Source organism: Oreochromis niloticus, linkage group LG6 (genome assembly GCF_001858045.2).
Source record: "Oreochromis niloticus isolate F11D_XX linkage group LG6, O_niloticus_UMD_NMBU, whole genome shotgun sequence".
Lineage (NCBI taxonomy): Eukaryota > Metazoa > Chordata > Actinopteri > Cichliformes > Cichlidae > Oreochromis > Oreochromis niloticus.
This window is the reverse complement of record NC_031971.2, coordinates 30,137,246-30,206,499: the sequence shown is the minus strand read 5'-3', so window position 1 is coordinate 30,206,499 and position 69,254 is coordinate 30,137,246. Positions and strand designations below refer to the sequence as shown.

Genomic DNA, 69,254 nt, shown 5'->3' with positions numbered 1-69,254 from the left:
ATGGAAAGCGTCAGAAACACATCATCCGACGGCTTCTGGATTTGTGTGTGTGTGTGTGTGTGTGTGTGTGTGTGATTACTCATACGATGGGGACATGAATCTATAGACACAGTCACATTGTGGGAACTCTTTTCACAATAGAAAATAAATAAATAAGTGATGACATTTCAACATAAAGACTCTGGTTTAAGGTCTGGACAATGTTAGGTTTAGATTAAGGTGAAGGTAAAGGTTAGGTAAGTATTGTGAATGTTTCTGTTTGTGTATCCGAAAGATATCCAGGAGCAACAAAACGCATGTGACAATGCCTGAAGAAAGGATGTGGAGAGAGGATGCTGATGAGTCACCAATATTGTTGGTATGTATGACAAAACACACCAGGCACCCAGTCATGTCTCCATCTGCCTATCTCACTTTCTCTCTGTATATCTCTATCTCTCTTGCAGCTGGCTCCCAGAACCACCACACTCCAGACTGATTCGATGCAAGAGTAATGCTACACAAGTATAAAACAGGCATTTTCAGAGTGGCGAGCCATTGTCACCAAAGTACTGATGGGGCTTGCTATCAAATGTAACCTCTGAGGTTTTTATTAAAAGTCTGTAAGTATTATGGCAAAATCTATGATGGCTACAAAGCATGTTTTGGTAGGACTAAATAATTTCACACTATTAAGCATTAATAAGGTATTAGCAAGTACTTAATTCATCATTTATATAGCAATATTCCTCCTTAGTATGCCATTTATAAATGTAGATATGTTTATCCATCTGTTACTGTTGCACTATGTGTCTATCACTGCCACTACACCACTGTAATAATTATAATCATAGTCATAATAATATATCTCTAGTTATACTAAGGAGGTATATTGTTGTATAAGTGATAACTTAAGCACTTGCTGATACCTTACTAATAATGCTTAATAGTGTGACATTATTATGAAGTGCGACCCATGTTTCTACTATCAAATGTAGCCCAAACTAGATTTGATAATGACCTGGTTGTATTTCATTGTGGTTCAACTTTACTTTAATATTGCGTAATGATAAAAAGTTTAATTCAGCTGATATAACTGGCCCTTCCCAAGCTAATTTACCACATAGGACATCACAAAAAGACAGCATGACTGACTGATAACCTTAAAAAATGTCCCAAAAAATAAAACAACAGCCTAATGCTACTGTAACTTTAAGAGTGCCATGTTCAAGGCACTTATGCAGTCGCTTAATGTTAACACCACAAGTACACTGGTAGAAATTAGAAGCTGCATAAATGGGTAATGAGCTCAATGCAATGAATGCAGCGAAGGTACAAACAAAGCAGAAGTGGATTCGGAGTATTGTTCAGTTCAGCGACATATTAGAAAGGTCATGTAACATGAGAGTGCGATTTTCCCCGAATAACAAGTCTGGGTAAAATAAAGTGCACTGTGTTTTACATCAGCTTTTCTGTATTAAGTTTCCTTTGGATATTAATTTAATTTGCGAGTTACAAAACTTCTAGTGATTTAGTCCAAGAAGGTGAAAAATTCTAGTGAGCAGGTTTTTATGATGGAAGATTCATGTTTTTTGTTTTCATCACGTTGTGCGTTAGGTCCTTAAATACACTCACAAGACACTTCACTACATACGCCTGTTCAGCTGCTCATTAATTCAAATATCTAACTAGTCAGTCACATGCCAGCAACTCAGCGGCATGCAGGCCTGGACAGGAGGGCCCGCTGAAGTTAAAATCAAGTGTCAGAATAGGAGGAAAGGTGATTTAAATCAGCGTTAAATGAGATTTAAATGAGTCGTTTGGTACCGGGCTGTGAGGCTCGGGTGTGGAATTCATGGTTTTCAGGGTTTTTATCTGTTTTTAGAGTTATTTTTTTAATCGTTTTTATCGTTTACTTGGTTTCCCTGGGTCTTTTCCCATATGTTATGAATAAATCTTCTTTTTTGGGGTACTGGTACTGGTTTTATTTTGTTGTATTTATCCGCGACACCTTAAAGGCTGGTCCGTGAAAATATTGACGGACATAAACCGGTCCACTGATTTAAACGACTTTGAAAGTGGTGTGGTTGTTGGTGATGGACTGGCTAGCCTGCGTATGTAGAAACAAAATCATCTGTAGGATTTACAGTTCTCGTTGATGCCAGGGGTCAGTGCAAAATGGACAGTCTGCTTTGAGCTGAAGCTGTTCTTAGCGGTCAACCAACAACTAGAAGCTGAGACTACGATTCACATGGGCTTCCCAAAATTCTGTTACCTGTCTAATGGATATCTGAGATATCTTGCCCTGTGACAGATTTTTGTCTAAGGAGTTTGGAAAGAAAAGTCTGTGGACTTCTGTAAGTTTCTTGAAGACGTCTTACCTCTCTAATCCAAGAAGCTTCCTCAGTTCTAAGAGCAACTGGTGTGGAGAGTCCCAGATCCCAGGGCTTAAAATCTGGGACTCCACCAATTGCTCTTAGAACTGAAGAAGCTTCTCGGATTAGAGGTGTAACGTCTTCAAGAAACTTCCAGATGCTTTTCCTTCTGAGTTTCAATGACCTGCATGACTGAAAACCTTCGCAGACAGAATGGAGAGTTGAAAGCTTGAAGCCATTCTCCCTTATATGAGCGGCTCAGGCTTCTGATGGTGGTGTATTGGTGTGGGGGTCATTTTCTTGACACACTTTGAGCTTCTTAGTACCAACTGAGCATCATTTAAACACCATAGTCACCACAGACAGTATTATTGTTGATCATGTCAATCCTTTCACAGCCACTGCCTACCCATGTTACCACAGTTTACCCTTTCAGCAGCATAAGGTGCCATATCACAAAGTTGAAATCATCTCAAACATGGCAGCAAGTTCAGTGTACTAAAATGTTCTCAATAGCCATCAGCTATCAGTTCAACAGAGCACCTTTGAGATTTAGCAGAAGAGGAGATTTTTTTATTCATGGGTGTGGAGCTGACAAATTTGCATCAACTGCCAGTGCCAACATGTTAATAGTGACCAAACTCTCTGAGGAATGTTTCCAGTAACTTGTTCAATTTATGGCAAGAATTAGGGATGTTTTGAATAAATAAAGGTGTCCAAAACAAGATCAGGGATAAATAAATGACTGGAAAATAAAGAGAAAGTTGTAAGTTTTAAATGTAAATTTATGGCTGTACTTCCATAATGTTAACTTGATGTCGCAACAAAGAGACAACCTATTTATTTCTTACTCTTCTTATATTTATTGTTGTTTTTTGCACTGAATGGAACTGGAGCCTTGTCGTCTCGTCTCTCTATATACTGTACTGTATATAGCAGAGATGACAATAAAGTTTACTTTGACTTTGACTTAAATTCCAAGTCCAAATTGTTCCAAATTGTTGTAAATGTTCAGTTTTGTCCATGACAATTACCCAAGAACTGCTCAAAAACAAAAAGTAAAAAGAAACAGAAAATACCCCAAAATATATAAAAATATTTCAAGACAAACTAAATCAAATTGAGCAAAACAAGAACTGGAAACTAAAAAACACAATAAAACGTATTTGGCATCACTACAAAACACTGAAGGTAACTTAATGAGACTAAGAAAAGAACAATTATAAAATAATATAGTAACAATAATAATAAACACCACAGTGCTAAAAAATGTACTGGAACAATCTTTGATTTTTTCCCAGCGGATTTCTTGAGTGAGCTGATGCTGGCAGTGTTTTGCTTCACACAGAGGAAGGAGGAAACCGCAGGAATTCACCTGCTGTGGAGCCACTTTCAAATATTTCATCTTTTGTCATCTCCCACAGTCCCTGTAAGTGAAGGTGTCTGCCTTTATCGGCTGTATCGCAGCTCGAACCCCTCTATTAACATATCTTCACAGCAGATGACTGGTATGATGGTAGAGATGACGCTCATGTGAGGATAATGACTAACTCTTCCTCTTCTGTGCACTTAATCCTCGTGGATTGGCTGTAATACTGGAGCACGAGAACGATAATTGCTACATCAACGCCACTAGCAGCAGCACCCCCACGCCACCACCGCTTACTGTAGAGGAGGGAACCTGTGAGCGCAATACAAATTCAGTGAGGCGTCTCTATTCACTACAAAGCCGCGAGTTTGTGGGTGTGTGTTGTGTTTGCACTTTGTACTGTATCTGTGTGTGAGTGTAGATACTGTACAACAGCTACTGTGTAGGTGTTTTACAAAGCGCGTGTGCGTTAGAGAACAATTGCATACAAACGACCCTTTGTTTGTCTGTATTTGTGTGAAAGAGCATCACAGACATCCCTTTGTTGTTTCGTCTTTCTTCATCTCCAGGCTTCTCGGAGTGACCATGGTTCCCTCAACAACAACATAAACAACAACATCCTGTCGCTAGTCCAATTAGATGTGAGACTGTGACAGTGTAAGATTTGGCATGCCTGGCACTTGGCGTCATTCACACTTTATTATATCACACACTGCAACTAATGAGAGCACCTCGAGGGATGGGGGGCTGCGTTCATAAGTGTGAAGGAGTCACGTTTTCATTTCCTTGATCTGCCTCTGATCTGCAGCGGTCTGCTTTCTCTCCGCCTCGATGCATGTGGCGCTCTGTGCCTCCCTGACTCTGGTCAACAGGAAATGAGGAGGGGTGAATCACACTGGGTGTACTGCAGTCTCATCACCACACGTCTTACTGAAGGCTTTGTGACAAGACTTGATCTGGTTTCTAAGAAGTCGCCACCACTTCATATTGGATAAACAAGTAGAGGAGTGACTTCTCATCACTTCTCTTTTTCTTAGGTCTTTTTATATTACTTTGCCAGCTAACTGGTGCACTGAGTAAGATCTGAGTAAGAGTAAATTGCCGTATATTGTGTCCAACAGAGCACCGGTTATCACAGTTATTACAGAAATGCTTTCCATATTCTGGTCATAGTTACTGGTCAAAGTACATTCAAACCCTCATATTTGGTCTTGAGTTGTGGCTGGTGATATATATTTGGACATCAATGAGACTTTTAGGTGTGTCCAACTAAAATGTGTCCAAAATATCGAAACAGGTCCAGAACATGGTGGAAAGATTATGACTCTCTGGCTAGCTTTGCTTTGACTGCTTTTCCTGCAACCCAGACTTGGATAGGTAGCAGGAAATGCCCTATGCTTGACATGTATAGGTGTTATGTGCCCCATTGAGTACTAAGCATGTGGCACTTAATTGGATTCCAAAGGGACTTTTCTCAGATTCTCATGTCCTATTAGTGATAGAATTTAATGGTGTCTTCAAATAGAAAGTGAACCAAATTTTCACCTCAACTCAATTATAAGAGTGAGACATTTGAATCAGGAAATTGGCCAAAACACAGCATATCACCTAAGCTAATAATGAACAGATGTTTCCTCCATGCTTCTCCTTTTTCTTCCAATTTCTGTGTGAATGTAAAGCAGGCCCATAAAGCTGCACATGCATGAATTTTTCACACTGCTCTCACATTTTCAACTTATGCAGATGCCTTCCTGCGTCATCACCGTGCTTCTACTCACATTTGTCTTGTGAGCCTGTATGTAAATGTGCAGCATTAAAAATGTTTCTGACTCTATACACATAAGTACGCAGGTCCAGTCATCTGTTTTCCCAGCGTAAGAACATTCTTTAAGTAGCAAATACATAAAATGTCTAGATATCCATTTTTTCTGTGCACACAAAATGTTGTATAGTCTCCAAGTGCAACAAAGCAAGCAAGTAAGCTCACACTGCACTGCACAGTGTTTTGCATGGAAACAATTTTTTAACAGAAATGAAACAATTCTTCAATGATTTCAATGATAATCTTTCCTGTGAATGTCTGTGGGAAGAACTGAACTGTTCACGTGCATTCATCCTGTTGTGTCTGATTACACAAACCAATATTATATCATTGATGATGTCACTGATATGATGATATTACCAACATGAGGCAAGCACACTCAGTACATTAACATGTTTAACATTTGTGCAATGAACTGTTTCTAAATGAGTTTTTGTTAAATTCACGATGGATCTTGAATAAAACCTGAACTCTACGTCACTCCTGTCAGATATTTTGATGGTGTTTAGCAGATATTTTGATCAGGTATCAATAAATGCTTTTCACTTTGTTAACAAGAAAAACGGCTACATTGACACTGAGATGACCCTGATATCCAACTGAGTTCAAAAAGTAGGATCAAAGCTGTTTTTAGGGGAACATTTTTGTAAACAGGAAAAGGGGGAAGATGAAACAAGATGGTATGCTGAGAGAGGAAGAAGTGCAAAACTGAAGTAGGGCTTTTAGTCCAGTGGGTGCACGCTGAGAGCCAGGTAGTGATTTTGGATGATCGGCTGAGTGGGTCACATCCTGTTGCATCAAGTCAATATGGGGTTGGTCGGCCAATCTGCCGTCTCAGTCCCCAACAGCCTGCCTCCTTCATCTGGTGTGACATCTGGAAGTGGAGTGACATACAAATGTAGCCTGTGTGTGAGTGCGTGGACATGCATGTGAGTGTTTTGACAAAAGAGTATGAGTCATAGCTTAATTACATACTAAAGCTTCTTCTTTGTGTATGCTGCTTCTCCCCTTTATTCTGTTTCTTTCACTGTTTCTCTCTGTCTCTCATTCTGCTTTTTATCTATCTAATTGGCTTAGTGTCTTTTTGTCTGTCTGAATGTGTGTCAGTGCCTACAGGCTTGTCACATTCACCACTTTTCTTTTTTCTTCCTCCATCTGTCTCTCGCTCTTCCCTTTTCCATTGTATTTGTGTGTGTGTTTATGCCTGCAGGCTCCTGTCTCTTCCTCAGTGCGTGTGCTTGTGTGTGCCCCTGCAGGACCCAGTATGTTTCAGTGTGTCATGATGTGTGAATTAAATACGAGATGGGGCAATAAGTGTATTCCATGGAAATGGCTGTCTGTTTTGATATATTTGGAAAAGTAAACAGTCTTCTTTGGAGCAGTAGCCAAAGATAAAAGTGGTATTGAGAAGCCAGCGTGGGCTCTTTCTTCTTTAGGCATAATTGTCTACCATTGTCAATTTTTATCTTTGATTCTATTCAGAAACAGAAACAGTTTTTAAATATAAGCTGTTTAGTGTGTGTGTGTGTGTGTGTGTGTGTGTGTGTGTGTGTGTGTGTGTGTGTGTGTGTTGTGTGTGATGGAAAGTCAATATCTCATTAAAATTGATTTCTCAAATGACGTCATGATTCAGCTGTGACTTGATTTGAGGCGATCAGTCGCAAACAAAAGGCCTCTAGAATTAAAATAAGAGGCCGGGCTTTGATGCCTTCCTGGACTTGTCATTATACTTGCTAGTATACACTAAGCGCCCATGGGCAGGTGCACTACAATGCTGTCATTGATGACTTTGCATCAGGCAAAGTGAAGCAGACAAAGGCAGTGGTGCGGCTGTCTGATGCTGGCTGGTGTTGAATGGCTGCAGGGATGCAGCTGCTGGTGGCTTTGAGTATTCCTCATGTGGCAGTCTCCAAAGAAAATGTATTCTCACTGTCAAGAAAATATGTATTTGCGTCACCAATAAAATATGAGAATGAACAACATATTCATAGTATTTTCAAAACAATTTGGTAGTTGTAAATTGTTGAAATATGTCTGATTTACAATGTTTCCAGATCTCTGGAAACATTGTCATGTAACTGTTCTTTCTGATGATTATTCATCAGGAGGAAAAAAACAACCAATCAGGTCTGTTTAGGAGCAAAAATGGGGATTCTTTATGCTGGATGGAGCATGAGAGACAATACAGGGCCTAATTCAGTACCAGACCCTTTTATGCATTTTATGCCCCCTCTCTATCTCCACACCTTAGCTATCAAGCAGCTGGGGTGACCAAATCCCACATATATGTGGGGTAAAGTATGTCTGTTTGGGGTATGTTATTAACCAACCCAGTATCACGGCAGCGTGTCTATCACAGTGTGTAATAGACACGCTGGTCCGCCGCGTCAAAGTCACGCTTTGCCTCTCCTAACTGTGAAATGGACACCCATGCAGTAGTTGCAGCACCAGCAGGGGGAGATGACATATTTAAAGCTAGTGTCGCTAGTGAGCAAAGAAGGTACGAAATACATTTCAGGCTCCTTCTACGTCAGGTAAAATTAAGCTAGGTGGCTAAGATGTATTTACAAGAAAATGTGTTAGTAATATATCTTTAAATGTTTGTTTTCTTGTTGGTTTGAAATAAAATATTGCCCGCTGGTGGTATTAAAACTCACTGCAACTTACTGCAACCTACTACAGCTTCTCCATTTCACGCTAAACAGATATCCACACAGTGGACCAGCGTGTTTATTACACACTTTGCCATGACATCGAGTTGTATTAACACAAAGAAACAAAGAATAAATCCAATTTAAGTAGCAAACATGAAAAACTATGTAGTTTTTCATATACAGTGTTCTTAATTTGAATTCAGCTTTCAGTTCAGTTTTATAAGCATAGCAGAAGCTGTGGTCTCGACATCAGCTGTGGTTCTGTCTAGTAATTAATTTCTGTGTTTCAGTTCAGTTCAGTTCAATTCAATTCAATTCAATTGCAGCCATAGCACTTTTTGAGGTGTATTTCATGGGACATGTTTCCTTTTCAAACACAGAGCCAATCAAAATGAGGCACAATGGAGGAAAGGTGAATAAGGGTTCCAAATGCTGTGCAGACCCAAGTAAAGAAGAATACCAGGTCACCCTGCCTTACACAAAAACATATATGTATCAAGTAATCTTGTATTCACATCATCCTGGTGTGGTCCCATTTCCTGATTTTGTTGTGAGTTTAAGTCGTGGAAGTTACACATATATTGCTGATTTGTGTAAAAATGACATCTAAAGAAGAATTTTCTAACTAAAGCCGGTCAATCGTGATATGCAGCATGTAAACTGGCTCCAGTAATCAAAAGTTTTTGGAAATCAACCAGAGTTTCACTTTCATTCATCATGTTGTTGTTCTGACTCGAGGGGGCGTTCGTATAAATTTTCCCAGTGGGGAACTAATTATTTTGAATTAATCAGACACCACATTGTTGCACTATTATTTTTTAATCAAAAAGAGGTGAAGTGCAAATGCTTGAGCTGACTGACAATAACATAAGTGGGTCTGCCACTCAATCGCTTTTTTAGAGGAAAAAAAGAAAGAACTAATGTTACAAACTGCATTTGTACTCCTCTTACTACCTTAAACATATCACTAGCTTAGAGGTATCTGAGGTATGTAATGTGCTCAGATGTTTTCAACCTTCCACGTCTTTGTTTACAGCAAATTCTGGTGACGTTACTATGAGCTATTTACTATGGTATGTGGTCAAGCAGCCGGTATGTCATTGTTATTGTTTGTGTTTTGAAATAAACATTTATCATGCAACTTACGTAATGAGCCACACAAGGCATCTACTTAAGTGGTTCTTTCCAATGCTGAGGCGTACTGGCTCCACCCTGAGCCTCTTCTGAATGTCCAAGCTTCTCACTCTTCATTATTCTTTCCACCTGTGCAGGTCTGCAAGGGTCTACTTAGGTCTGAGGGAGCATGAGGGTGATTGTCAGTTTTTGTTTAACCATGCAGACTCATCCGGTGAGAATACAGATTACCAACTACGCACACGCCCCAGATGGTGAATTTCTAGCGAACTTCAAATAAGTATAACAGGAATGACAACTTGGTTTCTTGGTATCACCAGCTGTCTGTGTTTGTGTCCTCAACAGATTATTATCGAGGCTTAAGAGCGAGCCTATACTCTCTTTCAGGAAGCTCATTTCTGCCACATATATGTTATCTAATCTTATTTTTGTAGCTACCTATAGCTCTTGTCCACAGGTGAAGTAAAGAACAAAGCTGGAGCAGTGCTCAGCTAGCTCTTCTCCACTACGGACCAGTCTCAGATATGTCTGCAGATGCTATACCACTCTCTGTCTTTCAGTGTCCCACTCCATGCTCCCCCTAATCATGAACAAAATCTCGAGATGCTCTAAGTCCCCCACTCGAAGAAGCAACTTATCCCCAAACTGGAGTAGGCTCTTCCCTTTTCAGGCTGACAAACGCGGCTAATTCACATTCCAGCCACTTCACCTTCTGCTGCAAAAAACCCTGGTGCGCGCTGGTAGTCACGACTCAATGAAACAAACAGAACCAAATTACCAAAAGCAAAGACAATATCCAAAGACCACAAACCCAGAAACCATATGATAGTATAACACGAATAATGTAATTAAGATGATAATATGTGAATATATTCCAGCATAAGCACCGTGCTAACTAGCTTTCTGATCACAGCAAAACATCTTTTAAAACTTTTGTGCACATTTTTGGCTTGTGTATTTTCAAACAGGGCTTTCCCTTTTCATCACTAAAAGTATATTTAAGTATATTTTAAATGATTATACTTTTAAAAGGCACAGAGGATCCTTCTGAACCCAGCAGCGCCTGTGTCTGATGTCTGTTGCTCACTTCATATATCGACAGCGCTGGCAGGAATCACACCCACGTGTTTGAACGCACACGCAGTTTCTCCCTCTTGCCACTCTCGCACTCTATATTACACAGACTTATATACGTGACTGCAGAGTGGTTTGAACCACAGATAAAGCAGAGAATATGTTTAGTGGTGTGTGATTCACCCTTCAATGAAAAGGAGAATGCGTATGTGTCTCTGATTAAAGCCTCTCCTCCTTCTCTTTGTCCAACTCACACCACCAACTTAACGCTGCTTTTACACCTCTATACGCAAGAAGGAGCTCAAAATAACACCCCACCCTTCATCTTCCACTCCTTAAAGGCCGCCCAAGGCCTCGTGGGAGGTTGCAAAGCAGTGGTGGTGACGACTGTGACCTTAAGTGAGCTTCTCCAAGGAGAGGCTGAGATAACAAAATCATCTACCCAGCTGGAGGCAACTACATCTAGGTTTGAGTCATCAAAAGTTCCCGAGGGAGAGGGCTGGTCCCTTGGGGTGGCAGGCCAGATAGTCAGTGTTGCCAAAGACAGCACTGAATAGCAATGGCATCAGAATCTGAGGGCGTGCACTATACACACAGTGACTATACATAGAGTCATGGTTATGATGTTCATAGAGCTCACAACATCTGTGGTGTTGTTTTAAATCTCACCCAGCTTTGGTCATCCAGATCTGGAAACACAAAGCGGTTTCTCTGAAACGTTCATCTGCCATCCTACGTCCCTTCATTCACGTTTGTCCCTGTATGCTTCTCCTAGACACATTAAAGCTGTATGAAAGTATGATGAAAATGAAATCGGTAGTCACACACCGAGGAAGTAAAAAGATAAAATCAATAAAGATCTAAATTCAATTTCAACTCAGTGGTATTATGTAAAAGTTTTGATACGCACAAAAAAGAACCCTCACACTTTAAAAAAAATGATTTTTTAGCTATACAAGAGCAAAAGAACACAAAAACATACAAAATATGGCACACAAAGTATTTAAAAGGGTTAATGTGACACAAATCAAGGTTAGCAAAAAAACACAAACACAGGTGACTCACAGAGAAGCCATGTGGATACACAACCGACACTGTATGAACAGGTATTTGATGGACACTCCTCTATCTTTGCTTCCGTATGCTGACAAACTTGATTCAGTACACGTGGCACGCCATTCCTCTCTTTTCCACTCTACCTGTATTAAAGGTGTTTACTCACACCAGTCTGGAAAACAACTCATGACATCAGAGACAAAATATTCAGGTGTGAATATTTTCTATTAATCCACACCTGACATTACATAAAAAAATAACAGTTTTTGGAATGTTTTTATTGCATTAGAGTGTATAATGTAACAAACTTAAACAAAAAGGCATCAGTAAATTGATGACCTACTCATTCTAGTAGGTCACTGGAGGACTCAGGGGAAAGAAAGGTATTTTCTAGAATCGCTGTTAATGGCACAAAGCTGTCACGCTGAGTCATGGATCTCAACCTCGCCTCTACGCAGCACTCCCATAGCTTGTTATTGAAAGTGTCATCGTTTCTGCCTGCTGGGCATGAAAATAAATACCTCATGTGAAACTGAAATACTTCAGTGTTTATTTAACAGGAGATGTTGGCAGAGTATCTGTCCTCTTTCCAGATGACAGTCTCACAAAGTTTGGAGAGATGAAAAATATGGAATTAAATTTGGGGAAATGCGTATTTGCTGTTGGGTCAGCTGAATGATGAGAATTTTACCTCATGGACCTTTGCATGCTAAATTTAAAGCCGGAGCCCAGAGTCATTTAGAGTAGCACAAAGATTTGTGTAAAAAGGTCGCTCTAATCTTTGTAAAGGTAACACTCAACCAGAACCTCAAAAGCCCACTTAACAACAAAGAAAAATTTACCTGTGATAAAAGAGGCCACTGTTGAAGTGCCTTAAACATGAATTGTTTCCAATGCTCTGAAGGGGATATACCATTAGGGGGAAAGAGAGGTCGGACTGTACTGAAATCTGTGAGGAAACAACCCTTGGCTCCCTTAATCTATGACCTCTGTAAACACCTTCCTGCACTTTACTGCTCTTTATCACCAGTTTCAAATATTACTGGACATAATATAATGTTAATTTTTTTAAATACTGCTAATAAAATAGAAGGTTCTTAGGAATAGTTTTCAAGGCAAAGATATTTCAAAGCTCTGGATGTCTTTTGTTACATTATCTGTCAAGATAATCCAGTGCTGCTTCAATAACGTTAATTTCCAGGCTCTGAGGAGGCCAATCCACGACTGATAGTTTTTCATTGTGTGTTTTTCTGTCCAGGCATGGTATCTGCGATGAATGCAAAGCCACTGTCAATCAGTGATATTGCATCAAAATCTGTCTGTGCTTTTCTGTATTCATAATTAACCCCAGAGTCTAAATGAACTACTTCTTGTCCAGGAAGAAGTGAGAGCAACACTAAACAAAACAAGAACAAGCAGGATGGCATGCATGAATAAGCAGGGGGCTCGGTTGAGGTGGGGAGGTTTGAATGAATGCAGGCTCACCTGTGCTGACATTTGGTGAGTAAAGCCTCAAAGAATTACATTCCTCATCCAGCCTGTGCATGACATGTTACCTAGCCCATCAAACACCTTCCTGCCCTCTTTGCTCTTGGAAGGGCATGCTCAAGCACATCTCGAGCAGGTGCCTGAAGGCCTTAGGGGATGGTCACTACTGGGTGGTGCCATGACTAGGTCCTGAAGGCATTGGCTGGGATCATTGGCTATTTAATAACAGCAGACGGGTGTCATTGCACTCCCAGGAAGCAGATTTATTAAGACAGGAGAGTAGGCGAAACCACAAAATAGAGTACCTGCAGGCCTACTCTATACCTCATAGACTGGCAGCTAATGGTTGATCTGGGATTGCTGGAAACAGATTTGAAGAGTACAATAATATTCGGTTGTGGTAGGCATCAGAGGTTATACTGCCACTGATTTTCACTCATGTTCTAGTGTAATTTGGCACATCTCAGCCAAATTTATACTTAAATAATAAAAGGTCAGTTTTAAGTGGATTAACAAAGAAAAAAACCTTCCTCTGAAAATGGTTAGGTATACGAACTTGAGTGAAACTGAGTGAAAAGCCAAACTTTGTGAAGAGTCTGACTCTCAAGTAAAATATAAGGAAATGAGGGACTGTTTAAGACTTTTGCACAGTACTACTTTTACCTAAGTTAAGCTAACTGGACTGTTAAATGTTGCAAAATTAAGATGCTACCATTTTTCAGGCATTTGGCTGAGTTGTATCAGAAGTGGTTTTCCTTGCTTTCTGTTGCCACTGACGAGCTCCCCAAAGAGAATTTCCCTTGGCAGGCAGGATGTCGAGAGACGTGACCTAACCAGCACAATCTGCTCTTCCATCAATCTCTTGGCAAGAAAGTAACAAAGCTATTTCCCAAAAAGCAGAACCATTGCTTTAAGGCCATGGTTATGGCTAAGTAAGAAAAATAGAGCTCACACAAACCTCAATGACAAATGTTTATTTCATGATTTCAACCTGCCAGACTTGAAACTGGAAACTTGCTACATCTCACCAAACCCAGAGCACTGTGGCTATAATTGGAAGAATGACATTTTCCAGGTGCTTTCCAGTGACTCCTTCACTTTCATGCTGCTATTTCCTTGAGCTTAACCTCTGTATATAGTTCTCCCACTTCCCAGAGAGAGCACATGTTTTATATTTTAAGATATCAGACTTGTAGAAAATTACTTTCTTAATCGCACCTGGTAGCTGCTGCAGCATAACCACATCCTGTGTTATTCTCGGCCAGTATTGTTGTTGGGTACATATTCATTATCCCACTGCAATCACGAACCCAGCATAAACAGTTCAATTGTCAGGATAAATTACATAAAAAGCTTTTTCCTGTAAAGCTAAAGCCTCACTGGAACACCAGCCAGCACTTCTCCACAGAAGGTAATACATTTGCTGCTGTATACCAGCTTTGTCACCATCATCCTCACTGACACTAGTCCCTGCTAACATCATCCTCGCAGATCGCACTTAGTTAAACAGCCAGGTGGGCTGCATGCGCACACACCACACCACCCTCCCGCCCGGCAGCTCTGCATGACGCGAGTTGAGCTCTTGGCGCTGGGTTGCGGCCTGCTGGGAGGAAGCAAAAGCCAGAGGAATGGAGGAACAGATTGGGCCAGATTACTCACTGTTGTCTGACTCTGAGGCAGGCCTGTTTGCGCAGGATGTTGGTGGGTAAACAGGGAGATTCGAGGGCTGCGAGTGTTAGGGCAAGATACCCCACACCATGGCTGCTTCCTTCCCACCAGGATCCAGACAATACGACAGGGAGTGTTCACTATGTGATATGTGAATCAAGTCAGCTAAAGAAAGAAATACACAGAAGCAAGGCTAACACCAAAAAACAATAATACATTTTATGTCACGTCTAAAGAAGCTCCCCTCTAAATGGTAATCGTATGGCATATCATGTCAACATGAATTCTCTCACATCCATTTAGGATAACAAACTTAAAACATAATATTTCATACCATAAGCCGCATAGGTCAAAATTAAAAATGCAAAGAATATCTTCATGCATAAAGAAATGTTTTTTACACTATGAAAAGTCACACACCTGTGAATTTTCACACTGTGTGACTTTTCATAGTGTGTTGAACCTGTTAGCAAAATGTTCACAGACTTCTTTCACAACATTCCTATGAACAGCTTTGCTCTTGCTCTCTCTGCTAATTGCAGTGACTCAGTTCAATCCACGTTTCCAATGAAACAACTGCTTCAAATATAATTTAGCAATTAAGCAGTGGCATTATGGTAAGTAAATAAATAATAATGATAAAGTAAGTTTCCCTAAAAGTCTAGTTTGACTGACAGTTTCAGTGAAACAGTCTGTTTTAGAAAACTATCCTCACTGATCCTTACACAAACAAAGACGTGTTTGTCTGTCACTATTTAATACCTACTAATTCTAAAGAAACTCAACGACACAAACATTAGGAGCATATGGCTACAAGCCGACATACTTCTTACTAATTTACTAATCACACTGTTTTTTTCTACGCCCACGGAAACCTCATGCACACTCGTGTGAACTCTAATAGACGTTTTGTTGTAACAGTCACCACAGTTTTAGTCATGTTATAAATGGGGCATTCATATTTAACAACACCTTTTTATGCTGGGAGGCCCTGAGCTTTACCTGATTACATAAATATACCCAGCAACCTCCAACAACCTCGTGAAAAAGAGTTTGGTGCTAGATTAGCCAGAGAGCATTGCGACTGTTGTGACTGATATTTAGGTTTCTTGCTGTATCTTGTCACCTGTGTGGCACTGGAGGTGGGATGTGGAGGACCAGGAGCAAAATAGAAGCGTATAAATGACCTACAAACAGGCTTACTTTTATTTAACTAAAATTCTTATTTATTTTTATTGCATTTTTAAGCATTTTTTCAGCTTATGGAACTATGCATTCAACCAACTATAAATGAAGATCTCAAAAACAAAAGAAAAATCATTTAGTGCTTAGTGTGTCTCCCAGTTTTTAATAACACAGTGATTGATAACATTGTTTTAATAAATCTCTTCGGTGTGCATATTGAAATTCCTACTCCCTACCTTGGCAATCCAATATTAGTGTTAAAAGAATTATCTGCTTGTGTCACAAGACTGGGAAACATTGTTTATGTGTATGAATGTGTAACTTTTTAATATCAAATGTAACAAATTATTGCATAAATTTAAATAAACTTAGATGGAAACAGACTCGGGATCAATTAAATTAAAATACTTTTTAAATGTGGTGATATTATTCACCTAATGTATTTATACTGCTTTTAATTTGGATCAAAGTGAGTCATATCCTGCTGCAAACTGCTGTCATTTAGAGTCAGTAGTTTCTCTTTTCTTTCTCCCCACACACAGGTGCGCAGCTGACAGCAGACAGCTGAAGTGAACATAACAGTTAATCCTGTTGACAACGAAACCTCTTATTACCGTAGGATAACAAAAAAGTTTACCAGGTAAAGAAACCAAGTATTACATGGTTCTTCTAGCTTCTCAGATAAGATCTCAGATCAAACACAATTAGAGCTGAAGTAAGCTAGCAAGAAAGAGAGACAAAGCATTGTCCTCAGATCCTTTCAGTACTGTCAGCTCAATTTGAGACACAGTTTGTAATTAAGTTGTGTTTTTTTTTAATGGAAACAGAAGCTATTGGTGTAATGTCATAAAACATGCTGACATTTCGCTCTTAGCTTCCTCCATGTTATGCTAGCTCTGCAGCAACTGCTGCAGTTCTCTTCCAAATAATGGATCAGTGCATTCTGAATGCTTTACTACACTTTACTACATTTTGGAGGTAAAAATAACGCTTTTTAATTCACTACATTTACGTAAGCACTTCAAATACTGATTACTTTTCAACAGGGTGACCAGATACCAACAAACTAGCTGTGGGTAAACTAAGTGTGTTTGTCGGACATCTAAATGCTTTTTTATCTGACTTGAAAATACAATAACCTTTACATGTTACTGGTCATTTAGCATGCACGGGCTAAATATATTTCCAATTGTCATGCTACATAAAGACAATAAGTATAAAGAAAGCTTAATATTGTTCTTATAGTCTTATGGTGCAATTGTCTTTATATACTTCTACATTCTTTTTTATTTGACTGCTCAGAATATACTTGCGCTTCATTTTATTTAAGGTATTTTCCATCAAGCAGATTCTGCAAAACCTTGGTGACTTGTAAGTTTCCCTGATGAATAGACAGGCTAATCTCATACTGATGATAATAAAAATCTTTCATTAAAGCGTGCCACTCAGAACCAGTCACAATGTGTGACATTGCCTTAAAATTTGGGACAGGGGGACAAGGAATAAAAAGGTTAAAAATGCTGTGCACTCCCACACAGTAGTGGTTAACATGTAAGCCTTACATATAAAAGACACCTGGTTGATATCTGGGAGGAGACACAAACTCAGCCTTAGAAAGGGTATCTGGTGTTTGATTGTTGGTTACACTTGCAACCTGGACTGCATATGCACATATCACTTTGCATTCCACCTTCCTATCCACCACATCTTGGGAAATAAAGAGATCTGCACAAACCACTTAAAATTTCAATCAGTGTAACTTACTTATACCAATCATCACCAAACAAGCTTTTAAAAAACCCCCATTAAAGAACAAACTCCACTAAAGAAGTCCACACCTGACCCAGTTAACTGCCATGAGACCTTTTCCAAAGCCCAGGGCGTCATTATTAGCCTAACAGCAACATACCAGTCATAGCTGAAGAGTGCGTCCCTTCGGGCGATCTGCTCTACCACCTGCCCTGACAAAGTGGGCCCGGTTTCCTGCTGCAGAGGAAGTTCAGTGTCACTTGCGGTGAGGACAGGAAGAGTACACTGGCCAACAGGAAACAGTCCCTTCAACAGGCTAAACAGTGTCCAAAGCAATGTTTGGACGACCTTTCTAATCTGCTCTTTGTTTGTGCTGAGTCCACAGGTTCGTTTTACAGATGGAAAGTTCCGAACTCGTTAATCCTGTCAATCATTGTTAATGTATAAAAAGATTCACAGCTTTCCATCCTGTAGTGTTTTTTCCAAACAGGAACATTGAGCTGTCTTGTTGCTTTAAAGTTCTGAGCTGTCTTTAAAGCTGTGTTCAAACTATTGAACTGTATTTTAGGAGGCACTGTTTATTTTATATTATGTGAAGCATATTTTCTTGGAGGGGGCAAAAGCAAATAGGTTATTTACAAAAATTCACAACTTAAGACACTTTGCTTGTTTAATGAGGTTTACGGTGTTCTGGTCCTGGTTTTGTTCTTTTTGAAAAACATTACATCAGTTTTCAATTCAGGGCAATTCACCATCAAAAAACTGCCACTATTTTAGTACAGAATAGATATCTATTAGTAGAAACTGAACTAAACTGAACTGTAGACTCCCATTTATTATTTATAATTGCCTTATTGTTAATTTACAATTTATTTATTTGCAGCCGCTGCTCTCTTACGTGTCTTTATAGCAACTCAGTTTCAGGGTTGCCCGAAACATGTCAATAGCTATTTTTTCCTTTATTTAACAATTGTTTTTCTTTCTTTTTTCTTTCTTAGGCCAGGGTGATAACCAAGGTTGAATTCGGATTGATCGAAGGGTTGGCTTCATCCACACAGAGCACGAAGAAAAAATCACAAAAACAAAACAACACAAAGACGTAGGGACAAACGCCTCAGACAATGGCCGCAGTTGAGATTTTTAAGTTCACGTGTAGTCAGATTATTATTACCATCATATTCTTTTAATTTGGTTTCTTTTAATCACTATTTTCTCTCATCAACATTGAATACACAAGTCTTGACCAATTAATCTTCTCATTTCGACTAACAAATCCTCCAACGTTGTCCAAAAGTTTTAAGTAGACTGTATCTAAAGGGCATTGCATTAAAGACAAGGTACTTAGTCTTCCTCATCTCATACATTGGATGCTGTCACAGAGTCACTAAATTCTCCCACAAGCCCGCCTCCTCAGCGGTGAAATCACAGTAAAAACACAGCAATCAGCTCACTGGAGTTTCTCCATGACCTCAATCATCACCACTGAGGTCAGCAGCATCATTACCCCTGCTGACAATGGCAGCTGCTAATAAGAGTGTGAAAGCAGGTGGGTGTCAGAGGGTAGTGACTCATCCGGCAGTGCCTTATCCCAACAGCCAGATGAAATGGACACCAGCTAAAAGAAAGCCTGGTGCGTGAGTGCCTCTGTATGTAGACATGAAGGTAGAAGGCTGCTTGCACGTGGAAGCAGCCACATCCGAAGAAGAGGAAGAAAGAAAATTAACTTGTGCACTGTGACGTCGGGTGGAACTGACAGGCTCAAAAGAGGTGGAGCACACAGCAGGTGTGGATGGAGTGAAACAGGAAAGGTCCCAGGTAATAAGGGAAGGATATTTGAAATATGAGAAAAACAGTTCATTTTGGGAGGATGAATCAAGAGGAAAGGTACTTGCCATAAATGGGATAAAGTAGGCTTTTAAAGCCTCAGCTGTTACCGAGCAAGTGCTTAGTTTGGGGGGAAGGATTCAGTCTTCTGACTCACTCACTTTGTTCATGTATAAGGTTTTCATCTGTGCCACTGTAGCCCACTGTAGTTTGGGTGTATGGACTTTTTTTTTCTTCTAATCATCTCTTTCATATATTACTCAACCTGAAAGTCACATTAGTGTCTCAAGGTGTGTGTGGGGGGGTATTTGTGAACGATATGACTATGCTTCAACGTCATCTCCTGCAAAATGCATCCGCATTAGCTACTTTGTATTAGTGCTGTTATTCACTGGCAACATTTAGTACCAAAACAGGAAGCACTGTGATGTTTATATACAGTAATGGTGATGACTACTTTCCAACAAGTCCAAGCAAATGATTTGTCATTGCTTTTTAAATGACCATGTTACCCCAAAAAAGCAATATGATTCATAGCAATCATAGGTTTAGGCACAGAATTACTTGGTTGGAGATCGGATGGCTATTTCTAAACTGGTGGAAGGTTTAATAAAACCTGAGATGTTTGTGGACACCTCCAATAAAAAAAAATATTTTGATTTTATAATGTACTGTTTTTTTTCTCCTTATTTAAGGCAGAATTATCAACATTCTCAAGAAAAAACAAAACAAAAAGGGAAAACAAGGAAAATCTAAATAAAAATGGCTTTTAAACATTATTATACGCAAATGTACATTTTTACAAAGTCTTCCATAAATGTTTGTCAAATGGTTTTAGCTGCTGTATCAGCAGATCAGTTTTAATACTTCACATTTTAAATCATAAAATAAAAATATCCCTTGCTAATAGTTGTCAAACATTTTCCTAATTTATTGTAAAAAACTAAACAAAACTCAAAGCACATGAACTAACCATTGTATGCTAAGTAGTTTTGAGAGGGCTTTGTTGTATCACTTTAGATGTGGGTTATGTTTTACTTGCATTTGTGTAAAGCATTTTTGAGTCTGATATACTAAGAGAAACACAGACCAAAAGGGAGTTTTTCCTTCCCACTGTCGCCAAAGTGCTTGCTCATAGGAGGTCATATGATTTTTGGGTTTTTCTCTGTATGTATTATTGTAGGGTCTACCTTACATTATAAAGCACCTCGAGGTGGCTATTGTTGTGATTTGATGCTGTATAAATAAAATTGAATTGAACTGAATATCTATAAAGATGCCTTTATGTGGCAAACTGTGAAACTTAATGGCTGTTCTAATAGTGGCAGGTGCTGGTTGTGTTTGAATACAAAGTTTCTATTTCTGCTCAAAGCTAAACTGTTGAAGAGCTGTCCTGTTTTTTGCTCAATATGGTGAAATAATAGGGCAGAAACTACAATAGCCTGCATTCAATAGATATTCATGCAGATATCTGATCTATATATCACGTTACAGCTGATTCAGGATTTTACTTAGAGTCTGCTTCCGCTTTACTTACGTTAAAACTATAAACATAAATTGGGATGCCACTGACCAGCCCCTTGCTTCCAGATCTTCTCAGTGAATTCCAATCTCAGGGTAAATTACCTTGCTAGCGTCTCACCCCACCCGTCTCCTCTCAGCTGGGAGATGTCTGCCTCCCTCGTCCCCTTTCATCAGTGCCAGAGGTCTTTGTGATAACAGACTTTAGCTCCGTCGCTGATTGAATTCAGGTGCACTGGCTCATTTCCAGGGCATTGATCGCTTCCTTAATGAACAGACACCAAGGAGCCTTTTGTATAAAGACTCCGAGCTTTACATTTATAGTGGTAAAACTCAGACAAACAAAGAACAACAATAACCTAGAGTAAATAGAGTAAATCTTCCTTAATTCACATTAGGAACGGAAGAACAGCAAAATGCTCAGAAGCAAAGGTAGATTATATGCCCATTATCAGGCAACTGGGGCTTGACTTTCAGGGGAAAGAAAACAACTTTCTGATCTTTCTTTCTGATTTTGTTACTATTGATATTGATCTTTACAGCAAGAAAATGAACAGCTGATCATTAGTTTGCTGTGGTTAAGGAAACTACTCTTTAAAAAAGTTCCCTTTTCTTTAGATTACAGTGCTTAACAAATGTATTAGCATACCATTTAATGTAAGGTTTATGCCTCATTGTCCTAAATTAATTGTGTTTGTATTTACCAAAACAATTTTTATGTTGCTGTAATGGTTAATCCACCATTATGTGCAAGCTCTTTATTCAAAGTTATAAGTATTTTTATCTATTAATTTAAAAAATATACTGTTTTACAAAAAAACGAGAAAAAATAGTAAATCAGATTATTAGGTTCTGATTAAATTTCCAAATTACAGTTATTTACTTTCATCCTAAACAGAAAAATTGGTTTTAATGGTTAAATGTTATGCTTAATTAATTTCTGATGTCTCAGAGAAGTCCAGTGTGCCAGCTTAAATTTAGGAACAAAACGTGAATTCATTTTGTTATTTGCCTATTAAATAACAATATTTTTTAGTTTTAAACTCATTTTTGACAGACATAAGTTTTTGTTGTTTTTTGTTTTTTGTGACAGGCAATTTTATAAATTTATAAACTATAAACAAACAAATGAGAATGTTCAAACATGTCAGCTTAAAGGTACAGCAAAGAATTTTGAGGTTATTTAATGGGTAATAATAAGATAGTGAGACACTATCTTGAATACAGTGTCCAAGATGCACATCCACCTAATCTTGTTTTATGCATGTGGGTCAAGACCAGCATGCTTATGTATTCCCGATATTGTTGCAATTTCTTATAACCAGCACATTAGCTATGCTAACCTTCTGTCTCTGGACAGCAGACAAGGAGGTGGCTAAACAACAACATCAGTTTTTATGTATCCTAAAAATCATACTTTCCCTCTGATAAACAGTCTGATTACATTCACGCATCATATGACAGTTTATTTGTATTTAGGTGTCCAAGTCCAACAATATTAGATCCACTTCAAAGAAAGTTCCATGCTATCACAAGCTAACAGCAGCTAACGCTGGCAAAAAGATTAGGATATCCTCAACAGCTTATCCCAGCATTGCTGTCATTGGACAGAAGTGAGGATCACTGTCTCTGCTACTTGTACCAGACTCCTTATAACCTCTTCCAGAGTATATAGACATGAACATGAGGTAAACTGACTGATTGCCTACACTCCTTACAGATAGACAGATTGGACAAATCTACTGATGTCTAGCTGTGCGAAATTACAGACTTTACCTTTAATGTTGTGTTGAACCTGAATTGTATAAATTTAGAATGAAACACTAGAAACTAAAGTCAGATATATTTTCTTCTTTTATGGCTCAAACAGCTTCAGTAGTGCTACATAAAAAACGTAGTGTGAGGCTGAACTGCTAGCTAAATTTCACTTCACTTTGTCCCATTAGTGCAGGTAAAACGGAAATACAAAGTAGACAGAGACACAATCCCACCTGACTAGTCACTACTGTGATGACACCAAAGCTGCATCTAGATGCTATTCTCTCATCCTGCTGCAAATCAATGACTCAGAATCATAATCATCACTGCATTTCTCATTTAAAACTTCATGTCATTATATGTCAGAGGAAATGGGATAAGGGAAGTAAAAAGATGACAGGATATTTCTTTGGTACAGGAAGCCATGCTCCCTGTAATAATCAAAGGATGCTCCCACACCATTAGTCACCATCATCCATGCTCTACAGCTTATTTTGTAAAAAAATGTTGTAAATTAGTTTTTTACGAGTGTCTTCTTTGTGTAAACTTATCTCACTGTTTTCTCCTTCTGTCAGTGATTTTCAATCTTCTCCAGGAGGTGAACCAGACTTTTTTAGGGAACATGCCCAAACAGTTTTTGGTAGAGTGGTGAGTAAGAGATCAAAATTTAAATTAAATCTATGTTGCAACAGATACACTAAGTGAGAGCAAAAGTTTCTGGTGTTACCGCAAAAACCTATTACAAAAAAACCTTTGATTTCTGCTGGACTGGCCCAAATAATAATGCACTTTTCCCTCTGTTTCTGAAATCTTTTAGCTACTGGTCTCTTCTATCTTCTCTCATATTAGAGGGAGTCTGTCTTCTCTGCTACTGTAAAAAAGGAAATGACTGTGAGGGTATTCCCTAAAGACCATTCTGCCTCAGTCTCTACTGGTTTGTGGGGGTTGGTGAGCTTTTTTTCAACCAGCTGAGTCATCCGTGTCATTTTGATCTCAGTTAACCTGTTATGAACCTGCTTTAAAAAAAAGGCTGGCCTGTTTGTCACGGTCAAGGGTCATTTTAACAGCTTCCCATTAAAAGTATGTGTCTCACTTTGGAGAAAAAATTTAAAAAACAATATGTCCTGACAGAGACTATCATGACTTTTTGTCTTTTATTATATGTTTTCTGTTTTATCCCCAAATGATTAATTTGCAGCATAAAAGACACAGTTTGTACAGAATATAGCAGCTCGCTTGGATTTATTACAGGACATGTCCTAATCTATTTGTTAGAGTGACTGTTAACCCAAAGAGCTAGCCTCACCATTTATGTAGAAGAAAAATGTCCCACTAATAGTTCGGTTACTAAAAAGGGGGACAAAACACCCTTGTTCTTCTAAAAATGGTTTTAAGGTTTAGTACAACCTTCTTGAAAATAAGACTACTAAAGAACAGACGGAAGCTTATACTCCTTGTTGTTTAATGTCCACTGGAACACACCTTGCTTCATTTTCTGTTGGAAAAACAGGGGTTCATTCAGAAACTATAATTTATCAACAGTTAAGTGATTTGTGTGTATACACTTTTCATTAGGTTAGCCTTGCTAGTACTGGATTAGTTCCACGTTTACCTTCAAAACAGACTTAATCTTCAAGGCACAGATTTAACAAGAAGCTGGAAACATTCCTCAGAGAGTCTGGTCCATATTGACATGATACGATCACACAACTGCAGATTTGTCGGCTGCACATCCGTAATACAAATCTCCTTTTCCACAGTATCCCAGAGGATTTCTGCTGGATTGAGACTTTCTGTCTATGGAGGCTATTTGAGTACAGTGAACTCAAGAAACCACTTTGAGATGATCTGAGCTTTGTGAGCTTAGATAATCTCAAACCATTTGGTAAATTATACTGCTGGAAGCAGCAATCAGAAGATGGGCACGCTGAGGTCATTATGGGTTGAACAAGGTCAGCAACAATATTCAGATAGGCTGGAGAGTGTAAACAATGCTATACTGATATAGCTCATCCACTTTAATGTTTTATATAAAGAAGAACATGTTGTATAGTCTGCATACCTTGGCTGTAACAAGTGTAACGACTAAGTTACTCTTGCCTTTCTCTGGCCATTCGCCTCTGACCGATGGCAAGGAATCTTAACCCATCAAAAACCTACAGCAATTCTCTTAGAAACAAAACGTTAAATGGTGCATAGTAATGATGGGCGGGGCAATGAGGCCTGGGTGGGATAATAAAGGAAATGAGGGAACTACAGCAAGACTGGCATGGATGTAATAATGAGCAACATTTTCTCTTATCATGTTATAATGAGCTTACTCTCTGCCAGCAACGATGTAACCAGATGCTTCTAGTCAGCCGGTAGCTAAGCAGCTAATGAATGAGACAGTTATTGTGGAGCATGAATGTTTGGTCCTGTTTTGTTTTACTATTATGAGCACATGACCATGAATGGAATTTAATTCCCCTGCAGCATCAGTCTTACAGCAATGGATCAACAAGGAGCAACCCTCACTGGACAGCATGAGCAGATGATTTATTTTATTATTTACCTTGGAGAACTTTTAGAGAAACATGTGCTGCCAAAATGAATATACTAGCACGGATGTCAAGATGACCTCCATCTTTACGGTTTGTTTGTTAATAAAATCATGTGAAACCTTTTGTGTTTCAGCATAACTGAGAATCTTAGGTGCGATGTGGCCACTTGGCAGCTGTGATGCTTACGTTGTTTCTTCTTCTTCCTCTTGTAAATTGCTACCGCTACCACTCCTCATACTTCTCTGACCCACTACCCCACCCACAGTGTTCTCAAGAAGCAGCAGTTCCTCATAATCAAGGAGACGGGTTTACCAGATAAAAATAGCCCCTCATTCTATCTGATGGAATGATGGAGGCCATGGGTGGGGGAGGGCCACAGTGATATAGGATGCTATAACTTTCATGTCGTCTCAAAAAAAAGGTTTTCCTTGAGTCATTTGGTCGAGGTGGCTCCCTTGGGATTTCCAGCCAATATGAAAAGTGGAAAAAAAGAAAAATTGAGAGTCAAACATCCCACATTGCTTCCTCCCGCCGTCTCTGATTGGGGGTAGTTAGATGGAGACAGACAACGTATGAGTCACCAGCCCAGCCCCCACCTCATCTCCTCTGTGAGACTGTAAAAGAATGATATAGAAAGAGGAAATATCACAACCCAGCTGCCTGTCAGCAACCCTGATAATTCCACCAACTTCAGGGTAATGCATCGCGTCAGCTTAACCACAAATGTCACACTTCTATAAAAACTAAGCAGAATGGCCACATAATAAGCATGCATTATATTTTTGTGTATGCGTTTGTGTGCAGCGGCATGGTCCACCTTAAGAGATTATATTGTACAGTTCTCACCCACGCACTGATAATCTGTCACTGCACATTATACAAGATGAAATATGCTCCTGGACTGTGTTTTAGGCAGTAAGTTGCTGATATTTCGGGTCAGCTTCTTATCACACACCAAATTTCTGTGTTGATGTGTACATAGTGCTCTTTGCACTTATGAAAATACTGAATAGCTATGGCAACCTTAATCTTCTAAACATTTTTACCTTAAAGGAAAACAAATATGTTGGTAATAAACATATTTGCAGTCTTTACAGCTGTACTTTTCTTTACTGGAAGGAAGCTAACAACCAGTCAGCGATGAGAAATCAAAATGAAGTATGATAGAAAACATACTTCTTTTATTTTTTTTGCATTAATATATTAACAGCTATGTAAGCAGCCTTTTTTCTTAGTAATGCTTAATGTAGTTTTTTGTTTTGCCACCATGATTTGTCCTTTTCCTCTGCCATTATCAAACTTATAATGCACAGTTCTTTTGTTATGTAGAAACTGATGCAGCAGAAATAGTGATACTGGCTTCATCTTTTTTTATTTTACTTCTCCTTTCTTATCAAAAACTGGCTTACATTTTACCCAAAATGCAACAGTATTGTGCTAGTAGTGACTCATATACCCTAGAGCCACTACAGCCTCAAGCAGAGCGTAGGAATCCGTCTAGAAAACAGACTGTAATTTGAGGCACAGTCTAGGTGTAATAGTGTAATTTTCCTTTAAACACTGGAGGTGCAGAGCCACAGCTGTAACCAACTGGGCGCCGGTGATGTGGATGTTACCGAGCTATCATCTCACCGTATTCAGAATAAAGACAATCCTCCCTGCAAATTTTATTTTGTTTCCTTATATTTTGTATTTCTGCGATGCATTGACAGCTGCTCACAGTGATAACAGCATGTGTTTGTACTGATGCTTTATTTACTGCACTATGTGTGTGTGTGCGTGCATGCATGGGAGTGTGTGTGTGTGTGTGTGTGTGTGTGTGTGTGTGTGTGTCTGTGACGGTAATGTCCATACCTACTTCCTGTGACGTGGGCGCTCCCCAGCCTTCACCCACTCCCAGCGCTCCTATCTACATCTTTCCATCCCTGCCTAGGTTTTTCCATCCACTGAGCATGCAGGTGCGTGTATATGAGTCCGTGTGTGTATTTAAAGTGCAGAAGTGCTATGTGTAAGGTCCCGGTGAGTTTAATTCCAGCTGAGTGGATTTGGCTTTGTGCCTCCCACACAGGTGATGAGAGAATAGGATGGGGAGGCAGAGCAGAGTGAGGAAGCAGGCTGGACAACAGGGGATGAGGAAAGATATTGGAAGTAAAAGACAAAAGGGGGGAGACAGATGGAGGGGAGAGTTTGGGAATGACTCCTAAGTAAATGAGAAAAAAAACTGCACCTGTGAATGGGAAGACTTCAGATATTGCTTCCTATGAAGGTCAGGTCCTGTTTGCTTCTATGATGAGCCACAGTTCTTATGCTAACACTATTGAAAAGTAAAAAAACACCATTGCAAGGTTAAAAGGTTGCTTTGTGTTCGCTAACTTGTATTTTTCCAGTGGAATAACATTTGTATGTCTGAATACTTTCTATTTATGGTCGTTGTGTGTTTATCAGTGTTGTAATTCCATTCAAAATCAATCACAGTATTGTATTAGATGTGTTATTGTCAGTTTGGGTGAAGCTGACAATTTACTGGTCAGTCTGCATTCCTGCCTTTACCTATGGCCATGAGCTACTGGCAGTGACCAGAAATATATGGCTACAGTTAGAAGCAGCTCAAATGAGTATTCCCCAAAGGGTGTCTGGGCTCACCCTGCAGAGCCAGGGCATCGGTCCAGTGACTTGACTTCCACCGTTGTGGTGCTCTTGCAGAACTAGTTTTGTCTTGGTGCTTTTTTTTGTTTTTGTTTTTTGTTTTAACTCAGCCTATATTTCAAGAGAATTGATGGTTGTGTTGTTTTATATAACATGTTGGAAATGTTGAACTATAGCAATCCTCATGGACATCCCTTTATTAAGGCTTTTCAAACCCGTCCAATACAAGGAGACCCAGGGCCAGACACAAGCCTTATTGGATAAATTGTCTCTGAGCTGCTTGGGAATCCAGCATGTGGTGTTGCACTGCTACTGAGATTCATCTAATTGTGGTCAAAACTGCTAATTGCATAACTCCTGTACATGACTACTCAGATGCTGACCTAAGTTAATGTCTGAAATACAAACAAATATTGTTATAATGTAAACGGAGTCTGTTTCATGCAAAGAGAATGCCACAACATTACTAGTAATTTCATTTTTCCACTTTCCGCTCTTTCGTAATTACTGAAGTTTTACACCGATTCTATAACTCAGTGAAAAATATTCCTTCATCTTTGGTTGTCAGTGACCTGAGGCCTCACTGCTTGCATATCTACAGCTACGTATGAAACACACACTGAGCTGCAGGTGCAGACATTCGGTTTCCGGCAGGAATACGCTTACACTTGCAAGGAAACACATTTCCTAGAATAACAAAGTTTGTTGTCTGCTTGATAAATATCCAGCAGCAGAAGGCTGTTTTGCCAACAAATCTGTTTAATTTACAGGCAAAACAGCCTTTGTTAGCTGTAACTGTACAGAAGATATGGAAGAAGGCTTCGGCTTGCCTAAACAACGACTTTCACTTCCTCTGCACTTCAAAGCTTCTTGAAATGAGTAAATTTAAATGAGACTTGAATAGACAACTTTATTATCTGAAAGTGTTCTTAGCAATTTTTTGTCTTCCATGTATCATATTTCTTATCAGAGTGCGAGTGAAGGGGAACTCTGACAAAAGCACAGCCTCCTGGGAAACACTCTTAAAAAAACCTATGATATTAAAAGCTTTCTTCTGCTTTTCACACAACGCAGGTTCTTTTTCTGTATTCGCCCAGTGATCCAGCTGGCTGACATAGTGCCACAGGCTTACAGTGATATTTACTGCCTCCTCAAAAATAACATTAATACTGTCAGGCTAACCAGCTACTTCTCAGTACTCTGTGTGTTTATTTTTCTTCTGGCTTCCTTCCTCTTTCTCTTCTGTGACCCACTATACTGACGGGAAGGGAAGACAGATAACAATATAGTGAAATATACAGTTATTTATAGATGCTCAAATGAGTTTGAGCACAAAGCTGAAGAGGAAGGCTTTGCAGAGGTATTGTTTTATACATAAGGAGGATGTGTTCAAATGATGGTGAACAGCCAAGCAGATAGCTGCAGTGTACTTTGTACTATTTTCACTGATTACAGGCAGTGAGGCTGGGTTACTGTCATATTTCTGCCCAAATGCTCTACAGCAAATTCACAGAAAGGGGGCATAATAACAAATTTAGAAAGAAATACATGTTTCTGGCACAACAACAGAGATCAGTTTTCTTTTGCTCTAAGAAAAGAAAGAGCCGATACAAGAGATTGCTCTTGTCGGTGTTACAAACATAGTCCAAGATTATTTACTATTTCTGTTTAATGTGAACTGTAACCAATAATACACTGTGCATTTCTGATTTCATTAACTTTTAACTTTTTCTATCTAAAGAAGTAATAACACTCACATTCAAACTTTTATTGCCATTATACATCGATAATGAAACTGCAGAGCAGCTACACCTCCAGTTGCAAAAGCAAAGAACAAACATCCAGTGATTTACACAGTAGCTAAAAACAGAATGTGCTAGATATGAAAGGTGCTAAATATAAAATGTGTATGCAAGGTATGGTAATAAGGTATTGAGGTAGCATGCAGTAATTCTAGACAGAGGAGTATTATTGAGGGTACAGATATTGCGGATATTAGTGCAAACTAAAAACAGGACCACCTTGCCTGGTGGAACAGTCTGGGAATTATTATCAAAGAATCTCTTTATAATTATAATCTAAGAATTTTTGATCAACAGTTACAGTTTAGGGTACTTAGTACTTGACAAGCTTTGGCACAAACAACAACGCCAACAAGAGTCCTACAACATGACAGGTTAAACTTTAGAAACGGCAGAGATCATGTTTATTTTGGCAACAATACCCAAGACCAAGTTGACTTTCTATGGAGCAAACGCAGGTCAAGTCTGGAGTCTGTTTACAGCCCCCTGTAAAGAGACTCTAGAATCACCACTGAATGAGATAGATTTACAATTGTCCTGTTTTTATTTGTTGACATGAAAAACGTAGAGAATAATAATCGCTTTGTGTTTTAACTCCTCTGGCTATTTACTTTAAACTTGCTGAAAGAGTTTAAAGTAATTTCAGAAGTGAAATAACCTGAACTTATTGAACTGACTTGGAAAAAAGGTCAAAGAAAGTTTCCCCTGCTCTTCACTGCACAAGAGAGCAGATTCTGCAACCCATTTTAGGTACAAGAGGCTGACTAGTGCACAAGCCAAAACAGGAAATGACTACACCTTTTTGTTTGGGGACATATTACTTTTTATCACGTGTTCCTATTTCATCTTTTCTTCGAGTAACTTACTCATTTCAGTCTAGGAAGTACAGATAATGGATTTCAGCGCAGTAGTGTGCTGGGTTTCATGTGAGTCTGTGTAAGTGTGAATGCAAAGCAGGTGAAGAGCAGGTAGCCAGCTTTCTTTGATTACCATCTGTTGTGGTAGCTTTCACAGGTCTGCTGGTGGGTATTTTAAGAGATGCGAGAAGTGTGGGCTCTGCTGTAAACCTCCTCTTCAATAACCAGGTCATGCTGTGATTCACAGTACAGCACAGAATGTAATTCTGCTCTACTTGGACATCAAGTTGCAGCATACTGATAATTGGACGTTTTGTATGGACACTGTGAGTAAAAAAAATAAAATTATCAGTTGGGTTTGTTTTTCTTTGTATCTCCAGCGTCACAGAGTCGCACAATAAAACCCCAGGCACCACAATGAATTCCCTAAGTTCCCTTAACTCTGAAGTATGAAAAGGGCAAGCCAAATTAGTCACCACATGAAGCGTCAATTCAGTGGAAATTTCACAGAAGATCAGGAGTGATTTTTTTCTTTTGAACAATCATTAAAGGTAAATTAGTTTCTGCTTATCATGCACAACAATCTGTCTCTCTCTCCCCTCCTTTTCCTCTGTATCTCTCCCTCTCCTTCCATGTCTTGCCTAAGAGTTTGGCTTGCCTCAAAAAGTCATGATGATCGGTGGTGGGTGGAAACGGTGGGTGAGTCAAGACTTTGAAGTGTTTGTGTGTGTGTGTGTGTGTGTGTGTGTGTGTGTGTGCTCAGCATGTGTCATCTGGGCCATCATATCATGACTTGAACCCAGGAATGCCAAACATTTCTGTTTCATACTGAATTTGGCAGCCGCTGCTTTACTGGAGAACTGGATGTGATGTGATTTGACTGCATGGTTACTCACAACACTGAAATGTGTTGTTGCTGCTGACTCTGAGTATTCTCTGCATTAACAAGAGCCAGCATGTAATAACATGTCATCAGCAACCCCAGAAATATTTACCAATACCACTATTGAGAAATCCTTCACTGTCAATGCTTCTTGCAAATAAGTCTTATAACACTTTGAAGATTCCAGCCAAATATGGTAACACTTTGTCTGTCTTGGAAGAGGGACCCTCCTCTCTTAACTAAAATAAAGAATTTAATTGTAGAGATTGTGTAGCTTTCTGGACCTAATATGCCACTTTGAGTAATAGAAATGGGTTATCAAACTATTATTTAATTCCCTGAACATTGGTATTCCAGTAACAATAACACTGCCAGTTTCCCAGTAAAAAGAAATACAAAAAGCTAAAATATTATAAATCTAAAAGATTGAATAGGACATTAAACTGAAAGCGATTCATGCAAACATGAAGCCAAATAATCCATCCTAATTTAAAAAAGCCAAATACCGTAATCAGTTACCAAGAAAACCATAAGTGTTCCAGCCTGCATTAAAAAACAGTATAAAAACACAGTAGTATAAAAGCTAATTAATTGTTTCAGGTTTACCCAAACCTATAGATCTAAACGTAGATAAAATCAGTTCAGAAGCCAACTCATCTTTTACTTTTTCTTTTTCTTCTTTGGAGGTCACCACAGGAGATCATCTGCCTCCTTCTCATCCTAGCCTCCTCTATCTCCTCTAGCCTCCTCTATCTCCTCTATCCTCCTCTATCTCCTCTATCCTCCTCTATCTCTCCCATCCTCTTCATTTCCTCCTTCACTACATCCATTAACCTCCTCTGAGGTCTTCCTTTTTTCCTCCTCCCTGGCAGCTCCATCATCAATTTAAGAATCCAAATAACCTAAACTTTTAATTCAAAAAGAAAACCATAAGATCAAAGCAAAAAAAAAAAATGTAATGTTAAGTGTCACTGATTTATCATTCAGCAGTCAGAAGTTCTCACATTTTGCACCATGTTGACATTCATAAGAGACCAAGGTGAAAAATATGAAGTTAACTTAAGATGAGTAAATGAGATTTTTGGGGGGTACAAGAAAAAGAAAAAGAGTTTGCTGATGCTAATGATGATAAACCTTTAAACTTAGAGTACTTTTTACTGTTAATGATTAAATGCAGCAGTGGGGCATACACTTTTTTTGGCTTCTGAATTGAAGCATACCAGAAGAAGTTTGAGAAACACTAGTTGATTAGTTCATTGTGAAGGCATTTTTTAATATAATTCTGTGGGTGGCATTACCAGAAGTTACCCTATTAAATTTCGTATGTTAGATTTAGACAAAAGGCCAATCTTTTAGTCACTTTGCTAGAAGAGTGGAATTCCAACCTGCTTTACTCCGTGGTCATCTCAGGGGGAGGTGAGTAATGTGGGACTTATTGGGAAACTGCATCATAATCTGGAGCCTCTGTCAGCAAACCAGGAAGCACCTGTGGAGCCGAGAAAGGAGGAAGGGTGAGTGGGGGTGAGAGGGGTACGCGTTCCTGCGAAGGCAACCTATTGTGTAGGAGTTCTTTTTAGAAGTCACGTGCAAAAAGGGACATTCTGAACAGGAAGTGGCTTACCATACATTTGCTGTCTGGCCAACACTTATTGTCCAGGGTATATATAAAAAAAAATTCTTGTGCAAGCACAAAAACACACACGACGCAGTTCCGTCAACAAATGATGTAAAGAAGCATTTCTAGATCCCCAATTTTGGATTAGGCCTCACCAATAAAACAGTAAGAAATCATACTCAGTCACACTTAAGCCAGTCACTCTTAAGGTAGAACAACTGTTTTCCCAGAGTCAGTAAATCACAAAACAGTGTGGTCGGGTTACTGTAAACACATAAGGAAGTGGAAAAACCTCAAACCTTAAGTTCAAAGTTTAGAAAAGCATTGAACACCATAGATTGCTGACATTTTAAAATGGTGTACGTGGACAGAAAAGTCTATCACTGTGAAGATAAACACAAAACCATATGCCTTAAATGTTTTGTATTTCACAACCAACAGTCCAACATTCAGACAAACTAAAAAGCTAATCTCTTTAGCGAAACTCAAACTTGTGTCTTTTTAAAGTTATAGTACTTCATCCAGACGGTGAGTTAGATGAAATAATAAGTAATTTGTGAGGAGGAGATGTTCTTTCTGTTTCTGTTCCCACAGGTCTTCTTATCTTTATTCCTGCATTTATATTAATTAGTTTGTGTGTGTAATCTATTTTGAATCCAATTTTGTTGACTGTAACAGAAGCACAGTAGTTGTGCATGCTTTAACAATTCAATTAAACCTTGAGCATCAAAATTAATTCCGATTATAGGTCGCTGTGCAAGCAACACTGTGGTTTAAAAGCTGCCTGCCTGCTTCCTTAATGTATTATCTATAACACATAGCCAATTATATAGTGAAGCAGTCCTATTAGAGTGATATGTATGGACATAGACCATCCATGTGAGAGAGCAAGAGCAGAGCGATGGAAGGAAAGAGATGAGGAGAAAGGCCTCAGAACATACATCTTGTTTACCTGGCTCGCATGAGTCCACTGTTGTTATTTACAGCTACTCTAACAAACCCCATAATAAAATGAGGGCTCGGAACGGATGGCGGGCCTCCCCACTCATCAGCAGTGATGTCACAAGCCAAGATTAGACCAGACCATATGGCATGCTGCCTGCTGTCACCTCTAATCCTCTGCCGCCATTCCAGCATGCATCTATCTATCTATCTATCTATCTATCTATCTATCTATCTATCTATCTATCTATCTATCTATCTATCTATCTATCTATCTATCTAGGCCCTTTTCTCTCTGTCATGGGGCACATAGAGATAGTTTTGTTTTTGTTCTTTCACAGTGTCAGTCCATCTGTGTCTGCCACTGCGTCTGTTTCACTGTCTGCGCGTTTGTCATATTTCTGTTGTTCACTGCTGCTCTGTTTTGCTCTGTTTGTTCCCACTCATTCATGCAGCAGACACAACATGATGTAACACCTATTTGTTAGGTTCATTTACCCAAAGAGGCTCTCAGTGTCCCATCTTTACATTATGTACGGCTGGTTTGTTTCTGGATTTAAAAAGCGATATACATGACACTTGACTAATTTCTATGCTTTTCTTATCTTTAGCGGATTCAGAAAAACACCAGAGTCACCAATGAACGTATTCTTCTTCAGGGTGTTGGTTCTTCTTTTTCATGTACTCATACACCAAGTATGACATACATTCAATCCAAAAAGGTTTCGGTTGGATTAAGGGCTGCAGACAGTGACAGCTACATATTGAAATCCAAATGTGCAAACGTAAACAAAACTCATACACAGTCCTGAGCTGTGTGTCAGGATGGTTTGCATGTCATGTGAGGGTAGGCAGTGTGACGTTTAAACTTGTTAATTCATTTGTGGGATTAGGATTTTAAGACCAGGGATGTTGGGAGGATATAACGCTGGTTCACTGGGCTATACATGGTACTAAGCGGAAGTTAGAGGTTGTGTTTGTCAGCTACTTTGTCTGAGCTCTCTGTGACATTCCCTACATTGCTGAATACTACATGGAAGATTATTCTCATGTAGCCTTTAGAAAAAAAGAAAGAAAGTGAAACTCTTCTTTAGGTATTTACAGTAGAGTAGGTGTGGTACTCATAAAACATGCACTGCATGAACCATTTTCTTTTGCTCTTGGTGTAAATGTTGTTACTTGTAATCCTTGTGATGAGTTATGTGAATCTGTTTTGCATTTTTTTCCTAATTGTTTGGCATATTTTTAAAACTACATTTGAAGCGCTCAGCTCTAAAGACCTACTTTAGAGCTGCAGTACTACAGTATACTACAGTATGACATTAATGGAATGTCTTTAGTACGTCCATAGATCTGCAAAGACCCCTGCATAATGTCATAAGTAATCAACACTTTAAAAAAAGTACTTTGGGTACAATCAGTGTCTTGATTTGGTACTCGTTTCTTAGAAATAGTAAATAGTAGAATAATTTTTAAATAATTTTCTTTACAACTTGTGAAAATGAAGAAATCATGCAGGTATAGTGTTGTAAATAAACATATAGTAGTAGTGTAAAAAAAACAAAAAACAAGATACAGTAATATAACTTAAAGATTTTATAGTAACTTGCTGTCATCTATCTGCCTGTAAGTTACTGAGAAATTTACTGCAATTTTACTGAATGTTGCTTCCCCATTCAACTTTACCTACTGATAATTATGTTAGGTAAAAAACTACACTCAAAATCCAGAACAATAACATGGGAAATTTTGCCACATTACACGAAACCTCGCGGGCAGTGTTATGAAGTGCTACCTCTGTGTGATAACATTTTGCTTTGACAACATTTGAGATATAAGTTAAAGCAACTGAGAAGAATTCTTTCTGGATATTTGATGTGATGGGTTTGGTGTGGAGCTTTGTCATTCTGCTTCCAGCGACATTCATTGAAATCATTTCTTATTCATATAGGACTTTTGTAGTCTTACTGATCACTCAAAGTACTTTAGACTACATGTCACATTTAACCATGCATTCATAGAGTGGGCTACTTTGTTCACTCTGGTGAAAACATTCAAACTCCTCACAGAAAGGCCCCAGCGAGGGTATGAACCAGGAACCTTGTAATCCAGAGCAGCAGATATAATCAGATTTCACAGCTGACTCACAATTGCGTCTCTTGTTTTTCTCGGTTTAAGGTCGCTTGATTGTGTCCTGTAGAGGAAAATCATGTTGGATAAACTGCTGCATGAAAATCAGACAATAAAAAAAACATTAAAAACATATGAAAAGGGCATACTTTTACGAACGCAGAGCTCTTGCAAAAACAACTACATTATGTTTTTGTTAACAAGTTTACCTGAAAAATAATGCTCATGCTTAACCAGTGAGACTAAGCTTTAGTTAGTCAGACAAAAGAAAGCAGTAAAAGGCACAGGGATATCGTGTGAGAGGTAATACAAGAAAATAATCCACAAGAGGCAGTTAATGAAATGATAGTTGCACCTCTATTTGAGACATTTTGTATGGTTGTCGTTTAATATGCTGGATTTATTAAGGTGCACATTTGTGTTGCTCTCGTATTTCTGAATGTTATGGTTGATTACCTTCCTCCAAAACACTTCATCTTTTTTTTCAGTAAGCTGTAGGGTCATCCCTTTAAAACGTCTGCCTTTGTGTCATTTCAATGGTCACTGAACACGAAGTGGAACCCGAAAATAATGAAAGGACAGGTGTAGGTGCAGGCAGAGGACACTGTGAGTAATGGCTGAATCAAACTCACCGCAGTTGTAATCGGGGTTTCGTATTTACAAGGGCCGCGGGAGGAGTCACACAGTCGAGTCAGAGCTGTGGGCGTGTTTTCTTGCCATCGCGCCTCGCCGGTGTCCATATATGGTTCGTGACGTGTTGCTCCGGAGGTTCCATTCACATAAAACTGATCGGCAGGAATCCCCTTGGAGGAAATGTAGGCACGGGCGCGGGCACTTCTCTCGCCCGTATTCAGGAGTAATCAGTTGAATTTTTTAGGCAATAAAAACAAGTCCAACAAATCAAAATGAAGGTCTCTAGCATAGACTGCCGGCGTCTGAGGAAAATCATCAGGAAGGAGTATGGAAGCTGCCTTATTGTGGACTGTCGACCTTATTTTTCATTCACGAACTCTAATATCAAAGGCTCAGTCAATGTTAATCTTAACTCAGTGGTGGTCCGGAGATCCCGAGGAGGACCGGTGCCCCTGCAGTTTGTCATCCCGGATGAGAGAGCTCTGTTTAGGCTTCGGGAAGGGAGCATTTCGGCTATAGTAGCGCTGGATGACCGGACGTCCCACTGGCAAAAACTGAAAAAGGACAGCGTAGCTCAAATAGTAATAAACACCCTGTCACATCTTGCGAGCGGGGCCAACATCTGTTTCTTGAAAGGTGAGAGATTTGGCAAGTTTAATTTTTTAATACAGACAAAAAGAAAAGTCGGAAAGGTTTTTTGGTTTTTTTTTTTTGGTTTTTTAACTAAATAGACCTTTTAAAAAAGCCATTAAGGCAACTCAGTTTTATATTTGTTTGTTTTCATCATTTAATCTATTTTACTTTATTTCATAAGAGTTTTGAATTCGTCCATATTTTTAACTGTGGGGATATAAATTCAGAGTCAGTTTTATATATATATATATATATATATCTTTTATGGCTTGGTATGTTGTTGTGGCACAGACTTAAAGATGAAATCTTTTTTATTATTATGACAAATTGTAAATATTGTTTGTTATAATCTAAAATGTATCCTATAATTGACTAAAGAAATATTAAGAAGTTATTGTGATTTTATCTCAAAAGGAGCCAAAAGGGCAGAAAAAAACCTTTGATATTTAATCATAGTCTGTTTTTTCCCTGATAACACTGGTACTGTTCGGGGCAGTTCTTTGCCCCTTTTGCCTGTGTTAAGAGTAGCCGACATTTTCTTTTACTTCTTGGACATACTGTAGATGTCCTGCGTGCGTCAGTGGAGCGGATGAGTCAGTGCGAGAGAAACGCCAGCAAATTGGTGGTGCAATTGCTTTCGTTGATAAAACGAAGAAATTCACCCCTCCCTGTCCGCGCTACCTCTTTAGGCTAAACACATCCCCCGGGGTTTGTGTTTAAACACATCCATCTGCGTCTGTCACTTGTGCGTCTTCAGAATGTTGGCCTAAATAGATTACCGGTCCTTCGGTGCGGGCTCCTGTAATTAATTACGCGTCTGTAATCAGGTTATAGAGGTTATAATCTGGTGCTAAGTCTGTTTCATAAACGCTGCCATTTCACAAGATTTGTGGTGTTGGTCGGAGGAGGCAGAATTATTGTAAGCTCATTTATTAAAAGTTTGTTTTTTGTGGGTCTTTTTTACTGCTTCTCTCAGGAGGATACGAGAATTTCCACTCTCAATACCCTGAACTTTGCACTGAGGTGAAAACCATTGACCAGAGCGGAACTGAAACCGAGAAAAGAGTCAGCAACCACAGCGAGAAGCTTTCACACCACAAACCAGATTATGATCAGGTATGGAAACACCCTTTAGCGTACAATACAGTACTTCCTACCATCTCTCCTACAGGACCACGGGGCACAAAGCCACCCCCAGTTTTTTTTTTTTTAACTTACTCTAAAAAGATACATACAAACAGGCATGCTCAACGCATGCTGACATCAGAGAATTTTATTTTTGGCACATCAAAACATTTTCTCAACTTACATATGATATATGACCTTCACTGCGCTCCGGTCTTTTTATAAAGACAGCATGATGCCCAGCTGATATCAGGACACCCCATAGAAAAGACAGCCTTTCATCCCTGACCTTTCTGCTATTATTTCCACTGGCTAAATAGAAAACATGTGGCTAGTTTAGATTTCAAAGAGCACTCTGTTGTGTCTGGTTGATGCATTATGGGCTCTTTCAATACCGGGAAATTCCTCTAGCATCCTGCGTCCATTTTGTCTGCAAATGACTGTAATGATCGGCTGGCAGGTGTTTGGATGTTCCTGCTTGGACAATGGTTGTGTCATAGCAGATGGATAAATGCTGGCGATCCCGTGTTATGTTTCCTTAGTAAGCTGTGTCTTGTGAGCTTGACTCATGTCTCTGCTTTCTCCCTCTTTTCCTTCCTCAGGGTAAACCAGTAGAGATCCTGCCTTTCCTCTACCTCGGTAGTGCCTACCATGCCTCCAGACAGGATTATCTCAGCGACCTTCATATCACAGCCTTGCTCAACGTGTCACGCAGGGACCTGCAGCCGGCCAAGGGCCACTATGACTACAAGTGGATCCCTGTGGAGGACAGCCACATGGCCGACATCAGCTCCCACTTCCAGGAGGCAATAGAGTTTATAGGTGAGTTGAGGATAGTAAATGCATTTAACTGTTGATTTCTGCTTCACAGGGTTTGCCTTGAGATGTTTTGCTATCTTAGAATACAGCTGACTCACTAATACTCAAACCAGCTAGGAAAGGGAATAAATAGACCAACATTAGATGGATGTTTTTCCGGCCACAAGATCAGCCTCGGTCTAAATGTATTTATAATCCAGCTTCACCCCAAGGAGTCTCAAAAATACCCACCCTGAGTGAGCGAGATATCTATACATGGATGCATTTATTTTTGAAATGCGTCTTTGTCTTCAAATAGCCTCCCTTTATCGCTGCCGCTCACCTGCTGCCATTCACAAATAGAGGGCTATAAGAAATCCGGCTGTAATCAGTTTAAGTTAATCGCCAGCCTTCAATCCCCCACCAACATATACTGCCTGTCTGCTTTCATTCAGGATTTGCTCACTTCCCCCGTTCCCTTCCGACCTCCCTCCCTTCTTTCCTTGAAAAAGACAATCCCATGCTGTCGTTGGTTCCCAGGCCAAATCACACGGTGCCGGGTGTGGCCAGTCAGTGTGACAACTGGGTGAGCTGTACGTGTTTAGTAATGACCGAGTGGAGGAGGCTGGGGGCTGGCTGGCTGGCATACGTGCATGCATACACAACAGCATTGTTTATGATGGTTGGGTGGAGGATTAATGACAGCTACACAATGAGGGAGGACATCAGTTTTTTTGTTTGCAAGAGGGACTCATTGGCGGACCTGTGGCCCACAGGGCAGCAAATGTGTTACAGAGGAAAAGAGAGTGCGTGGGAGGGAGAGAGGTGTCGGATAATAGCAGCAACAGCAAAAGATGTACAAAATGTGCTGGCGGCTATTTATATCCAGGCATAACCAAGGACAAAGCTCACCCACAAGCAGCTTGGCTGACCCGTATTAGCTGGATAGTATTGTGCATTGTTTGGGGATGCAGCCTACATTTAGGGTGTGTTTGAATAAGCCTGTCCATTACATAAGGCAGTTTTAGCCTACATTCAAAGAGGGCCTCAGCATTTCATCAGGCATGCCAACTGATTAGACACGCAGTACAAACAGATCCTCTGGCCTGCTGGTCTCATAAAATCAATCAATAAATCGGAAACCCTTCCGACCAAGCGGGTGATGTAAACCAGAGAGGAGAAAATAAATTTTATTGACCTCGTGGATGAAAACAGCTGCTGAAGCATGCCATGACATCTCCAGCCAAAGGACGGTAATTAAAACACCCACTGCTGCTGCTGCCCCGCTCTCATAGCGCCCTCCTCTCCAGATGAAGGTTCATTATTCATTCATGTGGTTTTATCGAGAATCAGAGCAGTCAGAAATCAGCCATTCTCCTTCATAAACGCACAGAAGTGGCCCTTAATGTCCCTGTTTAGTAGACGAGGTGATGTGTTGGTGTCGTTACCAGCTCGTGGAACTAAGTGTCAATATGTAGATCAGACTTAGATGCGAGACAGAAAAGAAGACATGTGGGTGTTTGCTTCTAAGAATTCTTGAAACGTGTTGCGAAGGACATTTAGACAGATGTGTGAAAGTGAACTCGTGTGTAGGCCTTAAAACATACTGATGAGTGTGTAGGAGCGAGGCGGCTCCAAATTAGAATACACTTCTCTGTGCCACAGCGAACACCACAGCAGCACCCAGCACCCCCCACAGTGGTGCAGCAGAAAAACAAATCACATGTACAGCTGCACTCTGTGACTAAGTCAAGCCTCCCACGTGTCTCTGTGTGTGCCACTTACAGTAGCAAATGATGTGTGCTCATTTCGTACTACAAAATAAATGGCAAACTAGATGTTCATGAGAAAGAAAGAGAGATAAAATATTTGGGGAAAAGTGTTTATGTAATATAGTGAGAGTGAACGACTAGACAATAGCCCAGTTAAATTTATTTCCTGTTCCAAACTCCTGATTTGAAATCAGTTTGATGCGTGGTTTTCTTATGCTGCGACAAATTTGCCGATGATTAAAGAAAGAGAAATATGCCACGGTCTCACCAGAATCCTCCCTTCTTCTTCCAGATCATGTGAAGCAGTCAGGGGGGAAGGTCCTGGTACACTGCGAAGCAGGCATCTCTCGCTCACCCACCATCTGCATGGCCTACATCATGAGGACCCAGCAGCTGCGGCTTGATGCAGCCTTCGACATCATCAAGCAGCGCCGGGCAGTCATCTCACCAAACTTCAGTTTCATGGGTCAGCTGCTTCAGTTTGAGTCCGAGGTGCTGTCCAATGCACCGGTTCATGCTGCCACACCTGAACCGGCCACGCCCTGTGTCTCGGAGTCCGCTTCCTTTTTTGCCAATGACTTTGCCACTACCTTTAACACCAAAAACTTTGAGCCGTCTGTGTTCACCCTCCCTACCTCTTGCCTGCAGTCCCCAGTCCACCACCAGTTCAAACTGAGCCCAATAACTGCACTGCCTTAAAATAAACTGTGACTGCTTGTAGTCTTACTTGAAAATATAAAAATCAACGCTCTCTCTGTGTGCCTCGTGTTGAATACGGCAGAGCAGATAGACTGGAGATCAGCCACAGACACAAAGAAGAGTCAAAGACAACTGTATTCATAATAGGACTTGAAGCCTATGAAATCCATGGGCTAGAGACACTGATGCTTTTTTCCTGTCTTCTGAACTGCAGTGATGAAACAACACAGCACAGTGATAAACTGCAATATACATGCCTTAGGTTGATATTGTGATTCATTTGCCTACTCACAAACATGGTCAGGCATTTAAACCTAATTTATTTGAAAATGATGGTCTGTTTTTTCAATAATGTGGATAAAAATATGTGTTTAATAAATGTTTTCACTGCAAAAACATTGTTGTCGTGTAATCTTTTATTGTGTATTTGGCAAGTGCCCTTTTTCATGCAAGCCAACATAAACCTCTTCATAAAAACAAGACAAAGGAATGACCAATATTTATGGGTTTAGATAATAAATCCTGTCTAGACAGGCATAAATGCAGCAGTAGAAGCAATAGTGACACCTACAGTGGCTTAGAGCTGGCCCTTGTGACTAGAGGTAAATTTAGATCAGAAGCCTTGCATCTGTTTCTTACCTATAGTCGCCTTCCACATAGCCGTATTTTTTATGCATAATCTATGAAAGCGATGAAACATGTCGCTTTCATAGAAAACTTAAACCAATGTTAATCTGAATTTTGAAACATCAACTCCTAGAAAATAATTAGTCAAAATTACTGTTACAAAACTGTCTGCACTGTGTTATTTAAAGACACTATAAATAATTTTGATAATAATTAATACAATAATTTTGATCATTATTAACACAGTCATTTTTTTTGTTTTTGTTTTTTACCGCTTTTAGTCTTATATTTCCCACTGCTGCTCATCAAAACAATTTTGGCGCCCAGAGCGCAGCCTGCTAGACTGTACCAACTAAACAAACAGAGAGGCGAATAAACAGCAAGATTAAAAGACCTAATGTTATGTCGCAAACATAACCTAACCGTAGATACACATTATATTATTGTTATATTTGAATTTTTACCTTTCATATGAATTATTTAGCTTCCCCACATGTAGGAATATAGTGCAAGGATATCCCTACAACCTGGTTTCACAAATTGGTATCATCCATTCTATCCCGCCCCCGCCGCCATTTTCCATGTTATTCTTTCCTGCCTTACAGTATTTTATGATTTTTAATGCAACAGTTTGATTGTTAAGTTTGGATTATTATAGTTGTGTTTTCTCCAGCTTGGCGCAGGGAGTGTTTCATCTCCAAATTTGCAGAGGAGACGCCCTGGATAAGCAGCCATGTATATTAAACAGGTAAGCTAACGAGACCAGACTGATACGTGTTGCCGACTGTTACTGGTCTAATAACAAGAATTAGGCCAGCTTAACGTTTTTCCACTGAATGATAAATATATTGCTATTATACTTTGAGTGAGGCTTCACTTCACAAAGTAACGTTGATTGGATTGCAAAACTGTGCACAGGCACTCCATAAATGGCAAACGTTGTGTAGCTATCTAGCTAACGTTAGCTAGCGCGATTTGAATTAGTGTAGAAGTGAATTGCCCGTCCCCTTCTCGAGATGCTAAGCTAACGCAACTAGGCCAGCCTTAGGTTTTCTGATTTATATGCTTCTTTTCATTGTTGTTATAACGTGTAATGTTGTATATGATGCAGAATACGAGAGTTTATTGTATAGTTGTCGGCTAACTTGGCATTGTTGATTTCAAGCCTTCAAAAATGTCCTGAATGAAAGTAGCGGTAGACCATCAGAGTGACCATCAGCCAAGGCCCCGTTGCCTCGTTTTACCTGTGATGGTGCTATTCAGCATAAACAGTTGACACATCTTATGTTTAAAAATATTCATAGACCCGGGAGCTCTTTGACCATGTTTACCTATAGTATGCGGTTAAAATGTTGCACTGAAACAGCTGATGTTGTAGTCGGTGTGTTCACGGTGGTCTCTGGTTCCCTGTGCAGGTGATCATTCAGGGGTTCCGAAGTTACAGGGACCAAACTGTGGTAGACCCCTTTAGCCCGAAGCACAATGTCATCGGTATGTGTTCATCCACATCTTTCCATAATTATTTTGTATTGCACCTGAGTTGCTAATCAGGTTTTTCGGATACTTTGTCCTATATGTCACCATATCCTCATTTTGTGTTTATTTTTCCCTTCATCTTACAGTTGGGAGGAATGGATCAGGAAAAAGTAACTTTTTCTATGGTATGAAGCCTCAAAACTTGCTGCAATATAGAATTCAAACATTTAGACTTCAGTGACATTGCTGGTTGTTATCTAAGACTTAACTTCCGTCTCTCTTTTTTTTTTTAGCCATCCAGTTTGTGCTCAGTGATGAATTCAGCCACCTGCGACCTGAACAACGCTTGGCCCTGCTCCATGTAAGTACAGGAAAATGTGAGTCCCATTACTGGGAACATCAGCCTTTAGTGGGAAGGTATGAATGCAAGCATGCTTGCTAAATAACAGATTACTCTCAGTCAAAATCTATGCATTTTTCTACCTGTGCCAATTGGCAAAAATGTTTTTTAAAAATTAACTTTTATCACAGTGCGGGTGATTTTGCTTTAGCTTTGACTAAAATCTCTTTGGTAGATGCCAAAACCTGTGTGTAAAAAATCTCTCTCTCCCTGTCACTGTAGGAGGGAACTGGTCCACGTGTCATTTCGGCTTTTGTGGAGATTATATTTGACAACTCTGACAACCGACTGCCGGTAGGAATGGCAAACATTTCAAATTTATTCTATTACTGTATTTTCTGCTTGATTTCATTGTGGTATTATTTAAACATTTACATAGGCCTCTCAAGGAATATGTGTGTATGTGTTAAATAAACGGTCACTGAGCCGCTTGTGGCTAAACGTGTGTATGATCATATAGCCTTTTTTCAGTGCTGATATTTGTTTCACAATTAAATTTGCATTATTGTTTACATTGGTTTGTATCAAAGTAAACCTCAAAATAAAAAAGGAAAACACAATAAACTAAAGTCAAAACAACCAGCAACATCAACCCTTTTATGCTTTCTTTTGTAACAAGACTCTTAATCTTGGGTATTAAAATGGTGAACATCCTTAGTCCAATTTAAGTTGTTCATGTCATATTGAATATTGAAGTCTCCTGGTGAGAACTGTTATGAAGACCACTGATTGCACTGCGTTGCCTTCAGTACACACAGTCCTTCTTATTCTGATGATGAAGGGCGGATGTCTGTGAAATGTTGTAGCCTGGTAATACTGTGGCATAACCTGCCAATTATCCTCCTCTGTGTGACTCTCAGCTTGCCCAGTGATAAATGCATCTCTTTCTAGATTGACAAAGAGGAAGTCTCCCTTCGTCGTGTCATTGGAGCAAAGAAGGACCAGTACTTTTTAGACAAGAAGATGGTGACGTAAGTATTGTGAGGGATCAGCTGTCCATGTTAAATTTGCCATGTTAAAATTACTGCATGTGTGATTCCATCTATTCTATGCACTCTTCTTGTTGCAGTAAGAATGATGTCATGAACCTTTTGGAGAGTGCTGGCTTCTCTCGGAGTAACCCCTACTACATTGTCAAGCAGGGAAAGGTGAGAGAGGAGTGCAGTGCCAGGCTCACTTTTTTTTTTCCTTTTTTTTTTAATGCACAGTAGTTTTGGGTGATGTGAAATGAATTGCATTCTTCAAGCAGTGGTCATTGGGTGAGTGTTTCTAGTTGAACAGACAGTAAAACAGTGTTGTCCTCGCTATTTATTTACCTTAGTCTGTTTTGCAAAAAACTAAGAGTATTAGTAGACTAAATAATTGATGTTAATTAAAAAAAAGATAATCATTTAATCATTAATTAATTATAATCATTATCATTATCATTATCATTTATTTTCTGATAGGAATATCTCAGAGGTACACCAGATATTTGGAAAATTTACCTTATGTTACTGTTTTGTGTAGATCAACCAAATGGCCACAGCACCTGACTCACAGCGTCTAAAGCTGCTGAGAGAGGTGGCAGGGACACGAGTATATGATGAACGCAAAGAGGAGAGTATTTCCCTCATGAAGGAGACAGGTAAATGCTTTTGAATACCTTTCATTTTGTACAAACATTGATTGGTTGATTTTAATTCATTAATGTTTTTAATTGTCTGTGAACAGTTTTGTTATTATATGACATGGGCTAGATTGTTTTGAAAAGGCGTTACACTGTATATCTCTATGTACCAGGTAAGTTTCATTAGTCTTAGGCAAAATTTGTAATTTGTGTAATGTGTACTGTCGCCTCACAACAAGAATGTTCCTGATTCAAATCCCTTCCAGGGATTTCCTTCCTGAAGCATTTTAGTTTAATTGTTTGTGTGGTTGTCAAAGCACTTAAATGTATAGAAAAATGTAATCCATTTTCACGTCTTATAGCAGTGCTGTCGGATTTCCTTCACAGTCACAGTTGTGCATGACTATAACATGTGGCCATTAATTGTTTGTATAACAGAAGTTCTGCCAAATTTTGTATACCTTTGGTGAAGGAGATACAAAGAGAAAAAAACCTGAAAACAATCCAATGTGTGTTTTCCTCAGAGGGGAAGCGAGAGAAGATCAATGAACTGCTGAAATACATCGAGGAGCGTCTGCACACCTTGGAAGATGAAAAGGAAGAACTGGCTCAGTACCAGAAGTGGGACAAGATGAGAAGAGCTTTGGAGTACACAATCTACAACCAGGAGCTGAATGAAACCCGTGCCAAGTTGGATGAGGTAATAAAGTTGTGAAAAACGTTGAAGTACACATGCAGAATAAAACACAGACTCTTCTGTATTTTGATGCTGGTGTAAGAATGTAACGCAACCCTCAATGAGTAACTGTATATTCACACAATTGCATTATTTATGCAGTATAACGCAAATTCTACTGTCCTGGACATCATTATAAACTTAATTAAATGGCCAGTATCGAGTAGACTTCAATGCCTCAGTAACAAGACTTCTATACTTTGTTTGGCTCTTTTAATAGTTGTCCACTAAGAGGGAAACCTGTGGAGACAAGTCCAGACAACTGCGTGATGCTCAGCAAGATGCCCGAGACAAAGTGGAGGTAAAAAAAAAAACAAAAAAAACCCAACAACCATTGCTTGGCTTGAGTGAAATCTCATCACAGAATTATATTTAAGATGATGTTACAATATTTTGTAAATGACCTTGAATGATGTGTTTGTGCTCTGATAATTGATCTAGTTTGAGATTTTTATGTAAGATTGAACTTGGACAACTACAGTTTCAGTAGCAAAGTCATTTGTTAATATTGTCAGGGTTTGATTTTGTTCATTGCAACATTTTTTGTTCCTAAAGGTTCCATAACCACAAAAAAAGCAATTAAATTTTATTTTTGTGTGTTATCTTTACATCTAATGTTTGTTGACCTCTTTTTTTTTTATTTTCCCTAACATATCAATGCTTATCTAAATGTATCACACATTTTTAGATGGTTAATGTCATCAGCTCATCTTTGTGACCTTGTTAAATAAATGACGCATCATTTAGTCTCTGTAGAGGAAGTTGTTGTGGGGTTTATGAAGGTTATGGGGTTTTTGTTTCTTTGTTTTGTTTTTCCCCTCATACAATGATTCTTCATTTTGGCTGTCTTTGTGTAGGAAACGGAGCGTGTTGTGCGAGAGCTGAAGTCTAAGATCTCTGCCATGAAGGAGGAGAGAGAGCAGCTGTCGGCAGAGCGCCAGGAGCAGATCAAGCAGAGGACCAAACTCGAGTTGAAGGCCAAGGACCTGCAGGACGAGCTGGCAGGCAACAGCGAACAGAGGGTACGGAAGCCTCCCATCTGCGTCACTCTAAACACGTGATGATGCACCAACCACACTCCCCCTGCCTCTTTCCCTTTACCATCTCTGTATGAAGAAAAAGCTGGCAGTCTTTTCTCTTTTAATCCACTCCACTCACCCCTGTTATAGCCGGAAATGTGGGTACTTGTCCAAGGTTGCTTTACTTTTCAAGAATTTTGGCAAGGGTGTCTGTCAATTTTTCAATCTGTTTATAAAAACAGAAATCCCCAAATCATGACTTCCATTTTGACAAATGTTAAAAAACTAGCTTTATTTTATTTAGTATGGTGGGATATTACTCCCAGATTGTCCAAAAGAAAACAGCATAAAACTTTATCAGTGAACCAAAAGGCACTGATCCAAATATTCAAGTGCTTTAGTCTCACAAAACTAATAATGTGTGGTTTTGTTTAAGGTGTTTTAAAGGTATTTGTTTCATTTAATGGATGCAGCTGTTACTTGTCAGTTTACTATAACTATCTTTTAATGTATGTAATCATGCATTCAGTATCTGTATAATATCTAATATCATGAGTAATATTTAAAACATGTCAACCAGTGCAAAAAATGTGCAGTTGGCTTGTGGGATGGGATGAGAAGCAAAACAGAGTAACCACCAGGTTGGCTATCAGACTCTGCGTACAGCTCCACTATACATCATCCCTGGCATGAGGTTTTGTGTACAGAATTGGCATGCATCACTTTCCATATGGCCTGGTGTTTGTGTGCACATGTGAGTATGAAGACGATAATTATACATAACAGCTCTATTGGCTCAGTCTTTATGGTTCATGGTGGGTCCCAGGCAGCATGCTGGCTAGTGGTTGGATTAAGCCCACCTGGCTGTGGCTGGCACAACACCAGCCAAAAGTTATTGGAGCAAAATGAAAAGCCTCTCTAGCTACAGGGGATCCTGGTTTGATCAGCTTTGAGGTGGCTGATCAAACCATGGGGGGAAAAAAGTGAGCACAGCCATCTCACAAAGGAATTTGTCCAAATCAGTTGTCAGTTAGATTTTCTATTGATACTAGCACATTTTGGTTTACTGAATATTAATGCTCTTTTTAAAGGATTCTCTTGCAGTAGATACCTTTTATATAAATCTGTTGTAAATGTATTAGGGCTGTCGGTCAATTAAAATATTTAATTGCGATCAATCGTGTGATTGTCCATAGTTAACTCTCAGTTAATCACAGATTTTTAAAAATGTACATATATATATTTTATTACATTATCAGTGGTGTTTTTGGCCAGCAAGCAGTATTTAAGACTTCACGTACTACGGTGTTAACTCGATTCACATCGATTGTAAATACAAATAACTTTGTTCTTCTCAAGGGAACCATCTGGCAGAGCTTTAAAGCTGAACTTGTTATTCAAACGACCCTTTTCTTCATCCATTTCATCTTACCATTCACAATGTTCTGATGCGTCGCTTCCAGACACCCCAATCTACGGGGGGGGGGGGGGCACAGGTCACAGCCCATGTGCACATGTGTTAATCGCGCATCAAAAGAAAATAGAGGTGTCAAAAGGAATAAGCATTAATGCGTTATTATCCTGTTAACTTTGACAGCCCTAAAAATATAAGTATACATTTTTCATAATTGTCATGAGGCTTATTTATTCTTCAACACCTTTTCTCACATGTAACTCTTCTTTTCTTAACCTTTCATTTGTTGGATTTGTTGGAATAATAGTCTGCTCTTGATCTTCCAGAAACGCTTGTTGAAGGAGCGTCAGAAGCTCCTGGAGAAAATTGAGGAGAAACAAAAAGAGCTGCAGGAGACTGAACCCAAGTTCAACATGGTCAAGGAAAAGGAGGAGCGGGGCATCTCCAGGTAGGGATGACTCATTCTCAGCTATCGTTCCCTGAGCAGGCGGTGACCGGGCGTGATTCAATGAGTCAGTCAATCCGAATTAAATATAATTTGATAGTGAGAGATTAAAGGTGTCTTCACATGAGATATTTGTGAATTCTGTTATAAAATTATTTTATTGCATGTATTATACAAACATTTGAATACAGGAAGGAAGGAGAGCTAGAGAAAACTATTGATTCAGTTTATAAATCTATGATCCCCCTTTGTTGTTTTGCAGATTAGCTCAAGCTACACAAGAGAGGACAGACTTGTATGCTAAGCAGGGTCGTGGTAGTCAGTTCACCTCTAAGGAGGAAAGGGACAAGTGGATCAAAAAGGAGTTGAAGTCTCTGGACCAGGCTATCAATGACAAAAAGAGGCAGATTGCTGCCATCCACAAAGACCTGGAGGACACAGAAGCAAACAAGGAGAAGAACCTCGAGCAGTACAACGTAAGATAATTCAAAATGTTTCAGACCTGCTTCTCCTGCTTTTCCATGAAAAAGAATTGCACACTGAGTTTTACTTTACTGTCTTTTGTTGCTCTAGTTGAAATAACTAGCTATTCTTTTTTTTCTGACACTGTTTTTGCTGGAACCTTTTAATCTATACTTCTTTTTCCCTTTTATTTTGGTATTTTGCAGTCTTGTGCATATAGCTTGAAGAAAGGGTAAAAAAAAAAAAAATGTTTCTAGGGGATGCACTGGTGGGAAATTGTGAAAGGGGGAAACAAATCTTTATTATAAAGTTAACATTTTGAGACTAAGCTTTTCATTACATGACTTGTGAACATTTGGTGCAAAATCCACAACAACAAAAAGTGAAAAAACAGTCAACAAGGCATAGACTTTCATTTGGCTCCTTAATTTTACACCGATTTAAAATAAATAATTTTGCATTTATTTATTTCAGATTAGTGGTGTGATATATGTGGTTTAGAAAAAATTTCTGCAGTTTTGATCTGACATCCTGGCAGGTTAATATGTCTCACTTCAAACTTGTATCTTTAGAAACTCGATCAAGATCTGAATGAGGTCAAGACCCGTGTGGAGGAGTTGGACAAAAAGTATTATGAAGTGAAGAACAAGAAAGATGAACTGCAGAGTGAAAGAAAGTAAGAACCTCATGTTTCTTTTTAATCTTCTCTTTGACCTCACATCTTTAAAATGTAAATGTATAAAACTCAATTATATTTTGCACTTTTTTTAATGTGCAGTTTTGATTAGTTTGACATCTCATGATAAAATGAAGCTTTACATAAGTCAGACCTGCATGTTGAATTGAGTTGAAAGGTTGTTGTTTAGCCTTTCTTTTAGCCAGTATGCTGTTTCCGCTTGGCAACCTTTAGATAGATGCCAGTGTATTGTCTCCTGTGAATGTCACCAGGCCTTCTCAGTCCACTTAAACAATGAGGTGTGTTTATGTAACACAGAGGATGATACCTCAGGCTTCTGCTGCCACAGTTTCCTTGCCTTTAAAAGGTCCTTCAGGGTGGTTGAATTGTGTTGCAGCTTTTTAGTGAAAATGCTGAATATTGTTCTGTGTTTCTTGAAGCACGACAAAGGCAGCATTCACATTCAGGCCTCTTCAGCTATTATTAGGAATGACACTCAAAACGCATAATTTGCCTTAAGCATAAAAAGAGGTTGTGATCTTTCATTTTTTTTAACTGGATTCTGTTAAATTCAGCAAGACCCTTATTACTGTCAGCATGTAAAACAGATTCCACGAATAGTTTGTGTATGTCAGATTTTTAATTATGCACCCATCACTGTGATCCACTGCGCAGTCTGTCGGGTGAGAAGGCAACATGACAGCTGCAAGCTATTAGTAGCATATCTAAAAATGAGAACAAATGATGAATTTACTCTAACTGAAACAATGAGATGGTTTGGCAGGGAATCGAGACGATATATTTTTACTTGAAGATGATAGTTACAGTTTGCAATTAAAAACAGCTTGACTTGAAATTATGTGAAAGTGAATGAATATTTATGTTTAAATACATTCAAACTATGAATCAGCAGCTGTGTTGGTTTCATAATCTATTTCCAAGATGAGAGTTTCAGTTTGAAGGTTTTTTTTCTTTTTTTCTTTTTAGTGTCATGACTGCACTTGCGTTTTAGTGCTTCTGGTGACATAAGTGTAACAGTGTGTGACTCTCTGTATCTGCCCAGCTACCTGTGGCGTGAGGAGAACGCAGAGCAGCAGGCTCTGGCAGCCAAACGAGAGGACCTGGAGAAAAAACAGCAGCTCCTCAGAGCAGCTACCGGCAAGGTCCGTGTCACTGTGCATGACTGCGTAATTATTGACGTGCATAATGCAACTATAGGATCCCTAATGCTTCCACCTGGATACAAGTGAAAGTGTGACTGTGCATGTATGGGCGCAGAAGTGGATTTTTTTTTTTTCAGAGGATTGAAAAGTAATCCCTTTACTTCAACACACACAGTACATGGATTTATCTTCCTCTTTCCCAGGATGACACTTGTAAGCCACAGGTAGACCTGCCATTATAGTTCACACACGCACTTACATACAGAAGAGCTGTTAGCAAAGAAATGGGCAAGTGAAGATAAATCAAATCCCAAGTTTAAAAAAAAAAAAGAAAAGAAAAAGGCCTCACTCTTTAAACGAGCCCACCTTAATACAGCGACCGACTCACTTTGTGACTCAGCCGGTTGTCAGAATAGATATATCAAATGGAATCATTCATCTGCTTTGCTACTGGCACCTTATGATAGCTAGCTAAATTTACATATGACTCACTCCTCTCTGCCTCATCCAGTCATTTCTTCGGGGCATATACATCAATCAAATATCACTTCTGAATAATGTCTGCCCAGATGAAAGGAGGCTGTGTGTAGCTTCATGGACAAATGTCCTACATTTATTTTTCTTACATTAGTCCCGGCTGACTCATCCATCTCCAGCCTTTGATGGGCTGTATCTATCCCACATTTTTATATTCGCAGTGTATATTTCAGTGTAGCATTGCGCAATTGAGTTAATACAGACCTTTTTTTGCATGGCTCATACAATATGAGTTTATTTTTCTGTGCTTTTTTTTGTGTGTTATTTTGCATAGTGAGAATGTAGAACTTCGTTTTGTCATAGTTAGAATTTGGTGCAGTTAGAAAGACTCAGTGTGGGCGCTTTACTTCAACAGTAATGCACTTTGTCTCAGATTCATTTATTCATTTAGAATTTTAAGAAGTAACTGTGGGGCAGAGGGCTATTGTGTTGCTATTGTGGATGTAAAGAGTGAGTTTGCCACTCCAGATTAGGGAGGAGTTCAAGCATCTCATGATCTTGTTTAAAGGTGGCAGTAGAGTCAGAGATTGATGGATATAATGGCTTGTCATGCTGAAGAAATGCTGAGCAGTCAGTCAGACTTCACTTTAATCTGTTTTATATTACATTAATCATTATTCCTTTTGTGTTACTTATGTTCCTCCAGGCCATCTTAAACGGTATTGACAGCATCAACAAAGTCCTTGAGCATTTCCGTCGGAAGGGCATCAACCAGCATGTCATCAATGGTTATCATGGCATCGTCATGAATAACTTTGAATGTGAGCCTGCTTTTTACACCTGCGTGGAGGTTACAGCTGGGACCAGGTGTGGTTTGCTTTTGTATTTTCATTCAAATGTCTGTGTAGGCTGAAATGAAAACAACACTTTCCGGCTCCAAGTCCTTTTATTATGCAAGATTATACAAATGTGCCCGGTGGGTAAAAGGAGCAGGTTGCTGCGTGGGAAGCCAGCAGCCCAGCCAGAATGAAATATACCGAGTTTAAAACATTTAGTCTGAAGTTACTCCCCTTTTTGTAGTATCAGTATACCATCTGCCTTGGGCTTTTTTATTACTGCTTTCTTCTTTGTCTTTAGAACCTGTTTAAATTTTTAAATATAAAATGTGAGTTTTCATGTTTACTCACAGAGCAGGTGTTGTAAATTTTACAAACAATTTATGATTTATAGTAAAAATGACATTTTGTTTTTTTTTCTTTGTTTGTTTCTTTGTGGGTTTTTTTTTTTTAAGGCTGTTTTACCACATCGTGGAAACTGATGAAGTGAGCACTAAAATACTCATGGAGTTCAACAAAATGAACTTGCCTGGAGAAGTCACATTCCTACCTCTGAGCAAGCTGGACGTCAGAGACACAGCCTACCCAGAAACCAACGTAAATACCTGACATGAATGGGCACTTTGCATGTATTAAATTTTGAATCTACTAGCAAATAGGGGTATACAGTAATTGACAGTGAGGCAATTAACATAAAAACTATATTCAATTATTTTAAACAGATTTTTTACTTGATATCGCAACTGTTCATTTACCCTTGTTCAGTCTTCTTCTTTCCATTTTTTCATCAAGATTTCTACTGACAAATTTGTTTCATTATTACCAATGATTTTTTTGTTTGTTTCACTTTTCTCCATCAGGATGCCATCCCAATGATCAGCAAGCTGCGCTACAGTCCCAACTTTGACAAAGCCTTCAAGCATGTGTTTGGAAAGACCCTCATTTGTCGTAGCATGGAGGTTTCCACCCAGTTGGCAAGAGCTTTCACCATGGACTGTATCACTCTGGAGGGTAAGCTTTGCTGTGAAATGCAGTACAGCTTAAACAATTCTCAGTGCAAAATACTCCAATTGAGAACATTTATATCATTGTTTTGTTACCTCCTAGGTGACCAAGTCAGCCACCGTGGAGCTCTGACAGGAGGATACTATGATACCAGAAAGTCTCGCCTGGAGCTTCAGAAAGACATGAGGAAGGCTGAGGAGGAGCTGGGTGAGCTGGAGGCCAAACTCAATGAAAACCTGCGTAGGAACATTGAACATATCCTTTCTATTAAAACATGTGGCGAGTTTGTTTATCATGATGATGTTAGAGCGCTGTGTGTTGCTGTCCATTGAGAGCATGAGCAAACTTGAAAGCTTCACTGAAGAATCGCGTCATTAGTGAGGCAGAGTTTTGGCCCCCTGCTTAGACTTACTGACAATAGAAAAATGGCCTGGGTTTGACTGGAATACCGAGGAAAAAGGGAGTATGTGATTCAAGACTGAATTTGAAAATGACTAACAAGTCTAAACAGACATCTCCCACTTTGAAATGTTATGAAATTCATAAACACTGGAGACAGACTGTTGATAATTGGTATCTGTTAGATCCAAGTAGATTTTCTTTCCTTTTCTGGATAGAGATTGTGTTTGCCGGAAAGGTTTAAATCATGATGTACAGTTAAAACTAGCCTTTCTAAAATCATTTTCATATTGACTTTTAAAGTAAACATTGTTTTGTGTTGACAACAGAAAACTTTGCATCCTCTTAGGACTGAAATTTTAATTTAAATTCGTTGCCACGTTCTGCTGTGTTGGAGCTGTTTTCTGTATAAAAACTATGTTATAGAAAGTTGCACCACCCTCATTCAATTATGCAGTGATGTCACATGGCTGAACCTTTGTTTTAATTGTGTATTAAATCAGTCTGGGTTGTGTAGCTACCTTAAGGCCAGTTGGAGCCTGGCTGGGACGCAGTGGCAGGGTTTAATCGGGTCAAGAAGGATTAGTGTGTGTTGGGTCATATCGGCCAGAGCCATGACTCACTGCTGGACAGCTCATGAAGGCCAAACAAGTGGATCACAGAGGATTTGTGTTTGCATGTGCGATGTATTTATGAATATGGTCACTTCCGGCCCAATATGATTAAATGTCTGTTTGCACACCTGTGTGATGGTGTGTAGCTTCTCACTCACTCACAGCCAGTAAAGCGTATGCTGCTTAGTGTGTGCGCACCTGGTGATTACGTATATGTGCGAGTCAGTAGGCGAAATGGGCGTCTGTGCCGATGACATGGTGCTTCACTTCACTCCCCAGAGGAGTGAGTCAGAGAATGAATTAATTATTTAAGACACCTTGTTTTTCACTCTCCACCTCTGCCCTGTCAATAAGCATGAGCTCTCAGCCATTCCTTCCTTCCTTCTTTTAGTTGCCGTCTTCACTGTTCCATTACATTGCAGTGAAACTTTATACAGTTTTTATGTGAAACAGAAATTTTAAATATACCTGATTTTATGTGGTTGTGCTAATTTATTGTGTTTCTCTATGGAAAAAAAAAACTATGTTTGCAGCCTGATATTATCTGTTCACATTTGTCAGATGCTCTTTGAACATCTGTTTTCTAGGTCTTCTCTGGTCAGCAGGCAGGAAAATCCTCTTTCCTTCAGTCCTTTTTATATCACCACATTGATTGGTCTTGGTGTTCATTGAGTCCTGGTAAACCTCAGAGGCCCACAGGAGTTTTGCAGTCCTTTGAAGATCAATAAGCCTGTCTGTTAAATTAACTTAATGATGACCATGTGCAGCCCTTCTTAATCCTCTGCTTTGATTTCAGAGACACCTCCTTCCCTAAAAGCCCAATCACATTATTGGAGCACTAAATAGCCTACAACATGCCCCATGACTTTACTCATTATCTGATCAGTGTCTTTTGTGTGTCTGTCAGTACGATTACAGAAAATTTAACCAGGCTGAATTTCTTGAAACTTTGGGAAGAGGTGGTGTATGTGCAAAAGAACCCTTTACATGCTTTAATTTTAGATCCAAGTCACTTAAAATAGCTGAATGTGACTTTGGCCTGGGCAGAAGATCAACTCTCTGAGTGCCCTTCCAGTTTGCTGCTTCAGCTTCAACAAAACTGTCTCTGTTGTTTAGGGATTCTGTGCCAAAGCACTTAATTAAAGCTGAATCCTTTCTTATCCTTTTTAATTAACCTTTTCAAGTAGTTTGGTTGACTAACGAAAACGAATAAATTAACAAAATCAAAAACTATGACTTCTAAACGTGGAACCTTCTTCCCGTGGCATTAGAAGCACAACTGGTGATTTTAATCTCTATTTCTAGACCAATTAGAAGAAAAAGTATGACACTTACACTAATAGGGTAATTAGGTGTTTATGTGCTATGTATTGTATCATTGTTCTGTGACATTCATTAATCTTGCACCAACTCATTTCTTTTTCTTCTTTTGCTATAAGGGAAAATTTGTTTCTTTCTCAGCTTGGGGACTAGCAAAAGCACTGAAAACATTAATATCATTTTGGAAAGTGTATGTCACAAGTGTATTTTTAAGTGTATGTTACACTTTTTTACCTGGAGGTAATTTAGTTGTTGCATTGCTACAGGTCACATCAAACTAGTTAAATCAGATTGTTTGTGAGGGTTGAAATGTAGTGTTTACTCTTGTAAATATTGCAGTTTGCAGGTGTTTTCATTGTCTGGCACGTTTAATGTTGGTTTGTAATGTTTGCTCAGCTGAGTTGACATACAGTTGTATTTATTGTGTAAGTCACCAGTCTTTCAATGCCTGAATGGGTTTCATGGGCTGCATATCCAGGTTTCTTGCAGTCCCAGCACTTAACTTGCTAGGTGAAACAGTAGTAGCCCGTTAACGATTTAACAATGCATCGCATCAGGGACCTTATAATAGGCATGGCAATATGAAGTAAATGTGATTAGCTCGAGAGTGGCTATTAAGAAAAACTGAAAATGCTCATCTGTAGTAAAAATTGGCATATACTTCCTTAACTGCCACCTCCACGTATCAACAATGAGATTGACCAACTGATGAATCAGATGCAGCAGATCGAGACACAGCAGAGGAAGTTTAAGGCATCCAGAGACAGTATTCTGTCAGAAATGAAGATGCTGAAGGAGAAGAGGCAGCAGTCAGAGAAGACTTTCATGCCCAAGGTAATATTACCTCATTGTTGCAGTGTATTGTAACCTGTATAAAAACCCTGTGTTCAAGATCACTATGACCAAATTTATTTATTTATGTTTAATTTGGTCTGTGCCTCAGGTTCAGCCTGTCCCCATTATTGTGTCTTAATGTTGCCCACTGCTGTCTAACGTTCCTTCGTTCTTTCTCTCTCTCTGTCCAGCAACGCAGCCTTCAGAGTTTGGAGGCCAGCCTCCATGCCATGGAGTCCACCAGAGAGTCACTGAAGGCGGAGCTCGGTACAGATTTGCTGTCTCAGCTCAGCCTGGAAGATCAGAGGCGTGTCGATGACCTCAACGATGAGATTCGTCAGTTGCAGCAGGTCGGTGGACACAGACTGTGTCTGTACATGCAACATTTGTCACAGTGTTTCTGCACTGTAAAATAACTGACACACACACATATGAATTTTCATTTGTATAATTGTGCTATATCAATTTACAGCAGTTGATTGCTTAAAACTTTATTGTACAATTTATTCAGGTTTTTCAGGGGGAAAAAATCACACTGATGTGAAAAAGCAAAAAACTTATTTATCAACTATGAGACACTTAAGAAAAATGTTTCAGTGAAATAATTACTGCCTTTTAGAAATGTGCTATTGAATTTAAAATTGTGGCAGTATCCGCACGTGCTTACATGGAGTTCAGAGAACATGCTGGTTACCTACATTTGTTTCTCAGTGTCCTTTCGCTTTCTGCCTCCTCCTAGTGTATTCAAATGATCTGACTGAGGTGAGAGAAGCAGGCAGCAGCTGTGTGTGGGATGTTCCTGTGATACAGCATTGCCCTTTCTTTCTCTTTCACGGCCAGCTGCTCTCGGCTCTCCCCTCATTGAACTTTCAGCCATTCCTGCCATCGTTGTGCAACAACTCCGCCCCCACAACATGAAGCCTTTCATATATGGTTCTGTTATGTTTGCTGTTGTCAGATTATATTACCTGCAACAGAACAACCTGGTTTAGTTTTCATGGGTTTTGGTTGATATGATATTTGCTTCGACGTAAGTGGGCAAAGACTTGTTCCTTTACGTAACATTCACTGATAACTCTCGCTGAAGCAGACAGGTGTATACACAATTTTTTTTTTTTTTTTTTTTTTTTTTTTTTTTTTTTTTACAGATTTTATTCTGTGTAGACTGAACAGTTAATGTTGCTCTCATCTTAGGATTGTCAGGATGTTTATAAAGGCAGAAACTGCAACATTGGCTTTTAGATAAATGGCTATCATTCCTCACACATCCGTCACTCTGACAGCACCATTTCATGCAAGAGATTTCTTTTATGTGATACACAAAGCAAGAAAAACCCATTCAAATATCAAATCACTGGTATTATACTGGTGTCTTGGGTTTCAACACATGGTGAAAATATCACATAAGTAACTTTGTGCTTCGATGTCTTTATTCACTTGCAGGACAACAGACAGTTGTTGAATGAGAGAATCAAGCTCGAGGGCATCATGACCAGAGTGGAAACATATCTCAATGAGAACTTGAGGAAACGTCTTGACCAAGTGGAGCAGGTACACCATCCCTTTAGGCACTTTGCTTGTAGAATATTTTTGTCACAGGATCTATGTGTGTATGTTTGTTGAATTATTTCCCTTTAGTTAAAGTCAAATTATTTTAAGTTCTGATTCTTTGTTTTCCGCTGTTAAATTGTGGTCTGTTATAAATTAATTCTTGCATACAGCTGATTAAACTATAAATAATGTTTTCATTTTGTAGGTAGAGGGGTGTTTGAATGAGCCTCACTTTTTATTTATTCATCTATTTTGATGTTCCATCACTTTGTATTTCACAGGAGCTAAACGAGCTGCGTGAGACCGAGGGAGGCACGGTGCTCACAGCCACAACCTCTGAGCTGGACGGCATCAACAAACGTGTTAAAGAGACTTTAGCTCGATCAGAAGGTATGTGGTTTTTAATATATTGATATGTTTGTCAATACTATTGTTCAAATGCTGGGGTAAAATAGTCACTGCTGTGGTTATGGCTACACATATATAGAAGCTTACCTATAATAACAGGACAATTTACACCTACTTTAAAGTGGATTAAAGTGGTTTAAATTAGATTAGGTTTCACTTTAGACATAATAACTTACAGAGGATCCTGTTGGTGTATTTTTAATGGTCGCTTCTCTATTGTAATTGTTTGATTTCATTAAATATAAGTCTGTCTTACAGTTGTCCAGAAGTTAAAGTTGAATTTATGAAGAAAATGCCTGAAAGCATGTGTTTCGGAGCCAATATTTACAGTGTTGACATTCACTGTACTCTGGACTGCAGCATAAGTTTTGATTTCATTATGATCACGAACAAAATTATTTTTAAAAACTTTTTAATATTTAAAGTAAATGACTGATTTTGTCATTAAAGACCAGGAAAAATAATGGATTGTGGAAATGTTATTTTCCAGGGCAGAAAGGGTTTTTGAAAATTAAATGAACCCACAAAGTTTTAAAAAAGCCATGGACACTTGCTTCAAAAATATGCACATAATAAAAATAATGTTGGGTCAGTTAAAACCTTTTTTTACTGTATTTATATAGGACACAATATTAAGTTATGTAAGTTAGTTTCCTGTGCCCAGTAAAGTCACACTCTAACTCTTGAGTTATAGCTCCTCGCTTTTTTTCTTCTTCTTTTTTTTTTACAATATTGAGTTAATAGAAAGGGTGGATCAAACATCTGGATCTTCTGCTGTCACAAAGGCTTTGCCCTTAAAGCATAGCTGTCAACTGTAAATAATAGTTTAACAACTAGGTTCACTGTCTGCTCTAGTGTTCGAGAGGAGAGGCTGCAACTGGGCTTTAGATTATACCTTAACCTTTGATGTTGACTTTTAAGTCTTATTTTTTCATCTATAGGTAGGCTTTAAGCAAGTATCTGTATCTCTGTGTACTCTGTGCAGTAATGAGCACTACATTCATTGTCGAGTAAAATGAAAGCAGAAAAAAAATTTTATCATTCCAATCTTGTATGCTTTGTTAATTTATTACCTGTCTGGCTCAACTCATTGTTGTTATTTCAGTGTAAATTGGGAAACTGTAGGATGCCTTCATTCATTGGTACTGCCAGCAGATGGTGAGAATGGCTGTGATGCCTTCAAATCACAATTTGGATAATTTGTTCTTGAACAGACTGCCTGGTTGCACATTTGTATAAATGTTCTATAAATGTGGTGCAGTGACTCAGAGGTGATAAAATGCAGTTGTCAAAAAGCACTTGTTTCTGAATAGCCTTAATTTGCATGGATTCATATTTCATCATTGGCACTAACTAATTAAAGACATTCACAGCATCATCCTTTTCTTATGTAGGCGCTATATTCAGTCATCCACTCTTGACTATTGTCAGTTTTACCTTTTCTTTCTTTTTTTGAACAATCTTAATTTCTTCTTTCTTTAAATGAAAGAAAGAGACATTGTCTCCCTTTTTATAGGTTGTTGAGAATAGGCTCTAAAGACAAATGATGTAATAGCTTCTGCTGAACAAAGATGACACAAAGTCTTACGAGCCATCTTAAAACTAAGGATGTACGAGAGTAGTTGACAAAATGATTAAAAGTTGCTGGTCTTCGCTAGATGGCACTTAAAATAGTCAGTTGAAGTAATTATTCGTATTTTAGTGATTTACAACATCTCAAAGATCTTTCCTGCTGTGATTTTTGCAGCAACTTTCTCTCTCTGGTCTGAGACAAGTTTTAAATAAGTTGGAAATCAAAGTACGTGGCAGTGCCACAAACTTATTGCGTTCTGCTTCTTTGATCAAGGAAAGAAAAGTCAAGGCTTTCAGTGTGTAACCACATTCAGCAAAGGCTTGTGGATGTTCACTTGCAGTGAAAGACACCTGCAGGTTTTACACTGCCAGTGTTGGCTAGCATTGGCTACTGTTGGCAAACTCATCTTAAAGTGCATGCATGTTGTGCCACACATGTCAGCAGCATGTAAAATATGTTACATCATCAAGGAAAATAACCACTCAAATCTAATTTAATAAAATGCTCAAACAGTCCACTGTTTTTTTTTCCCCAAAATAATTGATGGTAAAAAAACTTCCCCTCACCATGTTTGTTGTTTTTTTTTTGTTGTTGTTGTTGTTTGTTTGTTTGTTTGTTTTTCCCAGAAGAAGCAAATTTCAGTAACTATTAAAGAAAGTCATTATTTTTTTAAGTCAGGAATTCGGCACTATAGTATGTATAAATAAAATCTAACCCATATCACCTCCTCAAATGTCTTCCCCAGATCTGGATTCTCTGATTGACAAGACGGAGGCGGAGATCAAGGAGCACATAAAGAGCATGGAGCGATGGAAGAACATAGAGAAGGAGCAGAATGACGCCATCAACCATGACACAAAGGAGCTGGAGAAAATGACCAACAGACAGGGCATGCTGCTCAAGAAGAAAGAGGAGTGCATGAAGAAAATCAGAGAGCTGGGCTCGTTGCCTCAGGAGGCTTTTGAGAAATACCAGACCCTCACACTCAAACAGGTACACCTTGCCACCCACACACACACACACACACACACACACAGTGCTTAATGATGTTACATGCTCGCCACTGGCTTTGAAATTTCTTTTCTTTCTTATTTTTTTTTAATCAGCCAGCAGTAGCACTTTGTACAGTGTTATGGTTCAGTGGGAGTTTATTAAAATATGAGAATTATTATTTTCAGAGTGGAAATTGTTCTGCCTTTTACATGCTCAATGCAACAAAAATGAAAACAAAAGCAGTGGGTGCTGGGAGTCAGACAGGATGCTCAGTTACTTCAAACTAACTAGCTTCAGTGGGAAAGTGTCAAAAACGAAATAAAATGCATCTTAAATATAGAATAAGGCACAGTTCATTGAAAAACAAGATACACAAAAGAAAAGCAGTTTTAGTATGAATAGAAATACACATACGTACAGCATCTCCCATGTGAGAGTTGAAGTGTAAATGGAAATTGACACAGTGGTAATGATATTAATGCTATGAGCAGATGAGGTAAGTGAGAGAGAGAAAAGAGAGAAAAATCATAGATTATAATAATCCATCTATCCTGGAAAGAACAGATGGAGTGATGTAAGAGCATTGTTGTGCGTGTGTTAAAATGTTAAAGTGTTTGTAAGAGTCCCACCTCCCATACACAGTGGAGATATACAGTCACAGAGAGACAAATATCTTCTGTAGCACTCAGACCTGCCCTTCGGGGCAATGAGGCTTTTACTGTATTTGCTATGGTGACCAGTCAGGGAAGCATGCACAGGATAGAATGGCTTTTCCATGATGCTGAAGACTTTCTTCAGCATCCTGCTCTCAGACACATACAGTCTTAAGTTCTACTCCTAGAACTGGCCCAGCTTTCCTGATCAGCTTGTTGGACCTTCTTAAAGACAACTTTTGCATTCCTGGACCAGTCACAATTTACTGTCTATGCGTATCTGTTGTCCTCAGCCACCTCATAATCTAACTCCTTGGTGCTGCCAGGAGAAAGGAGGCACCTGTTTCCTAAAGTCTAGAATCAGTTCCTTAGTCTTAGTGGCAAGCTGTAGATTAGCTCACAACATCTTTAAAACTGTCCACCACTCTGCTGTACTTCTGCACATCAGTGATGCAATGAGCTGTACCCAAGGTCTGAATTATGTTAGGTGAAGAAGAGCGGAGGAAGTCGCTAATCCAAGTTATGAGGGGGGAGCATGTACCTGCTACATTTAATAGTATTATAAGCACAAGCGTCAAAGACCATAATTCTCACAGTGTTTGCAGTTATTTCAAATCGGGAGTGTGCTCGATGCAGGAGGCAGTTGATGGCACGTCTTCCACGTGTTGTTTAGAGCGAATTTATATGAATAGATAGACTGGTAAAGACGATATCTGAAAATGAAAGCAGAATCAAATTATTATTCATCTAAATTTAATTGGTTTCACTGAAAAAGGAAACATGTACAATATTAACTGTTGCCATTTGTTGACTTGTAACACAGTTAGCTTAAAGCTAATACGAAACGGCAGTCCCTTGGCAAATTACATGCAGAGAACCGAAAAAGTAAATCACAAAACATCCACACACCCACTATGGACCACTCAAGTCATTGCATTAAGTATTGGGCATAACACTAACATATTATTCATTTCTTCACGAAGTTGAATTGATGATTGTACAAATAAATTTAAATCATTACTGAAGTACACATTTAACAGACACAGAACAACACTAGCTTGCAATCATATTTCTGTTTGCCTTATTATTTTAAGTCAAAAATGTATCCCCACCTATTTGCACTAGCTTGTAACCTTTGTTCTGGGGTTCAGCTGAGTAGAGAGCATTGCTCCTGAAAAGCTGTTGGCATCAGTGAGAGTAAACTGGTGACCTGAAAGACAGTATCCTGCAAAGCAGCACGATCTTACAGGAACAGTTTTATTTCACACCGTAGCCATCACAGCAGCAACACAAACAATAATGAAGTAGCTGTGTTGAGGTCAGTCTTTATGTGCAATCCCCCCCCCCTCCCCAATCCGTTCAGAAATATCTGCACATACACATGCAGCCAGAGCCGGGTCTCTTTAGGAATAAAGCCCAAGGCCATCACATCCCACCCACTCACTAGTGACTCAGACACTGGGGGCAAAGACTGTGTGTTGAGTGGACTTGGCTGCATCTTTCATAAGTGTCTGAGTGCGCACACTCTGTGTGTGTCTATGCGTGTGTGTTTGTGTAAGCTCCCCTCCTCAACAATGCCAAAAATAGACTCTCACTTGCTCATAAACACTCCATATAGTTAATCTTTCTCCACAGGACACTGCTTGGGGGCATGATGGTGCCGTTGATTGCAGAAGTGGATGAGAGAGCCATGTAATAATGGCACTTGCTCATGTTTCCTTGGTCATTAGTGATTCAAAGAGATGAATTTAGAGTTTGAGAGTTTGGAGAGACAGTGAGACACTTTCGGGCTAGACTAAACTAGATCTTAATTGATCAGGCCTTGTCCTCTTTCAGATATGAATAGAATGTTGCAAAATGCGTCCATGAAATACATAATGAATGTATGTTGGTTATTTAGTTAAACATGTGAAACTCATTTTCTAGCATTATGAAACCTGTCCTTGAGTGGAAAAATAATCTGAAAATATAAAAGTACTGAGCAACATTTCCTGGAAGTGTAGTTGTAACATCAAAGCAAAAGTGCCAAATTAGTGAGTTCAGGTTTTTAAAAACGTAAAAATCAAAACAAGCATGTATGCATTTTTCTACATTATTGGTTTCTATGTGCATCCTTTAATATACTGTTATTTCACAAAAACAATTGTTTTCTGAAATTAAATTGCTTGTGCATTCATCTTAAAGTATAACCGTGAAAGCGAGCATGTTTTGAGGAGTAATTTAAAAGATACTGATTTAAAACAGATCTGATCTTGCTAATGATGTATTGTATTTCACTTTTTTTCCCTCTCTTCCAACAGTTGTTCAGAAAACTGGAGCAATGCAACACTGAGCTAAAGAAGTACAGCCATGTCAACAAAAAGGCTCTAGACCAGTTTGTCAACTTCTCCGAGCAGAAAGAAAAGCTAATCAAACGTCAGGATGAGCTGGACCGTGGCTACAAATCCATCATGGAGCTCATGAATGTCTTGGAGCTGCGCAAGTACGAAGCCATCCAGCTCACCTTCAAACAGGTAGAGTGTAGCTCAGACTCTGATTAAAATCTTCAGTGATACGAGGCTGTGGTTTTTACCTTAGACCTGTATGTAAATCACCCATCATCATCACCACATTTGTTTTTTGGAAGCAGAAGTGATCATATTTGGACAAGCAGTGCTAACCTACCAGCTAAAGTTAGCACGCTTTATACATAAATCATAGGATTGTAAATTCCTGGTAACACACTAATAAAACACTATAATTTCACGTACACAAAACTGGAGCAAAGACTTGTTGGGGAGACTGTTAGTTACACAAAAGCTACATTAAAAATGCTTCAGAAGCTACAATCATGGTTGTGTGGTCCAGTTTGGTGACCTCACTTAGACTGAGGTGAAACCCAGAAGATTACAGGAAGTTTATCCCTGAAGAAGTTCAACACTAATTTAAAGTATTTTCTCAGAATTTGAAAAAATCATCAAAATGTCACTAAAATTCATTTTATATCTCTTCTTACCATCTTCTGCTCCTCTCAGGTGTCGAAGAACTTCAGTGAGGTTTTCCAGAAACTGGTGCCGGGTGGCAAAGCCACACTGGTGATGAAGAAAGGTGATGCTGAAGGAAGCCAGTCTCAGGATGAAGGAGAGGGGGGTGCTGACAGCGAGAGGGGCTCCGGTTCACAGAGTAGCGTTCCCTCCGTGGACCAGTTCACTGGAGTCGGCATCAGGGTAGGAGTCTTTTTCAGTTCAGTTGTTTTATCTGCTGTTAGTTGACGGGTTTTACTGATTACCATTTATAAATCACCCTTTAAAAAAATAAAAAAATAAATGGAAGATAATCAAATAAGAAGAAGATGCTATAAGTGAGCAAAATGTTTCAGCTCTTTAATTTTTCTCATTATATAAAGTTTTATTATTTTTGAGTACCCTCAGTGTATGAGTTTCCTTGAGTCTTTGTTTGGAAACATGTGAATGTGTATTTCTGGACTGTTATGATTTCTGGTCCTCCCACACAGAGAAAGAACCAAGGTGAGATTGGTCATGCAATGAGTAATGCGCAGTCCTCTTAGGGCTAAATTTATCTTTATCATTATCAGAGCTGTTGTAACATTGCAGAGGATTGGTTTAACTTCATGAAACAGAGACTCCTATAATAAAGTTCTTACAGAAAAGAAATTAATTTCTCTGTTTTTGTTTCAAGTAAAGTTTGATGGTCTAATTTGATGCACATGTCCTGCGTAGGTGTCCTTCACGGGGAAGCAGGGCGAGATGAGAGAGATGCAGCAGCTGTCTGGAGGTCAGAAGTCTCTGGTGGCTTTGGCCCTGATATTTGCTATCCAGAAGTGTGACCCTGCTCCTTTCTACCTGTTTGATGAGATCGACCAGGCACTGGATGCACAGCACAGAAAGGCTGTCTCAGGTAACAATGAGTTATGTGTGTGCACAGATTAAATGAATTAATTCTGTGGATCGGTAGGGTTGATTAATAGAAATACCTCTCATCATTGATCACAGTCTCCTCCGTAGTAAGAGTAGGTAGAAGGTGGACGATGTCCTGGAGAGAAGAGAAATGATAGATAGTAGAAGTAGGAGATAAGCATCAGGGGTGAAAGGGAATGTTTATGAGACTGTAGTGAGACCTGGTGTGATGCATGGTTTGGAGAAAATATCACTGACCAAAAGAAAAGAAAGTTAAAATGAAAGTTGCTGAAATATTGGAAACTTTATTCAAAGCAAACCTTCCTTCTTGCAGATATGATTGTTGAGCTGGCTGGCCACGCCCAGTTCATCACCACCACCTTCAGACCTGAGCTGCTCGAGTCTGCCGACAAGTTCTATGGTGTCAAATTCAGAAACAAGGTGAGGCCTCCTCCCTCGAGTCTCTGTATATCTACTGAGAGTCAGACTATGCTCAGGGATTAACCAGGTTTAATTGTACCTGAGCAAGTTTTCTCACAATCGTCGGTGGTCATTTACAGCGTGATGATGTTTCTAAAAAATTCAAATGCATTTGACTTTTTTTTCCCCAATAGAAGGTGGTGATTTTATTTTTATTTATTTTTTTACAACAATAACAAGAACAATAAGTCTTAAGAGAGGCTGTTCATTTGTTCTCACACAGCCCAGCCTACTAAAGTCAGTGGGGGGGACTGACTATTCTTCACTTTAACTTAAGGATTCAAGGGAGAAAATGCAGTGGTGGTGACAGTGTTGTAAACATAATTTTGCATTCTGTTCAAACTCCATTTGTCTTAAATCAATGGCATTCAAAGTTCATTTGTGTCTTTGTTCTCCCTCAAAAAAGTGATAGTAATTTCTTTTGTGTCTGTCTCTTAAGAAAAGCAATTACTGCTCATTCGGTGCAGCATTGATTAGTCATTAACCGTCTCTGTGTTTTTAGGTGAGTCACATCGACGTGATCACAGCGGAGCAGGCCAAAGACTTTGTGGAGGATGACACCACCCATGGTTAAGAGTCTCCTGCTCTTTATCATCCTCTCGGCCCCCACCTCCAACCCCTCTTCCTCCATCTCTACAGCGCACTGTAAACCTCAAAGGCCTCCAAGGCAGGGCCCAAACACAGACACATCCCACTCAGTCCAAAAACCTTTTTATAGTCGCATTAAACATAAACAATGCAGCAAGTCTCTGCTTCTTGCAACATTTTTAAGATTAAGATGTAATTTAATTAATGCTCAGAAACCCCAACTGACCATTACTCATAGTTAGAGTTAAATCTTCAAAGGCTGATAAGAAAAATCTGGAGGACAAAATGTGGCTATGTTGATAATCTTTAAGCTGACGGACTTAATGTGAATCAGCCTCATTATATATGACAGTTAAGAGAGGTGTAGTTATTTTACACTGAATAAAAAAGGTCCTGAAGGGAGCACTTCATGTTTGTGTTACTGCGATGATTTATTTTAGCCGAAGTTTGGTAATCTGTCATCCAATGATAAAAGTGCCAGAGATGCAACCCTTCAGGATCTTTCTGAGAATTCCTCTTGTGTACAGTTGAGTGTTTTGATATGACTTGGATGAATCTTTGGGGGCCTTAGGCTCATCTGGATGTGTTCATTCTTACTCTGGTTTCTGTAATGTATACTCTTTGTACTCATGAAATATTACTCAAAGAATCTGTCACAAAAGCCACTTGGCTTAAAATGTTCAAAGGTTGTGGTTCCCTTTTTATGCTTGTATTCTGTCAATTCTGGTCTTTTAGGTCATTTCAATATATGAAGTTTAATTCCAAAACAACAGATACCCATTTGGGAACCAACACATCCTCCTAACAAGAATGTTTGTAAAACCTGACTGTGTCCACTTGGGTTCAGTAGTCGGTCAGTCGCTGTTTTCTAGAAAGCCAAGATGTTATTAAACCTAAATTTCCTTCATGGAGTCTTTGTTTGGGATTGAACTCCTCATATGTTGTACCTTGTTTCAAATCTTAATTTTTTAATGTTTGTGTTCCTTTTTATGTAATAAGAAAAGACAGAAAAATAATAAAAAGTGTAAAAAAAAAATAATAATAAACATGTCATCTCCGCTTCATGAGACTGCCACCACTAGGTGGTGCTGTTTAATGGACTTTTTTTTGTACAGCAAAGAAAGTCCATTGATGGTAAAGTAACATATATTTATGATATATGTTACTTTTACATTTAGTTTCTTCACGTTTTCATCAGAACACAGCAAGTGTGTGTTTACAGCCAAACTAATCAAAGTATCTCAACAAAAATTATTTAGTGCAATTATGTTTGGTTTTACAGTGCTCAATATATTTATTAGTCCACCTGTCATTAAAACAAGAAAGCAAAAATGTTTAAAAACGTATTGAAAAATGTACATGGATAATAATTAATGCAAATAATTTCATGTTTTATACCAAAGTTTGAGCCTGCACACAAATTAAGTCTAATGTTCAACCATTAAAAACTGTTTCTGATCATAAATGCAAGTAAATGACTAATTTGGCCACTTAATAAAAATAAATGTGCTACAGTAGTATTAAAAATATGATTTCGTACCTGATGGATACCTTGAAGCTACAGCTGTGTCATAAACCTTACATTAGATCTTGGTCTAATAAATGTGATAAGCACTGTATACTGGCTATGTAAACTGATAGTTTTTATCTTAAAACATCTTTGAAAAGTTACATTCATGAAAGAAAAGACATGTATTTACAAAAAGAAAAGTCTGTATATTCTCATACCCGATTGTGTTCCGTCACAACACTTGTCTGTGTCTAATCCTTTAATTTCAACACCAAATTAATCTAACTTGAGGAGGAAACCTAATCCATGGCCGCTGTAGATTCAGACACAGGGCACAGTAGACATGTGGTCAGCAA

The 69,254-nt window shown here is 39.0% G+C and overlaps 2 protein-coding genes across 2 annotated transcripts; both read left to right on the top strand.

Moving 5' to 3' along the window:
* Positions 1–36,854: 36,854 nt before the first annotated feature.
* On the top strand, positions 36,855–42,132 carry dusp5 (dual specificity phosphatase 5). The gene is made up of 4 exons (XM_003449961.5): positions 36,855–37,343; positions 38,317–38,456; positions 39,068–39,287; positions 41,328–42,132. Exons 1-4 carry the CDS (start codon positions 36,980–36,982, stop codon positions 41,732–41,734), a joined length of 1,131 nt encoding a protein of 376 aa, XP_003450009.1. The 5' UTR covers positions 36,855–36,979; the 3' UTR covers positions 41,735–42,132.
* Positions 42,133–42,906: 774 nt separating this feature from the next.
* Positions 42,907–68,184, top strand: smc3 (structural maintenance of chromosomes 3). The gene is made up of 29 exons (XM_003449960.5): positions 42,907–43,109; positions 43,777–43,852; positions 43,984–44,022; positions 44,131–44,198; positions 44,460–44,531; positions 45,129–45,208; positions 45,307–45,385; positions 45,747–45,864; positions 46,371–46,546; positions 46,803–46,883; positions 47,440–47,604; positions 49,342–49,463; positions 49,723–49,936; positions 50,495–50,598; positions 51,662–51,761; positions 52,945–53,105; positions 53,530–53,671; positions 53,935–54,085; positions 54,182–54,334; positions 57,095–57,246; positions 57,438–57,596; positions 58,690–58,797; positions 59,079–59,187; positions 61,524–61,771; positions 64,725–64,937; positions 65,439–65,630; positions 66,144–66,321; positions 66,655–66,761; positions 67,303–68,184. Exons 1-29 carry the CDS (start codon positions 43,095–43,097, stop codon positions 67,372–67,374), a joined length of 3,654 nt encoding a protein of 1,217 aa, XP_003450008.1. The 5' UTR covers positions 42,907–43,094; the 3' UTR covers positions 67,375–68,184.
* Positions 68,185–69,254: the final 1,070 nt, after the last annotated feature.

Bases quoted from the DNA above. Each gene is read 5' to 3' on its own strand.
- dusp5 (XM_003449961.5), top strand. From the start codon at position 36,980: ATGAAGGTCTCTAGCATAGACTGCCGGCGTCTGAGGAAAATCATCAGG. The intron at 37,344-38,316 runs GTGAGAGATTTG...TGCTTCTCTCAG, and splicing joins CAACATCTGTTTCTTGAAAG to GAGGATACGAGAATTTCCAC. The intron at 39,288-41,327 runs GTGAGTTGAGGA...TTCTTCTTCCAG, and splicing joins GGAGGCAATAGAGTTTATAG to ATCATGTGAAGCAGTCAGGG.
- smc3 (XM_003449960.5), top strand. The intron at 43,853-43,983 runs GTATGTGTTCAT...TTCATCTTACAG, and splicing joins CCCGAAGCACAATGTCATCG to TTGGGAGGAATGGATCAGGA. The intron at 58,798-59,078 runs GTACACCATCCC...TGTATTTCACAG, and splicing joins GTCTTGACCAAGTGGAGCAG to GAGCTAAACGAGCTGCGTGA.